Source organism: Bufo bufo, chromosome 9, assembly GCF_905171765.1.
Source record: "Bufo bufo chromosome 9, aBufBuf1.1, whole genome shotgun sequence".
In the NCBI taxonomy this organism is placed as follows: Eukaryota; Metazoa; Chordata; class Amphibia; order Anura; family Bufonidae; genus Bufo; species Bufo bufo.
This window is the reverse complement of record NC_053397.1, coordinates 17,441,758-17,513,846: the sequence shown is the minus strand read 5'-3', so window position 1 is coordinate 17,513,846 and position 72,089 is coordinate 17,441,758. Positions and strand designations below refer to the sequence as shown.

General features: G+C 46.8%; 1 protein-coding gene and 1 non-coding gene across 2 annotated transcripts; both read left to right on the top strand.

Annotated features, from left to right (window-relative positions):
- The first annotated feature begins 16,398 nt into the window (after nucleotides 1–16,398).
- QARS1 (glutaminyl-tRNA synthetase 1) lies at nucleotides 16,399–69,154 on the top strand. Its single transcript, XM_040408684.1, has 24 exons — nucleotides 16,399–16,548; nucleotides 22,588–22,735; nucleotides 24,133–24,242; nucleotides 25,119–25,194; nucleotides 25,859–25,923; nucleotides 26,703–26,756; nucleotides 31,153–31,207; nucleotides 45,208–45,279; nucleotides 46,178–46,263; nucleotides 51,838–51,924; nucleotides 52,044–52,143; nucleotides 52,636–52,714; nucleotides 53,300–53,408; nucleotides 53,988–54,118; nucleotides 55,468–55,560; nucleotides 56,705–56,842; nucleotides 56,935–57,022; nucleotides 63,632–63,775; nucleotides 63,848–63,952; nucleotides 65,478–65,570; nucleotides 66,093–66,220; nucleotides 66,857–66,923; nucleotides 67,866–67,991; nucleotides 68,943–69,154. The coding sequence occupies exons 1-24, from the start codon at nucleotides 16,435–16,437 to the stop codon at nucleotides 68,991–68,993; spliced, it is 2,319 nt and encodes a 772-aa protein (XP_040264618.1). The 5' UTR covers nucleotides 16,399–16,434; the 3' UTR covers nucleotides 68,994–69,154.
- On the top strand, nucleotides 54,275–54,405 carry LOC120979926. The gene has a single exon (XR_005774427.1). It is a non-coding gene; the product is annotated as a small nucleolar RNA SNORA14 (small nucleolar RNA).
- Nucleotides 69,155–72,089: the final 2,935 nt, after the last annotated feature.

The window sequence follows — 72,089 nt, the reverse complement described above, 5'->3', positions numbered from 1 at the left end:
GAGTCTTAGGACATAAGGGGTGCTCTACGAGGCATTGAAGAGTAAAGGGCCCATACTGTTCTTGCACAGGGACCCTAAGATGTTTTTTTTTTTTTTACAAACAGCGCCACTGTTGTCCATTGGCCGCATTGGGTATTGCAGCTAAATCCTATTTACTTGAATGGGAATAAGCTGCAATACCAAACACAGCCACTAGTGAGGAGGGTGCTGTTTTTTTTTTTTTGGGGGGGGGGGGGGGCTATGCTTTAAATCTATGAGCCTTAGGCCCCTTTCACACGGGCGAGTATTCCGCGCGGATGCGATGCGTGAGTTGAACGCATTGCACCCGCACTGAATCCTGACCCATTAATTTCTATGGGGCTGTTCACATGAGCGGTGATTTTCACGCATCACTTGTTCGTTGCGTGAAAATCGCAGCATGCTCTATATTCTGCGTTTTTCACGCAACGCAGGCCCCATAGAAGTGAATGTGGCTGTGTGAAAATCGCAAGCAAGTGCGGATGCGGTGCGATTTTCACGCACGGTTGCTAGGATGGGGACCTGATCATTATTATTTTACCTTATAACATGGTTATAAGGGAAAATAATAGCATTCTGAATACAGACTGCATAGTACAATAGGGCTGGAGGGGTTAAAAAAAAATATATATATTTAACTCCCCTTAATCCACTTGTTCACGCAGCCGGCATCTCTTCTGTCTTCTTTTGTGAGGAATAGGACCTTTGATGACGTCACTACGTTCATCACATGATCCATCACCATGGTGATGGATCACGTGACTGACCATGTGATGAGCGTAGTGACGTCATCAAAGGTCCTATTTCTCACAGAACAAGACAGAAGAGATGCCGGCTTCGCGAACAAGTGGATTAAGGTGAGTTAAATTATGTTTTATTTTATTTTCTAACCCCTCCAGCGCTATTGTACTATGCAGTCTGTATTCAGAATGCTATTATTTCCCCTTATAACCATGTTATAAGGGGAAATAATACAATCTACTCAACCTTGAACCCAAACCTGAAACTTCAGTGAAGAAGTTTGGGTCTGGGTACCACATTCAGTTTTTTATCACGCGCGTGCAAAACACATTGCACCCGCGCGATAAAAACTGAACAACGGAACGCAATCGCAGTCAAAACTGACTGCAATTGGGTACCTACTCGCGCGGGTTTGCCGCAATGCACCCGGGACACATTTGGACCTAATCCGGACACGCCCGTGTGAAAGAGGCCTTGCTGTTTATACAGATGAGAGCTTCAGCGCACCAAGGGGGTGTGGCCAGCACTGGAAAGCTGAGGCATGCCGAGGCCCCGCCCCCTCCTCGCACTAAAACCCTCATTTTTACAAAGAATGAAAGTATTTTTTCTCGGGAACGCTACAACCGATTTTCACAAGGCAGGTATCATTTTAATCGGCAGGGCCCCCCCTACCAGGTAGCATGCCTGATTTATTAAAGTTGATCCTGCTGATAGGTGCCCTTTAATTTACTTATTCACAGAAATAACAGGCCAGTTATGTCCTAATATTTGGAGCGGTGCCCATTAGGCCTGTACCTTGGCAGAGGCTGTAGTGAACCCACCACTCATTAATGGCAGGTTGTGTGGTGTCACTCCTGTTATTGTGCTGACCGCTGGGCTCGCCGGTTACATAACACTGTATTAGGCCACAGTAGAAAAGTTATATATATACACTCACCTAAAGAATTATTAGTGCCCCCATACTAATACGGTGTTGGACCCCCTTTGCCTTCAGAACTGCCTTAATTCTACTTGGCATTGATTCCACAAGGTGCTGATAGCATTCTTTAGAAATGTCGGCCCATATTGATAGGATCGCATCTTGCAGTTGATGGAGATTTGAGGGATGCACATCCAGGGCACGAAGCTCCCGTTCCACCACATCCCAAAGATGCTCTATTGGGTTGAGATCTGGTGACTGTGGGGCCATTTTAGTCCAGTGAACTCATTGTCATGTTCAAGAAACCAATGTGAAATGATTGGAGCTTTGTGACATGGTGCATTATCCTGCTGGAAGTAGCCATCAGAGGATGGATACATGTTCTCATTCTGTTTACCCCAAATTCGGACTCTACCATTTGAATGTCTCAACAGAAATCGAGACTCCTCAGACCAGGCAACATTTTTCCAGTCTTCAACAGTCCAATTTTGGTGAGCTCGTGCAAATTGTAGCCTCTTTTTCCTATTTGTAGTGGAGATGAGTGGTACCCGGTGGGGTCTTCTGCTGTTGTAGCCCATCCGCCTCAAGGTTGTGCGTGTTGTGGCTTCACAAATGCTTTGCTGCAGACCTCGGGTGTAACGAGTGGTTATTTCAGTCAACGTTGCTCTTCTATCAGCTTGAATCAGTCGGCCCATTCTCCTCTGACCTCCAGCATCCACAAGGCATTTTCGCCCACAGGACGGCCGCATACTGGATGTTTTTCCCTTTTCACACCATTCTTTGTAAACCCTAGAAATGGTTGTGCGTGAAAATCCCAGTAAGTCTACTTTCACACTAGCGTTCGGGGCTCCGCTTGTGAGTTCCGTTTGAAGGGGCTCACAAGCGGCCCCGAACGGATCCGTCCAGCTCTAATGCATTCTGAATGGATGCGGATCCGCTCAGAATGCATCAGTCTGGCTCCGTTTGTCCTCTGCTCCGCTCAGCAGGCGGACACCTGAACGCAGCTTGCAGCGTTCAGGGCTCCGCCTGGCCGTGCGGAGGCAAACGGATCCGTCCAGACTTACAATGTAAGTCAATAGGGACGGATCCGTTTGAATTTGACACAGTAAGGCCTCTTTCACACGACCGTTGTGTGCACCCGTGGCCGTTGTGCCGTTTTCCTTTTTTTTTCGCGGACCCCATGACTTTCAATGGGTCCGTGGAAAAAACGGAAAATGCACCGTTTTGCAGCCGCATCCGAGATCCGTGTTTCCTGGCCTTGAAAAAAATATGACCTGTCCTATTTTTTTCACGGCCAACGGTTCACGGACCCATTCAAGTCAATGGGTCCGTGAAAGAACACGGATGCACACAAGATTGGCATCCGTGTCCGTGATCCGTGGCCGTAGGTTAGTTTTTATACAGACGGATGCGAAGATCCGTCTGCATAAAAGCTTTTTCATAGCTGAGTTTTCACTTCGTGAAAACTCAGAACCGACAGTATATTCTAACACAGAAGCGTTCCCATGGTGATGGGGACGCTTCTAGTTAGAATACACTACAAACTGTGTACAAGACTGCCCCCTGCTGCCTGGCAGCACCCGATCTCTTACAGGGGGCCGTGATCAGCACAATTAACCCCTTCAGGTGCGGCACCTGAATGGGTTAATTGTACTATCATATCCCCCTGTAAGAGATCAGGGCTGCCAGGCAGCAGGGGGCAGACCCTCCCCCCCTCCCCAGTTTGAATATCATTGGTGGCCAGTGCGACCCCCCCCCCCTCTATTGTAATAATAGGTTGGTGGCCAGTGCGGCCCCCCCCCCTCCCTCTATTGTAATTATTCGTTGGTGGCACAGTGTGCGCCCCCCCCCCCTCCATTGTAATAATTCGTTGGTGGCACAGTGTGCGCCCTCCATCGGCCCCCCCTCCCTCTATAGCATTAACAACATTGTTAGCCAGTGTGCGGCCTCCCATCTCCCCCCCCCCCCCCCATCATTGGTGGCAGTGGAGTTCCGATCGGAGTCCCAGTTTAATCGCTGGGGCTCCGATCGGTAACCATGGCAACCAGGACACTACTACAGTCCTGGTTGCCATGGTTACTTAGCAATAGTACAATAGTAGAAGATTCATACTTACCTGCTGCTGGCTGCTGCTGCGATGTTCGTGTCCGGCCGGGAGCTCCACCTACTGGTAAGTGACAGGGTCTGTGCGGCGCATTGCTAAATGAACTGTCACTTACCAGTAGGAGGAGCTCCCGGCCGGACACGAAAATCGCAGCTCCCAGGTAAGTATGACTCTTTTACTATTGTACTATTGCTAGTAACCCGCTGCCACCAATGATCGGGGGGGGGGGGGGATGGGAGGCTGCACACTGGCCACCAATGTTGTTAATGCTATAGAGGGAGGGGGGGCCGATGGGGGGCGCACACTGTGCCACTAACGATTTATTACAATAGAGGGAGGAAGGGGGAGGGGGGGCGCACACTGTGCCACCAACGATTTATTACAATAGAGGGAGGAAGGGGAGGGGGCGCACACTGTGCCACCAACGAATTATTACAATAGAGGGAGGAAGGGGCGCACACTGTGCCACCAAAGAATTATTACAATAGAGGGAGGAAGGGGGGGGCCGCACTGGCCACCAATGATATTCAAACTGGGGAGGGGGGGGGGGGGGGTCTGCCCCCTGCTGCCTGGCAGCCCTGATCTCTTACAGGGGGATATGATAGTACAATTAACCCCTTCAGGTGCGGCACCTGAGGGGTTAATTGTGCTGATCACGGCCCCCTGTAAGAGATCGGATGCTGCTAGGCAGCAGGGGGCAGTCATGTACACAGTTTGTAGTATATTCTAACTAGAAGCGTCCCCATCACCATGGGAACGCCTCTGTGTTAGAATATACTGTCGGAAATGAGGTTTCACGATCTAACTCATATCCGACAGTATATTCTAACATAGAGGCGTTCCCATGGTGATGGGGACGCTTCAAGTTAAAATATACCATCGGATTGGAGAAAACTCCGATCCGATGGTATAAAAGGGACTCCAGACTTTACATTGAAAGTCAATGGGGACGGATACGTTTGAAATGGCACCATATTGTGTCAACGTCAAACGGATCCGTCCCCATTGACTTGCATTGTAATTCAGGACGGATCCGTTTGGCTCCGCACGGCCAGGCGGACACCAAAACGACTTTTTTTTCATGTCCGAGGATCCTCCAAAAATCAAGGAAGACCCACGGACGAAAAAACGGTCACGGATCACGGAAAAACGGGACCCCGTTTTGCGGACCGTGAAAATATACTGTCGTGTGCAATAAGCCTACGTCTGTATAAAAACTAACCTACGGCCACGGATCACGGACACGGATGCCAATCTTGTGTGCATCCGTGTTCTTTCACGGACCCATTGACTTGAATGGGTCCGTGAACCGTTGGCCGTGAAAAAAATAGGACAGGTCATATTTTTTTCACGGCCAGGAAACACGGATCTCGGATGCGGCTGCAAAACGGTGCATTTTCCGTTTTTTCCACGGACCCATTGAAAGTCATGGGGTCCGCGAAAAAAAAACGGAAAACGGCACAACGGCCACGGGTGCACACAACGGTCGTGTGAAAGAGGCCTATGGCTCAATTTTCAAACGGATCCGTCCCTATTGACTTTCAATGTAAAGTCAAAACGGATCCGTTTGCATTTTTTTTTTTTTGTTCATGGTAATGCAAACGGATCCGTTCTGAACGGATCTAAGCGTTTGCATTATAGGTGCGGATCCGTCTGGGCACATACCAGACGGATCCGACCTAAACGCAGGTGTGAAAGTAGCCTAACTGAGCAGATTGTGAAATACTCAGACCGGCCCGTTTAGCACCAACAACCAGGCCACGCTCAAAATTGCTTAAATCACCTTTCTCTCCCATTCTGACATTCAGTTTGGAGTTCAGGAGATTGTCTTGACCAGGAGCACCCCCCTAAATGCATTGAAGCAACTGCCATGTGATTGGTTGACTAGAGAATCGCATTAATGAGAAATAGAACAGGTGTTCCTAATAATTCTTTAGGTGAGTGTATATAGGACCCAACGGAGGTCAAAAGAGTGCCCTTCCCCCCTCTGACTGGGGGCAGATTGTGCATGTCTGCAAAAAAAGATATATATATACCCTGCAGTATACAGTCTCTAACATGGGACCCTATGGGTGGAAGATGATGGCGTCACAGGGCTCAGGTACGCTATGCTAGGAGCTCAAATCATGCCACTCTATTGTGTTGGGCATTATATGCTGCCAGTCTCCACCTCCTAGGTGCCACTAAAGTCTCACAGCTTTCCCCCCGTTCTCTTCTTGGACACAGTTTATGACACTGGAGCAGGATATTGTATGATGCCAGTCTTGTACCAGGCAGTTTGTGCCACCAGAAGCTGTTGGAAAACTTGGCTATATGTCCACCTGCAACGTGCCATTTATAATACCGCCGTGGTCTTATATGGCAGATGGGCCTTTTGCAGAGTTAGGGTGCCATTCTGTGCCCCCTATGGCTACACCCCTACCACCACCAGTCTTTGCTTAGCAGATCTGTAGCACCTAGACCCCCTCCAACCATCAGACTCCATTCTAATTCTGCCATCTTACGTGGTTCTTTGGAACGCCCCAGCGATCTCTGCACCCTGTTATGCCACCATGGCCTGTCCATGCCCTATGCTCTCCTCAGCAATTTTTTGATCTTCTGTATCATCGAGGCAAGTAAACTTTCAGTATCCGTATCTTATCTTGACTGGTTTCAGGTCAATTGACCCCTGTTGTTTTGTCCCTGATGAGGTCACTGGGTCTTTGTGTCTCCGGGAATCTCTGTTTACTGCAGATTTTGGCCTTTAGATCTGGTGCCGGTCATTCATTAGCTGCCTGTTCCCAGAAACTCAAACTGGTTCCATTGTTGACCCCGTCCTCAGTCTCCATAAGGATTATCTCCTGGTTCTTGAAGTGTGCCTCCAGCAGAGCAGGTCAGGGTTGTTTACTACAAAGATGTCTTTTTGTCTGGAAAAAATAGGTGCAAAAGGCATGTTTACGTGTCCTCCTCATTTTCAAGATCTCCGCTTGCTGGCAGGGAGCAAATTTTGGTTCATCCCGATGTAATATTTCTGATAGGTTTCCACTGTGTACCCAGTGTTGACAATCTTCTGCCAACCTCAGTAATGGAAATCTTTCTTCTCGTCTGTGGATTTGCAACAATGTAGCATTGCCTGTCAATTGTCTGGCTCACAAAGGATTTCCTAGACTGGATACAACTGTTAGCAAACACTCAGCAGCGCCAGCCCCAGATGGGTTTAAGCAGGAATGTTCCTATTCACTGACCGGAAGCAGAGATCATGAAAATTGTGAGGAATTGAAACAGGGCAAATTTTACAATATTTTATACAAAAATTTGGTGCAATGTTGCATCAGATTTTTGGTCTATTTATAAAACAAATGCGCCAAAAATAATAATCCACTGTGACTACCTTACCTGGTTCAGTTTTCCTACTTTACGAAGAACGGGCTTAGTGAAAAGGGGGCTTGACTTGAAGGGGATGTTCACCCCTGGGGGTCTTTCAGACAGACCCTCCAAGCATGGCCAGAACTGTAGAGGGAATCATACGTACCTGATTCTCGCCGCTTATTTCCAGCTCCTTCGCTCCCTCTGAGCTGCTGCAGCGCTCACGTCTCCCTGCATCAACATCTGGTTTGACACACGTCACATGGCTGCTGCAGGCAATGACTGGCTGCAGCGGTGACATGTCCCCCATGAGTCATATCACCGAGTCATGTGACACATAGGGAGCAGGTCACCACTGCAGCCAGTCATTTGCACCCACGTCAAACGGTATTTTTGGTGCGGGGAGACCTGAGAGCTGCAGGGGCAAAGGTGGGGTGAAGGAGCGGAACCAAGTGGCAAGGATCAAGTAAGTTTGATTCCTTCCATCCGTATGGCCACGCTGAAGGGTCTGCCCGAAAGGCCACCAGGGGTAAAAAACTTATTTAAAATTTGACCTGGTGCTCCAACAATTTGGCGTGAAGTAAGTCAACCAAGCAATAGTTGGTGCAACTTCATGATGCATCGACACGTGTGACTGCTGCCGCCTGTAAAAGGCTGCAGCGGTCATACGTCAACATGCCAACTCATCGCTCGAGGCCAGAAATAGACAGCGGGGAGGGGGGAACCAGGTAAGCAAAAGTACAGGCTTGATACGGTAGGTGTACTGCTACTGTATGCCGCTGTGGGTGACGGTGTCCAGAAGGGCTCATTCAAACAAACAATACTCTTGTCCAGGCGCTGTCCGTTCTAAATGCACCATCCAGCTCCGATCTTCCTGCAAGACTAATTCACTCACGTGAATAGGTTTGCAAGTAAATGGACCGTGCACGGTCGCCACCAGTGTGTGCTCCGTTTAAAACTCGTTCGTGGTCACCGGCCAAAACATGGATCATTCATCGGAATGCAGCCTAAGGCTGGTTTCACACGGGCGGTGCGGGAAAAGATGCGGGTGCGTTGCGGTAACATGCACGATTTTTCCGCACGAGTGCAAAACATTGTAATGCGTTTTGCATGTTTGGTACCAAAACCCGAACTTCTTCACAGAAGTTTGGGTTAGGTGTTCTGTAGATTGTATTATTTTCCCTTATAACATGGTTATAAGGGAAAATAATAGCATTCTGAATACAGAATGTATAGTACAATAGGGCTGGAGGGGTTAAAAAAAATAAAAAAACAATTTAACTCACCTTAATCCACTTGTTCGCGCAGCCGACATCTCTTCTGTCTTCTTCTTTGAGGAATAGGACCTTTGATGATATCACTGCGCTCATCACATGGTCCATCACATGATCCCTTTTACCATGGTGATGGATCATGTGACGGACCATGTGATGAGCGCAGTGACCTCACCACAGGTCCTTTTCCTGTGCACAGCAAAGATGAAGACAGAAGAGATGCCGGGCTGCGGGAGCCTTAAGTGGATTAAGGTGAGTTAAATTATATAATTTTTTTTTAACCCCTCCGGCGCTATTGTACTATGTATTCAGAAGGCTATTATTTTCCCTTATAACCATGTTATAAGGGAAAATATTAATGATCGGGTCCCCATCCTGATCGTCTCCTAACAACCGTGCGTGAAAATCGCACCGCATCCGCACTTGCTAGCAATTTTCACGCAGACCTATTCACTTCTATGGGGCCTGCGTTGCGTGAAAAACGCACAAAATAGAGCATGCTGCGATTTTCACGCAACGCACAAGTGATGCGTGAAAATCACCGCTCATGTGCACAGCCCCATAGAAATGAATGGGTCCGGATTCAGTGCGGGTGCAATGCGTTCACCTCACGCATTGCACCCGCGTGGAAATCTCGCCCGTGTGAAAGGGGCCTAAGGGTTGTCGCCCAGCTTTCTACGGGCAATATCATTCCATAACAATATACTGGTAGGTTGAGATGTCTCTCAAAAGCTGGATGATAGTCTTAGGCCCCTTTCACATGGGCGGGTTTTCCGTACGGGTGCAATGCGTTCACCTCACGCATCGCACTGAATCCGGACCCATTAATTTCTATGGGGCTGTGCACATGAGCGGTAAATTTCACGCATCACTTGTGCGTTGCATGAAAATTGCAGCATGCTCTATTTTGTGCGTTTTTCACGCAACGCAGACCCTATAGAAGTGAAAGGGGCTGCGTGAAAATCGCAAGCATCCGCAAGCAAGTGCGGATGCGGTGCGATTTTCATGAACGGTTGCTAGGAGACGATCAGGATGGGGACCCGATCATTATTATTTTCCCTTATAACATGGTTATAAGGGAAAATAATAGCATTCTTAATACAGAATGCATAGTACAATGTGGCTGGAGGGGTTAAAAAAAAAAAAAACAAATAATTTAACTCACCTTAATCAACTTGTTCGCGCAGCCGGCTTCTCTTCTGTCTTCATCTGTGAGGAAAAGGACCTGTGGTGACGTCACTGCGCTCATCACATGGTCCATCACATGATTCCTTTTACCATGGTGATGGATCATGTGACGGACCATGTGATGAGCGCAGTGACGTCACCACAGGTCCTTTTCCTCACAGATGAAGACAGAAGAGAAGCCGGCTGCGCGAACAAGTTGATTAAGGTGAGTTAAAAAATATATTTTTAACCCCTCCAGCGCTATTTTACTATGCATTCTGTATTCAGAATGCTATTATTTTCCCTTGTAACCATGTTATAAGGGAAAATGATTAAATCTACACAACACCGATCCCAAGCCCGAACTTCTGTGAAGATTTTTCTCATGCGTGTGCAAAACGCATTACAATGTTTTGCACTCGCGCGGAAAAATCATGCATTTTCCCGCAACGCACCCGCATCTTATCCGGGCCAAAAACATGACGCCCGTGTGAAAGAGGCCTTAAAGGGGTTGTTGGCCCCTGGGAATCTTTTCTACAGATCCCTCTAGGATGGCCGGACCTTCAGTGGTAATTATACTTACCTGATCCCTGCCGCCGGGTTCAAGTAACATCGTTGCCCCGCTACGACTGCAGGTCCTGGGTCTGCATTCACATCCAGGTTTTTGTGGGTCACGTGACCCCCCCTGCAGCCAATGACTGGCTGCAGCAGAGACGTGTCACCCATGCGTCAAGTCACTGGGCACATGACACATGGGTGACTCGTGACCGCTGCAGGCAGTCACTGGTTGCAGCAGTCACATGACCATAGTGAAACTGGATGTTGACACATAGAGAACTGTTAGGACAGCGATGGCGCTGAAACCCAGCAGCTGGGATCAGATTGGTATGATTACAGCTGCGGGTCCAGCCTGGAGGGGTATGTAGAAGAGGTCCTCAGGGGTGAGCAATCCTGTTAAAGGGCTATTTCCATCTCGACAGAATATTCTGTAAGTATCCAAGAGGTGTGAGTCCTACCTCTGGGACCTGCACCTGTCCTGTGGCCGCGCACATGTGGCTCTCTCCATTCATTTCTAAGGGAGTTCCGAAAATAGAAGAGGAAGCATGCAGAACTGGAAGGGATATGAAGGTGCAGCATCACTTCCAGATCGTCTACACCACTTGACATATATCCTACAGATGGCGATCCTCACAAGTGGTTATTTTCCACCTTGTTGATGCCGGAGCACTGATGCATATGTCCAGGAGATGCTGTTCTTGCACTCGTGTTCCCAGAACTGTTGTTTGTTGGTTAATTATTGATGTAAAAGGTGATGATTCCACACTTCCTGCCCAGGTAAATTACGGAAAACGCAAATTCTCCCCCCGTGGCTTGTTTTGGCATTGCTTGCGGACTATTTATATCTACTGGTCGTTACTGGGATACGAAGGATTATATTAATTTTTCCCTAAATTTCCAAGAAATAACTTTGTTTTGTAAAACCAAAGTCCAACTTCGAACATCATTTAAACTCCATCTAAAAAGTTATAAAAAGCCGTGCCGATTAATTTGTTAACATATCTTCACAGCATTGGGAGCTCGAATTTTCTGATACAGAAAAAGAATCCCCTGCCTAGACCTGAATGATAAAATTTCTGTCTGCCTGCAGCCACCACTAGAGGGAGCTCACTGTGTACTGTCTATACATGGAACTCAATAATAACAGTGTGCAGTCAGCTCCCTCTAGTGGTAGCCGCAGGAAGTGAAACAGATATTATTTAACTCTGTCTGTGCAGGGGATTTGAAGCTCTGTATCCAGGCGCGTAACTACCACTGTAGCAGCTGCTACAGGGGCCAGACAGGCAGGTGGCCTGGATGGCAGGAGCAGGAGGAGAACAAATTATTTACTTTGTGGTAGCAGGGGGTCTGGAAGGTGTACCCTACAATGCACGGGCACAGTAGACAGACTCTGTTCTGTGTTGAGTGCTGCGCACAGGGAAGGGGAGGAGGGCACAATTTTATTGGCAACATAGCTCAACACTGGAAAGGTATAAGTGGTGGTGAAGGACTTGAGTGATGTCACAATTATGTGACCAGTAGGTGAATAAAGAGTTCAGCAGTGCAGAGAAGTGGTGAAGGACCTGTGTGATGTCACCATCATGTGACCAGTGCAGGAGAAGAGAGCTCAGCAGTGCAGAGAAGTGGTGAAGGACCTGTATGATGTCACCATCATGTGACCAGTGCAGGAGAAGAGAGCTCATCAGTGCAGAGAAGTGGTGAAGGACCTGTATGATGTCACCATCATGTGATCAGTGCAGGAGGAGAGAGTTCAGCAGTGCAGAGAAGTGGTGAAGGACCTGTATGATGTCACCATCATCTGACCAGTGCAGAAAAGGGCTCAGCAGTGCAGAGAAGTGGTGAAGGACCTGTATGATGTCACCATCATGTGATCAGTGCAGGAGGAGAGAGCTCAGCAGTGCAGAGAAGTGGTGAAGGACCTGTATGATGTCACCATCATGTGATCAGTGCAGGAGGAGAGAGCTCAGCAGTGCAGAGAAGTGGTGAAGGACCTGTATGATGTCACCATCATCTGACCAGTGCAGAAGAGGGCTCAGCAGTGCAGAGAAGTGGTGAAGGACCTGTATGATGTCACCATCATGTGATCAGTGCAGGAGGAGAGAGCTCAGCAGTGCAGAGAAGTGGTGAAGGACCTGTATGATGTCACCATCATGTGATCAGTGCAGGAGGAGAGAGCTCAGCAGTGCAGAGAAGTGGTGAAGGACCTGTATGATGTCACCATCATGTGATCAGTGCAGGAGAGAGCTCAGCAGTGAAGAGAAGTGGTGAAGGACCTGTATGATGTCACCATCATGTGATCAGTGCAGGAGGAGAGAGCTCAGCAGTGCAGAGAAGTGGTGAAGGACCTGTATGATGTCACCATCATGTGATCAGTGCAGGAGGAGAGAGCTCAGCAGTGCAGAGAAGTGGCGAAGGACCTGTATGATGTCAAGATGTGAGGGGGGAGGCTTGTGTCTTCTGCATGGAGGAGGTTTAGTCGTTTCTTTTTCTCTATAAGTTGTCAAATACTAGGAGTTGTAGTTCTTTTCTTATACTCACTTCCTGTAAAGTCATCCAATAGCCAAAAATAACAGTCTGGTCATACTGGGAGTTATAATTCTCACATCTTATACTCCTCTCCCTATAATGTCTACTAATACCCTATAATAAAAGTTTGGTCATGCTGGGAGATGCAGTTTTCTCCTATTTTAACCCTCTCATGTAATGTCAACTGATGCCCCGTAATAACAGTCAGGACATGCTGGGAGTTGTAGTTTTCTCCACATACCTGTATCCCTGTAATGTCCTCTGATAGCCCATAATAACATCCTAAAAATGCTGGGAATTACCCACAGCACGTAACCCGTCACTCCTGTGGCTTCCTGATCACATTCCCCACATACCTGTCAAAATGGGTATTGATAAGGGGAGACAGGGGCCCTGCAGAGATGGCGGTGGAGCCGGAACCCAGCATTGCGGATTAGGTAAGTATGGTCACCACCGCTGCCTGTAAATTGCTGTCAATCAGGTGTTTTAACTGTAATAAACTAAGGCCGTCATCAAGGGGCCGCTTACTGCCGGGGTCTGGAAAATTTCCCAAGCGTTGGGAGCAAGCTCCTGGACACGGTGCACTCAGCAAGTTACTTTTAAAGGGGCGGCGTTCACAAACTGCTGGATTTTTCCAAGCATGCTCGACTGTCAACACTTTACAGATCAGTGAACTTAGAGGGATGACGGTTTACCTGTAACCTCCATGAATCAGAGGGAGAGGGAGAACACAGCCAACGCTGCACATAAATCTACATATAACATTGAGTAACTTTCCAAATAAGCAACTTCATTATACTCCAGTCACATCCACAGCTGCATTCAAAATTCTGATGATTTATTGTTATAGGGGTATTCGGGCCTACAGATATTGATGACCTACCCTATAGGTCATCAGTGTCATAGAGGTGGGGCTCTGACCCCCACCGATCAGACATTTCCTGAGGATAGCGCATCAATATCTATAGCCTGGAAAGCCCCTTTAAGTTGCAGGCTGCATGACCTCAGAACTCCCTGTAGTCCTCTTACCTCCTGGCTCAAGGCCAGTACAGAGCATTAAAGGGGCTGCGCCAAGTTTATGAGTTATCCTCTATCCGCAGGCTGATCGCTGGGGGGTCCGAACGCTGGGACCCACACCAATCCGGAGTTCAGCCCCCCCGTTCTGATGGATCGACAAGTGGAGCATACGCCCTGCCGCTCCATTAATTCATAGCCGGGGCTATCTTCAGCGCTCCCAAATAGAATGAATGGAGCAGCAGGGCACATGCTCGAGCGGTCGCATCATCAGAATGGGGAAATGGGACCCCGGTTCTGTGGATCGGTAGGGGTCCCAGCATTCGGCCCCCCCCCAGCGATGAGCAAGTTATCGCCTATCCTTTGGGTAGGGGGATAACTGATAAACTTGGTGCAACCCCTTTAATTCCTGTGGAAGTGCACAGTGGGAAATGCAATATATATATAAAAAAATTTAAAAAAACACTTTGTATGTTTAGTATGCACTATATACATTAATTAAAGGGGTTGTCCACCTTCGAGGACCTATCTGCCAAACCCCCGATGTTGCCAAACCTGCAAAGTGAAGAATACTTACCTGCTTCCGGCACTGCGCTGCCTGGTTCTGGTATCATCCAGTTTTTGATGTGGGTCACGTGGCCGCTGCAGCCAATGACTGGCCCCAGCGGAGACATGTCTCCCACGCGTCATGTGACTTGCTGACATGACGCATGGGAAGAAGCATCACCGCCGCGGCCAGTGATTGGCTGCAGCGGCACAAATGACCCCCTTCAAACCGGATGTTGACACGCAGGACTGCAGCGTCAGTGACCGCGGGGGACAACAGGTGCCAGAACCCAGCGATGGCTTTTTTTAAATTTTTTTATCTGGTGTTTTCTTCCATAGATCTTTATATATATATATATTTTTTTTTATTGCTGTTTGCATTTTGTACGTTGCATTTTTTATGCAGTTTTTTTGTACCAATGTATTTTCTCCATACTATTTACTCCATACATGTATGACCTATTGAAAGATTTCTATTTACCTGCTCCCCGCGCTGCGGCCGGTGCAGGACTGTAATATGATCGGTCATTAGGTCATATATGCTACAGGGCATAACTGAAAACGTAAGAAATCCTGGAAAACCCCTTGCTGTTTTTTTTTTTTTACTGCTTTTGTGGGTTTTTAGCTCTGGGCGTGCCATTTTTTAATGCTGTTTTAGGACTCGTTCACACAAACGTTTTTTGCCTTCCGTATATGGGCCGTTTTTTTAGTTCCGTATACAGAACCATTCATTTCAATGGTTCCGCAAAAAAAAAAAAAAAAACGGAATGTACTCCGTATGCATTCTGTTTCTGTATTTCCGCCCTAGGATGGAACATGTCCTATTATTGCCCGCAAATCACGTTCCGTGGCTCCATTCAAGTCAATGGGTCCGCAAAATAAACGGAACACATACTGAATGTACTCCGTATGGCTCCCGTATCCGTTCCCGTGGAACCATCTATAGAAAAAAATTGGGCTTGGCATAAAATTTTCTATGTAATTACTGTATATACCATATGTAAAAACGGAATGGAACCGGAAACACTACTGAAACAAAAAACGGAAAATCGGATCCGTTTAAAACGGCCCGCAAAACACTGGCAAAGCCATACGGTCGTGTGAACAAGCCCCATAGGCTTCATTATAGGAGTAAGGCCTCTTGCACACAAACGTATTTTTATTCCGTGTCCGTTTTTTTTTGCAGACCATATACAGAACCATTCATTTCAATGGATCCGCAAAAAAAAAACGGAAGGTACTCCGTGTTGCATTCCGTTTCCGTATTTCTGTTCTGCAAAAAAATAGAACATGTCCTATTATTGTCTGCATTACGGGCAAGGATAGTCCTGTTCTATTAGGGGTCAGCTGTTCCGTTCCACAAAATACGGAATGCAGATGGACGTCATCCGTATTTTTTGCAGATGTTTTTTGCGGACCGCAAAATACATACGGTCGTGTGCATGAGGCCTAAGATGGAAAGATTGTAAGCCTTTATGGGCAGGGTCCCCCCCCCCTCTCCATCATCTGTCACTCAGTTCACGCTTACCGTGTTTTTTGTATTTTATTATGTATGTGAACCCCGTCATGTGAACAGCGCCCCAGAATCAGGCCTGCTGTGCTGAAACTACAACTCCCAGAATCCTCCTTTCACTTCTATGGGAATTACAACAGACAAGAACGTGTACATGCTGGGAGTTGTAGGTTGCTGACCCTTGCCCTACAGAGATTCGCAGTTCACCGCCGGTTGGGTCTGCACCGCAGGCGCCATGTTGTCCGTAGAGCCCATTGGCTGGTATGGTATTGGTGGGCACTTCCTCCATGAAAAGAAAGCATTAAGGAGAATCTCAGTGAAAAGAGCCACAGATTTATAATGTGGATATATTGGACTGGATGTACTTCAGACGCATGCATGGTGTGAACAGAGGCTTAAAACTGCCCAGTTTATCCATTGATACTTTCCCAACAGCCTCCAGGTACAGTGCAGAATCCAGCAGCCTCCATCACCCACGTGCGCGCACCGCTGTACTACTCACATTCTGATGCAACCCAGGACCCGCCTACTTTATCATCCTCCTCGCACACCATTGGCTAACCCTCCTGTCCTGTGTGTATCCGCGCGCTGCCATTGGTCACTTCTCCCCGGTACTTTTTTTCCTTCTATGGGCCGTCCGGACGTGACGTAAACCGCGCTGGCTTGTGATTGGTGGCTTTGCCCTGTCTTCCTTTTTCCCGGTTCCAACATGGCGGCCGACTCGGTGTCTCTGTTCACGTCTATCGGGCTCAGTGAACAGAAGGCGAAGGAGACCCTGAAGAATGAGGCGCTCAGCGCGTTACTGCGGGACGCCGTGCTCCAGGTACTGACCGCTCAGGGCGGGACCCCTTAATCACATTTTATCATTGGTTCCCTTTCTTCTTGTGTGCGCCGTCCATTAGGTAGGTAGGTATCTTTCACTTTCACTTGTCCCTTTACGGCTGACGTACACGTCAAGTGGAGCCCTGTCAGGGTGTGTAGACTTTTGCAACAATTTTGAACGGCCCCCATGCCTCTGGTATAGCAAGTGAAGCAACTTTGCAAATCATCTTCCTTATAAAAAAAAAAAAAAAAGAAAAAAAAAAAAACTCCCACCATTTTGTGTCTGCAGCTCCCACGCAGAATGCTGGGTCTCCATGGTGACGGCCTATGAACCCTGTGTGTGGTCACGACTGCGCCTCTCGTCTGGGTGACACAATAAATTGGGGGGGTGGAAGGGAGTAAAGGTGCGTTCGCGCGGATTGGATTAATCTGATCCATCCGGTTGGAGCCCTGGGATTCCTGCCGCGGTTCCGCACAGGGATTAGCGCCGTTGTCCTTCCTGTAGGCTGATTCTTGGCTGGTGTGAACATAGCCTGACCCGAGACTGTGCATCGCTCTGCATAACATTTTGTCCAGACTGTTGCAGTAATTTCAGGATGAGGACATTGCTTCATGTTGTACTTTGTTTGGTACAATGTTGCAATCGTCCGTTACATTGTATGAGATCGGATTCCCTTAAAGGGGTATTCTCATCTTAATGATCACTGTTAAATCTGTTAATGATTTGACAGTGATCATTTTTCTAAATACATGTTATTGCCCAATTCCCACCCTTTTTTTAGAAAATAAGTCCCCTCTTACCTGATGTTGTCTTTGGTCTCCCCTGGTTACGGCCACCTCTCCTGTCGAATCCTGCCGGGCCGCGCTTGCGCAGAAGACTGAAGATTCTCTCCCGGCTGAGCCGCGCAATGTCCTGCACGCGCCATGATGACCTCTTCCTGGCCAGTGTAGTACAGAGCCGCGAACGCGCACGCCGCCCCTGTACTATACAGGCCAGGAATAAGTCTTCTGCGCAAGCGCGGCCCGGCCGGGAGAAGAATCAAGGAAGTGAACGTCGCGCTCAAGGAAGGTAAGTATGAAAAGGGAAGATGAGAATACCCCTTTAAACATGGAGGCTGGTGATTTTTGGGGAGGTCTCTACTGTCTACATCGTTCCACTTGTGCCAGGACCCATTTGGTTGGGGGGGGGGGGGGGGGGGGGGGGGGGATTGCAGGAACAGTCTACACCTGTATTGTCTGTTACCTTGGCGACCCATAGACCGACATATAAGCTGCATACTAGTGTTGTGCCGAGCATGCTCGGCCGAATATTGCGTGTGCTCAAGCTCGATGACGAGTCAGTGTATTTAAATCTAATTTAGCCTCTATTTCTGAAAAGTTTCTGGCGGGATTCGAACTCTCAACCTTCTACATTACAGCCAAGAATGTTATAGGGAACCTGTCACCTGGATTTTGTGTGTATAGAGCTGAAGACATGGGTTGCTAGATGGCCGCTAGCACACCCGCAATACCCAGTCCCCATAGCTCTGTGTGCTTTTATTGTGTCAAAAAACGATTTGATCCATATGCAGATTAACCTGAGATGAGTCCTGTCCCTGAGATGAGTCCAGCGTGAAGGAGCCCAGCACCGCCTCCTCCGAATCTCCTCCTTGCTCCCCGACGTCACAAAGCTAGAGCGCCGTAATCTCGCGATGCGATGCCATCGCGAGATGACGGCGCTCTAGCTTTGTGACGTCGAGGAGCAAGGAGGAGATTCGGAGGATGCGGGCCGGTGCTGGGCTCCTTCACGCTGGACTCATCTCAGGTTAATTTGCATATGGATCAAATCATTTTTGACACTATAAAAGCACACAGAGCTAGATTTAAATACACTGGGTGTCCCCAAGCACTGACTCCTTATATGGACATAGCTATATATGGAGTCAGAGCAGGGACTCCTAAGCCGAACTAGAGTCCCCACACCCTCCCCTCTTCAGAGCAGGGGGTGCCTGGTTTAATGCTCGGGTTCTCCCATTGACTTCCATTGTGCTCGGGTGCTCTACGAGCATCGGGAAGTGTTCTACTCGAGCACATGAGCACTTTGGTGCTCGACCAACACTACTGCATACCCAACGTGGATTATTATTTTTTTTTTTTTTCAAATCAAGAATGTTTGCAAAGTTGCTACAACAATCAAAAACATTTGCTTGCAAAAGTATACACACCCTTTAAACGTGACATGGGATAAACCTGCAATTAGTGTAAATTATCTGCTGGAAGAATAGATTAAGGGCGTTGGGGCTGGGATGTAGGATCTGCGGCTGTAAAACTGGCGGTATCACCCCCGCTCCCCGAGTAGTAGGTGTGTTATAGAAGTCTCAGGGCAGATGCGACAGGTTTGCGTGGGTGGTAATTTCCTGAGCTTGGGCATGGCTCGCTACGTGAAGAGTACCCTGTGTGATGTGGAGGCCGGATGTTCCTGTCCTGACACTCTGCACTCACTAGGGTGATGGCTGATGACCTCATCGGCCGGCTAACGATCACCAATAGTAGTGATGGGACTTGTGACATCATAATCTACCGCCCTACTGGACCCTGGACCTCCACTTAGGCTCCACTCACACGTCCGCAAATGGGTCCGCATCCGTTCCGCAATTTTGCGGAACGGGTGTGGACCCATTCATTTTCTATGGGAACGGAATGGATGCGGACAGCACACGGTGTGCTGTCAGCATCCGCATTTGCGGAGTGTGGCCCCGATCTTCAGCTCCGCAAAAGAGAGAACATGTCCTACTCTTGTCCGCAGCTTGCGGACAAGAAAAGGCATTTCTATAGGGGTGCCGGGCGGGTTTGTTGCGGATCCGCAACACACCACGGACGTGTGAATGGAGCCTTTATCAAGGGGAAATGGGGTGGTATGATATCAGTAACATATGGCTGCTTTCTTATGGAAACGGCGCCACACCTCCTCGAGGGGTTGTGTCTGGTATTACAGCTCTGCTCTATGGAAGTGAATGGAACTCTGAGATGCAATACAACACACAACCTGTGGACAGGTGTGGCGCAGTTTATGAAGAGAATAGCCATGTCTGGGCGCCTTCCGCGCAGAAAATGTGTCTCAAATTGTTAGGGGTAAGTGCACGCGCGGCGCAAATCTTCCTCTACGGATCTTGCCCCCAAGTAAGTAAGGTTTCGGAAATCTCACCTCCCCTGCCCAGTGCAAATCCTTGTGCAAAAATCTCTGCAGTCTGCATGTAAGGCTTCTGGATTTACCTCAAGGTGCATCATTTTAGGGTGAGGGCAATTGATGCATATCCTGAGGAGACCCTCCTCTGTCTGCTGCACAAGTCCTGGCGCCCCCGCACCTCAGCTGCCTCCTGCTATAATCGATCTTCATCATACTCTCTGGTAGTAGCCGTCTGCGTTCATTATTAACAAGTTAGATGTGCACACACCCCCTCGTCATAAGCTGTATCAGCTATTGATATCATTTTTATGGTGGTTACAAGAGTCCTAAATTTTTCTGACTGATGCTTTTAGTCCGTCCCCCCCCCCCCCCCCCCCCCCCCCCAGGATCGGTGGCGTCCGGCTGTCCTTCACCTCCCCACCACTAGGGGACAGTGTGGAGTCGGCTGATTTATACAATGCACAGTAATGGGGGGCTGGGTCTATAGGACTCGATTAACCCAGAGTGCTGCACATAGGAGGCATGCCATCCCTATTCCTACCCCTATAACTAATGCATTAGGAGACTACTCTCCAAGGTGGATGCTGGGAGTGCAGATTGTGAGGTTCAACCTATAATATCAGTCATCAGCCATAAGAAATAACTATGTCCTGGAGGTTGTTACCAGGACTTCACAGGACCGGTTTAGTTACGTTTCTGGCCCCGCCCCTGGGTGACACAGAGGTAATTCACATGTGCGTCATGTAGACTGAAGGTGGACATCCTAGCTCCGTGACACTGCGCCACGTCTCATACAGGGGTCCCTCAGCACCACATAGTCTTCACAAAGCTCCCTCCAGAAGGGGTCGTTTCTTCTGTCTGGCTCCCAGCAGCCACCACTAGAGGGAGCTGACTGCTTGTGGATTTGTATAGCTCCCCCTAGTGGTGGCAGCGGGCAGCCAGGTTTTTATCAATTTTGCCAGGGACAGATCTGTGCAACCATGCACATCCACTGGTATAGGCAGTATTACATGGCGCACCTTCAGATCAGTGGGTGACCTTCAAATACATGGCCTTGCTTTGCAGTGGTGCAAACATTTTAAAGGGAATGGATTTATGGAGGATTTTATTTATCTCCTATTGTCCAATATAGGGGTGTTCTATACAGGCCTGTGAGGAAATGGATGAAGCTTCCATACTGTCTTGATGAGGCACATGATTACCATTGAACACGGCGTCTCCTGCAGGCTTGCACTGGATTTTTCGGATTTGTAACAGCGGAGGTGTCCGGGGAAGACAAGTAGCCAAGAATACAGAAGAACTGCGCTTGACCTTGAGCTTCAGCTTCCCCGACCCCCATGTAATTGGCCCTGGATGCGTGTTAGGCTTGAATATTGAACAGCTTGTATAGCAGTGGTCCCCGCCTGTGGCTATTGCTCCTAGCATGCTAGGAGTAGTAGTTCATTTACCATTGACTTGTTATATAGCAATTCCCTCTAGTATTGGAATTGCATCTTTTATCCGTAGATCTGATTGATTTTCTGACTGCCTCAAACAGGAGCCAATTGAAGTCCATTAGGTAATGACGGTCTCTGCATAGGTTCCTTGGATGAGATTATGCAAGGTGGTGCCATGGCATCAGGACATTAAAGTCTGTCATGATGGCGTCCTAGATGCTTGCCCTCAGCTTTCACCCCTGGATATCTCGTAGCCAGTCTCCGTATTGCATGTTGGAGAGCGACTCCATATTCTTATCCTAGAAGACCATGAGACTCGGGAGCCTTGTGCTGTCCGCATCAAAATCTGCATGAATCGCGTTGAATTTGCTGCCAGAAAATCCACAGTGTATGCGCCTTGTTGGACGCGCCTTTATGTAGATAACCTTTTGCTGTAGAGCAACAGCTGTGTCTTAAAGGGGTTGTCTTATCTGAGACATTCGTATCCTATAGCTAGGATATGCCTCCAATGTCCGATAGTTGGGGGTCTTACCTCTGGGTCCCGCTCCTATCGCCAGAACGTGACCCCCGAAGTGAGCTGAGAGCAGCCGTAGATGCGCGGCCACCCTCCATTCATTTCTATAGGACTGTTGCAAGTAGCCGAGTGCTCAGCTATTTTCGACAATCCCATAGAAGTGGATGGAGCGGTAGCCTCGTTCGTGCGTCTTCTGGCGCCCGTCCTCCAACAGAAGGAAGACGCCAGGGAGTGGAAGACCACTGAGGACAGTAACTGGCTGCAGCGGTCACATACTGTACAGGTGAAACTCGAAAAATTTGAATACCATGCAAAGTTAATTTATTTCAGTAATGCAACTTAAAACTCACTTAACATATGAGACTCATTACAGGCAGAGCGAGATATCTCAAGCCTTTATTTGGTATAATTTGGATGATTATGGCTTACAGCTTATGAAACCCCAAAGTCACAATTTTGAGGTCGCCTTTGCTCAGGGGGTACATGTCATATATTAAGGTTAGACAGCCGGACAGCTGCTCTTTGATAGATGTGATGTCCGTCATCCTCCGGAGGACTTATTTCTAGCTTGTCGTGTGTAACCGCAGGCCTCTCTCCGCCCGGCTCCTCCGGCTGCAGCGTTCAATCACCAGCTCATAACCAGAGCCGTCCAATGACGTCAGCGGCAAATGGAAAACTATTCAGAACTTGTTAGGGGCGGCAGGTCTCGGCTTACAGCCCCCTCTTCACAAAATTAACCCCTTACACAGCCCTGCTGGATATGTCTGGGTGGCCACCACCATGGCTGCCCTTCCAGCTCCTTCCACCCAGCTTTCCTACAGCCCTGAATGGTAATTCTGCCCAATTATGTGGCAATACATCCTTCTCCTGCTGTACAGTCGCCGTTGGATTCTTGCGTTATCCGGACCTTTTGCTTGATTTCAGGCCCAGGCGGTGTTGGGGCCGTCCATCGACAAGGTCATCGGCACCCTCATCTACAGCTTGTCATCCCGCCTGAAGGACCCCAAGAGACTGGGCTTTCTTGTCGGATACATCGTCGGCAAGAAAATCTCCACAGATCTGCAGCTGAACGGTAATTTCTGTCACCGCCGTCTTTAGAGCCGGTGAGCTCAGCATTACTCCTAGTATTAATCCCCCACGATCACAAGAGTCCAGGAGGCGGTCCCTTCATGTGCAGTGCCCTGAGCGCTCTGTAAGGAACACTTCCTAGCCCCTCCCCTCTGCTCCGAGTGACAGCTCTAGCAGTCTCCTGATTGGACTAACGCTGCTACTCGGGGGAGAGGCTGGGTGGAGTTCAGTGCAGGTGAAAGGACCACCTCCTGGACACTTGTGGTTGTGGCACCAGGGGGATTAAAGGGATATTCCAGTTTGTTACAAGTTATCTCCTATCCACTGGAACCCCCCACCAATCAAAAGAACGGGGACCTATTAACCCTCTGAACCCCTGAAATTAATGGAGCAGCGGGTCAGGCATGTCACTGCCGGTCCATACAGTTCTATGGGAGTTCTGAAATTAGCTGGGTGCTGTAGAGAGGAATGAAGCGGCAGTGAGCATGCTCCACCTGCTGCTCCGATTCAGGGACTCTGAGGAGTTCGGGGTCCCTGTGCTTGTGATCAGTGGGGGTGGGGGGGGGGGGGGGAGTAGTAGTAGGACCCCCACTGATCTACAAGTAATCCCCTAACCTGGGGATTAGGAAAACTTGTAACAACCAGGATACCCCTTTAATACTTGGATTTTGCAGCCTGATATCTTTACACCACTCTCCCTGTCGCCTATCTAGTGCTGTCAGCAGTTTTGCGGAGTCACAGCTGCTGTCAGACTCCCTTCAAAGAAATAGTCAGGACAAAACTGTCAAACAGAATTCTGGTCTTGTTGCCCATAGCAACCAATTACAGCACCACTTTAATTTAATACTTGGCCTGCACAGGGTCACCTCGTTAAAGGGGTATTCCAGTTGGTTGAAGTTATCCTCTATCCATAGTATAGGTAGGGGATAACTATTAGATCAGTGGTGGTCCTACCGCAGGGACCCCCACTGATCATGAGAACAGGTGCCCCGTGCCTCTTGCACCCCCTGTGAAAAGAACGGAGCGGCCAGCCGGGCATGCGTGTGGTCGCTCCATTCATTTCTATCCGAGACTCTCAGAGCGGCTGTGTGTATGCCTGACAAGCTGCTCCGTTCTGTTTAGGGGGCTGCAGTGGTTACAGGGCCCACATTCTCGTGATCAGTGGGGGACCCAACAGTAGGACCACCACTGATCTAATAGTGATCCCTTATCCTGTGGATAGGGGATAACGTCAATCAACCGGAATATCCCTTTAAGCCTCTGACATTCATTTGTCTCCGGAAAGGATGGCGGTGTGGATGGAGCTCGCCGTCCTCCATTACCTGCCCTTCTCCTGGCAGTTTGCTTTATGCTGCCTCCTCATTCCCCTCCTTCCTCTGATTTCTTCTTCGTTCTCTCCAGCCGCCTTGGAATACGTGAAGGGTCATCCCCTGGACCCCATCGATGCCGTTGATTTTGAGAGAGAATGTGGAGTCGGGGTCACCGTGACACCAGAGCAGATCGAGGAAGCTGTGAGTAACTTCTTCTTCACATAATAATTTACATGATTCGGAAAGTCCAATAATCCGACCCAGAGCGGAGGTCTTTACTGATACACCAGACACAATGTCTTGTACGGCTAGCTCAGCTGAATGGAACGATACCTTTCACTTAGCGATCCAGCAAGAGGACTATGCAGGAACCTGTCCCTGTCGATTAGTGAGGGAAGGGCCCCCGGAGGAAGCAAGAGTGCACTAAGTGGCTTCGGCCCGCCTTCCGTGCACTTAACTGCTTATTTTCCATATGAGTTAAAAGTACATTTTCTCCAGAATGAAGCAATGGATCAGGTGTTATCTAATTTTAAGAACCCCACCCCCACATGTGCCCGGCCCCCTTACCGGTAATATACTTGCCCCGCTCCCGGTGCTTCTCCTGGTCCCCGCAGCTGCTTCTCCCTGCACACGGATGAAAACATCTGCTAGGAAGGCTCGTCCCCGCCTGCCATTGGTTGCTGCTCCCCCCGAAAGAGGATGTTTTCATCCGTGTGCAGGGAGAAGCAGCTGCGGGGACCAGAAGCGGTGCCGGGAGCGGGGTAAGTATATTAACGGTGAGGGGCCGGGCACATGTGGGGGGGGTTTTCTTGAAATTGGATAACCCCTTTAAGTGACAGGTATCATTACATTCAGCTGAGCTAGCCTACGAGGCACTGTAACTGGTGTCAAACTCCCTTTAAATGTCTCTGCTTGTTCAGTGTCTGTATAGCTTTACTGAAGTACCTTATGGAAGTCCTCTTCACATCAGACTTTGTATAGTCATCTGATGTAGAAAAACTAACCCCCTCCCAATGATATTTGCTCAGCATAGCTGCTGTTCTTATTTTTCCCCCTTTTTTTTTTTTTTTTTTTCAGGTTGAAGCTGTTATCCAAAAGTACAAAGAGCAGCTGCTGGCCGAGCGTTACCGCTTTAATATGGGTCTCCTAATGGGTGAGTTTACAGGCTCATTTTGTTCACCCTAAAAGAAGCTGCCCCCCCTTGTCAGACAGGCAGTGAAGTACAGTAGATGCTCTTCTTAGGCTGGGTTCACATCACGTTTAATGCCTCCTTTAGACGTATACGTTACATTGGAACTCTATGGTGAACTGCAGCTGTATGGCATCAGTCTGAGGTATCCGTCTAACGTATACGAAAAACGTGATGTGAACCCAACCTTGGGTCACATCATCGGGAGCTGTCGCTGGAACCTCATGCAATTTAAGGTTCCGTCCCAGGTGAGATTTGGTGGCTCTCAGCTAATCAGGTGAAGGCTCTGTGGAAAGCCCTTTGAAACACGCGCCCTGATTGCTCGTCCTGGGTGCATTTGAATGGAGCTTAGCCGCGCCAAGGCCAGTGATTCTAGTCGTGATGTGACTGGGCCTGAGGAAAACGGAGGGACGGCTGCGGCGCACCTGGAGCGCCGCTGCCTTCTCAAACAGCTGATCAGCAGGGGTCCCGGGTGTCGGACCCCCACCGATCAGATACTGATGATCTATCCAGAGGTCATCATTAAAAAAAAAAAGAACTGCAGAACCCCTTTAATAGCACCCGCAGCCGACATACTCCCTTAAATGCAGTTACCTCCTTTTAATCCATCTTGTGTTCATTCTTATAGGGGAGGCCAGGAACAGACTCAAATGGGCCGATGGAAAAATCATTAAGAATGAAGTGGACATGCAGGTAACGGGGCGTCCTGCCCTCTTCTCTTGTGTCTGTTAGCTATAGACCTCTCCATGTTCATTAAAAGCACAAATCGGGCAAGGGACTAACCTTTATTTGTTTCTGGGCTAGAAGATTAGCTTTAAATGTCACGATTTGGAATAAATGGCCATTGTAACACTATATAAGTAATGCCAGTTGCACTGCGGCTTCACACATGTATAATTCTGCTCATTGTGCTCCAGATGTAATGTATTACATGTGTTAACACCTGTCAAGCGTTCTTATTTCTGTGACATGTTATTGGAATGGAAAAAAAATGACAAAAGCCAATTAAAGATTATATTTGAAAAAAAAAACTAAAAAAAACCCCCAGAACATGAGGATTTTATTAGGTTGGGTTTTAACCCTTCCAACCTCTTGTTTCCACCTGATGATGAGCGGCATCAGAGGTATATGGCAGCCGCTTATCCCCCTTCCAAGGAATAAGGAAACGGTCGTCTTATGTGTACGGCCGGCTTCACACTGATTCCGGTAGGGGCCCAGTCATAGGTTACCCCTGAGCTGCCCTTTCCTAGCCGTCCAGCACTGGGGGGATGATTCCTGTTGACCCCTGTTCTATCGAGCCCTGAACCCTGGGTTCCTATGGAGCGGTGCAACACTGATTTTGACTGTAATTATGGTCTGGTAGATAATTGCGTGAGAGTGCGATTTCTCACCCACATTCCCTGCTGTTTTTCTCAGCACTTCCTTTTGACCTGTCTGCAATTAACCCCTGACCTTCTGTTTGCCCACCCCAGGTTCTACACTTACTTGGCCCCAAGACAGAAGCCGACCTAGAGAAGAAACCAAAGGTATTTTGTTGACTCGTTGTGTCTGACAGTAAATGGGTGATTTGTGTGACTCCCGAGTGACAAAAGGTCACCAGCTTTCCCCGTGATCCTCCACAACTGCCCGGCCTTTAGCATTCCACCGCCGGAGACTCCAGTCTAGTCCAGATTTATCTACCTGTAACGTAATACACTAATGTGATGCCAATGTATAGACCCCGCTCTGGTGTAAAGTATTGCAGTGTCTCTTCGGTGCAAAAGGCATGATCCCTACCTCCCTACACTTGCAATGAAAAAATTAGGGAATTGTTGTTCTGGCAATTTCCTCATATGCCTGTGTTGGCTGTATTCACTGAAACTGAGTAGTTTCCCATCTGCTTGTACCAAACAGGCAGCTGTAAAAACAGGCAGCTGTAAACTACTTATCAGTAAAGTGTGTAGATGGCGGGGGAAGGGCAGCTGCTGGTTCAGTACAGGCACATAGCTCCATTTAAGCAGCTTACACAGCGCGTTTTTGTACCGTCTGTTTGGTGTCTGCACCTCGTACGGTCTGATATATGGCGGCATAACACCGATTCATCCCACTAGAAAACGTATACCGCACAGGATGCATTTTTTTTTTTTTTTTAGCACGGGAGCCACTCGGTGACGTGATGCCCCTGTATACAGCGCAGTGTGAAAGAAGACCGACGCCTATAGTTATCAGTCCCGGCAACGGCAAGTGTCTTCCAATTAACAAACCTACAAGTGGCTTCGGGCTACAGCGTCGCGTGACCGAAAAAAAGTGCCATTTGATGGTGCATTGAAGTCGCTTGAGTCGTCGTCGTTTTCTTGCGCGAGTTGCAGGCGACTTTAAGATTTGCAATGCTTATTAAAAAAATATAAAAAAATCATCTGTTGCAAATTAGGGAGCATTCACACGACCGTGTTTTTCTTCCGCGTCCGTTCCGCAATTTTTGCGGACAAAGCACAGACCCATTCATTTCTATGGGTCCGCAAAAATTGCGGAATGCCTTTCATTGTCACCCGTGTGCTGTCCGTTCCTTTTATTTTAGAACATGTCCTATACTTGGCCGCAAATTGCGGTCCGTGGCCCCATAGAAAGTCAATGGGTTCGTAAAAAAAAGGATAGCACACGGAAATGCATCTGTATGTCATCCGTTTTTTGCGGACCCCCTGGACTGAAAACATTCTAGGAAACCCCATTTGAGTTTTTTGCGAACCGTGAAAAACGGATGAAGCTCGGAAGCACCACGTCCGTATTATACGGACTTGCGAAAGGGAAACTATAACTGAAGACATACGGAACACCCGGATACGTAATTTGCGGACCGCAAAACCAACACTGTCGTGTGAATGCTCCCTAAGTCAAAGTCGCATAGGAGTTACATTGGAAAATTCCCTTGCAATCTGCAACCGAGTATCCAGCAGATTTGGATTTTATTCGTGTCCACCATGCATTGATCACGTCACATGTGATAATGCCGCAGCCGTTACTTGTGGTATCGCATGAGCCCTGGCCTCGTAAAACGTGGACATTGCATGGGCAGAGTGTGCAGTATATGTTGGGGTAGGTAGTTGCTCCGGGAGCGATTTTAAATCCCATCCCTGCAGTGCCCTCTAGTGGCCAAATGATGCAAACGGTTGATCAGACACAGCAATGGGACTGACTTAAGACTGGCGTTTTAGACCTGGCGTGAGCGGGGAAAATCTGCGGATTGCGGCGCAAAGTCCCTTTGCGCCGCAATCTGTGCCAGGAATATGCCTGATAGGCGTATCTCTGTTTAATAAATGTTGTGTTTTTTTTTTTTCCTTTTACCAAGGAACGTTGCCCCACCTGCTCCCCTCCCCCGCCTCACTTGTTCTTCACTTTAAACAAATGCCTGATAAGAAAATGAATCATTTCTATGGAAAGTGAGTGGCGCAGAGCGCTCTGCCTGTGGGTGGGTTATCTAGAAGATAACGGGAACAATGGCTGTTGAGGAGTTAATCTGCTCCCTCATTTGAAGAAGTAAAGCAGGCCATACGCACTGGATGAATGTCGGCGGAAACCGCTGATTTTGGCTGTTGTGGTCGAACTTTTAATGTGCATATGGGGGGGGGGGGGGGGCGGGCCTGCCGGATCCGTAAATCCGTATGCAAACGGATATCATTTTGTTTCTGGATGCGGATCCGTCTGACAAATGCATTGCAATACCGGATCTGTCTCTCCGGTGTCATCCGGAAAAAACGGATATGGTATTTATCTTTTTCCCAGATTTAAAGGTCTGCGCAGACTGGGAAACCGGATCAGTTTTTCCGGAACACTTGGTACCGGATCTGGCATTTAATAAATTTCAAAGGAAATGAATGCCAGATCCGACAATCCGGCAAGTGTTCCGGAATTTTGGCCTGGGAAAATTTCTCCGGCCAAATACCGTAAAAGGGACTGAACTGAAGACCTCCTGATGCATACTGAACGGATTGCTTTCTATTCAGAATGCATTAGGATAAAACTGATGCGTTTTTTCCCCCGGTATTGAGCCCCTAGGACGGAACTCAATACCGGAAAACTTTAACGCTAGTGTGAAAGTGCCCTAGGCTGGACATACACTTTCACTTGGTTTGGCTGACGTCTCTCTCTGCCGACTCCCTCCCTGACTTCCCCAAAAGCCATTGCCAGACACTTCTAGCTGGAGGACAAAAAGATTGGGTGAAAATATTCATTCCACCCGATGCTTGTCTTCCCCCCCCAACATAATCTGTCGGGGGAGAATAGTGACCTCCCCACACACATTAATGTATCATCCGAACCTGCCGTTCTCGAAAAATGTATAAGGTGTATGGCCAGCTTTAGGGGAAATAAGGACCAGGCTGTTGGATTTCAACATGCCCGATTCATTTGCTCTTTGGAGTCTGTCAGCGGATTACAACAGTGGTGCCGAGTGAAGAAAGACATACCTGCAGTCGAACCCCCTATCCCAGCGTCAGACCCCCACAAATCAGACACATTACCTTTCCTGAGGATAGGGCAACATTTCCGATGTATGAATGTAGTTGAGCATGCCCACTACCGCTGCATTCCTCGGTATAGGACTGGCAGAGGGAGGCAAGTGCCGTATTCTGCTTCTGTTTGGAGGTCCCATAGAGATGCTTGTCCGTGGATCCATGGAAAGGAGACATAGGGCACCCACACTTATGACAATTGATTGGGGTCCTATCGGTCAGACCCCGGCCTAGTTGCACACTGTGGGTAAACATGCACTTAAAGGGGTTTTCTGGGATTTAAATACTGGATAGGTCATCAGTATTTGGGATATATTCTTTCAAGTATCTGATCTGTGGCGGTCAGACACCAGGGGACCGCTGCTGATCAGCTGTTTGAGAAGGCTCCGGTGCTCACAGTAGCGGCGTGGCTTTCTCTCAGCTTTCCCTAGGCCAGGCATGGCCAACCTGCGGCTCTCCAGCTGTTGTAAAACTACAACTCCCACCATGCCCTGCTGTAGGCTGATAGCTGTAGACTGTCCGGGCATGATGGGAGTTGTAGTTTTGCAACATCTGGAGAGCCTCAGGTTGGCCATCCCTGCCCTAGGCCATTGATGACGCATTCATCGGTCACGTGGCCATAGAAGTGAATGGGGCTGAGCGCAATACCAAGCACAGCCTCTATACTATGCGCCGCTGCCTTCTCAGCTGATCGGTGGATGTCCGACCCCCCACCAATCCAGAGTATTTGAATCTCAAAAAAACCTTTTAAATCTTGTGACGACCCCTTTTAAAGGGGTATTCCCATCTTAGACAATGGGGGCATATCGCTAGGACCCGCACCTATATTGAGAACGGAGCAGGGAGCGCTGTGGCTGGAGGTCCCCAGATTTCTTGGGGTCCGTCCACCACCAAGCGCTAATCCCAGTCTCGCCCATCGAAGTGAATGGGAGCGTGCCGCGCATGCGCGGCCCATGCTCCCATTCATTTCTATGGGGCAGACAGCAATAGCCGAGCCAGCACTAGGCTGTTTTCAGTGGCCCCATAGAAATGAATGGAGGGCGGCTGCGCATGCGCAGTGCGCTCTCCTTCACTTTTGGGACTTCGTTCTTGATATAGGTGGGAACCGCACCTATAAGACAATGGGGGCATATCCTAGCGATATGCCCCCATTGTCTGAGATGAGAAAACCCCTTTAAGGGCCAGTAAGGCAATTTATCTGCACCAGTCTGGCGTCACATCTTCATAAATTCCGCATTCAATCAAATATACTCATATGTTCATAGTGCTATCTGTTCCTGGGAAAGCTGGGTGACTGTCAATATGGCCGTCATTACATACAGGGTCCTGAATGGCATAATCGTATCCCTGCAGGTAACGGACATGTTGTCACGATCCATCCTCCGTTTATACAGGATTCATTCATTACTTTGTGTTTTTATTTCATTGCATTCAGGCAGCGAAGCAGAAAGTTGCGGAACCAGAGAAGAAAGCGGATGCGGGTGTGAATGGTGAGTAACGTCACCATCTTCTCTTACTCTCGCTGTGACCCGTTGTGAATACCACAAACAAAACACATTCAGGTTTCCCGGCAGCGCTGCGTCCTCTTGTTAACCACATACCTGACATTCTTGTCGAGGCGCTGCCCTGAGAGTTGTCGGTTGCGACCTGCATAGTCTTCTGTTCACATTCTTATCTCCTACGCAGTGCAGAAAGCGACGCTTCACCATCAGCCGCTAACAGCCACTCCGCTTGTAATCCGAGAAGACCTCGGATGTTTTTTTTCCACGCTTGACATATGTTTGTGTGAGATCCTGTCACTCACCGCACAGCATTCCTGGGCGTATAGGAGAAATCAGCGAATGTGAGGACAGCAACCTGTTCTTACTGACAATAAACCAGACACAACCTGGAACTACATGAATTAATTGTAGCACTTATATTCCTGTACATAGGAGGCGGTATTATAGTAGTTATATTCCTGTACATAGGAGGCGGTATTATAGTAGTTATATTCCTGTACATAGGAGGCAGTATTATAGTAGTTATATTCTTGTACATAGCAGCAGTATTATAGTAGTTATATTCTTGTACATAGGAGCAGTATTATAGTAGTTATATTCTTGTACATAAGAGCGGTATTATAGTAGTTATATTCTTGTACATAGGGGGAGTATTATAGTAGTTATATTCTTGTATATAGGAGGCAGTATTATAGTAGTTATATTCTTGTACATAGGAGGTAGTATTATAGTAGTTATATTCTTGTACATAGGAGCAGTATTATAGTAGTTATATTCTTGTACATAGGAGCAGTATTATAGTAGTTATAGTCTTGTACATAGGAGGCAGTATTATAGTAGTTATATTCTTGTACATAGGAGCAGTATTATAGTAGTTATATTCTTGTACATAGGAGCAGTATTATAGTAGTTATATTCTTGTACATAGGAGGCAGTATTATAGTAGTTATATTCTTGTACATAGGGGGGCAGTATTATAGTAGTTATATTCTTGTACATAGGAGCAGTATTATAGTAGTTATATTCCTGTACATAGGAGGCAGTATTATAGTAGTTATATTCTTGTATATAGGAGCAGTATTATAGCAGTTATATTCTTGTACATAGGAGCAGTATTATAGTAGTTATATTCTTGTATATAGGAGCAGTATTATAGTAGTTATATTCTTGTACATAGGAGCAGTATTATAGTAGTTATATTCTTGTACATAGGAGCAGTATTATAGTAGTTATATTCTTGTACATAGGAGCAGTATTATAGTAGTTATATTCTTCTACATAGGAGCAGTATTATAGTAGTTATATCCTTGTACATAGGAGCAGTATTATAGTAGTTATATACTTGTACATAGGAGGCAGTATTATAGTAGTTATATTCTTGTACATAGGAGCAGTATTATAGTAGGTATATTCCTGTACATAGGAGCAGTTTTATAGTAGTTATATTCCTGTACATAGGAGCAGTATTATAGTAGTTATATTCTTGTACATAGGAGGCAGTATTATAGTAGTTATATTCTTCTACATAGGAGGCAGTATTATAGTAGTTATATTCTTATACATAGGAGGCAGTATTATAGTAGTTATATTCTTGTACATAGCAGGCAGTATTATAGTAGTTATATTCTTGTACATAGGAGCAGTATTATAGAAGTTATATTCTTGTACATAGGGGGCAGTATTATAGTAGTTATATTCCTGTACATAGGAGCAGTATTATAGTAGTTATATTCCTGTACATAGGAGCAGTATTATAGTAGTTATATTCCTGTACATAGGAGGCAGTATTATAGTAGTTATATTCCTGTACATAGGAGGCAGTATTTTATAGTAGTTATACTCTTGTACATAGGAGCAGTATTATAGTAGTTATATTCTTGTACATAGGAGCAGTATTATAGTAGTTATATTCTTGTATATAGGAGCAGTATTATAGTAGTTATATTCTTGTACATAGGAGCAGTATTATAGTAGTTATATTCTTGTACATAGGAGGCAGTATTATAGTAGTTATATTCTTGTACATAGGAGCAGTATTATAGAAGTTATATTCTTGTACATAGGGGGCAGTATTATAGTAGTTATATTCTTGTACATAGGAGGCAGTATTATAGTAGTTATATTCTTGTACATAGGAGGCAGTATTATAGTAGTTATATTCTTCTACATAGGAGGCAGTATTATAGTAGTTATATTCTTGTACATAGGAGGCAGTATTATAGTAGTTATATTCCTGTACATAGGAGGCAGTATTATAGTAGTTATATTCTTGTACATAGGAGGCAGTATTATAGTAGTTATATTCCTGTACATAGGAGGCAGTATTATAGTAGTTATATTCCTGTACATAGGAGGCAGTATTATAGTAGTTATATTCCTGTACATAGGAGGCAGTATTTTATAGTAGTTATACTCTTGTACATAGGAGGCAGTATTATAGTAGTTATATTCTTGTACACAGAAGCAGTATTATAGTAGTTATATTCTTGTACATAGGAGGCAGTATTATAGTAGTTATATTCTTGTACATAGGAGCAGTATTATAGTAGTTATATTCTTGTACATAGGAGCAGTATTATAGTAGTTATATTCTTCTACATAGGAGGCAGTATTATAGTAGTTATATTCTTATACATAGGAGGCAGTATTATAGTAGTTATATTCCTGTACATAGGAGGCAGTATTATAGTAGTTATATTCCTGTACATAGGAGGCAGTATTATAGTAGTTATATTCTTGTACATAGGAGGCAGTATTATAGTAGTTATACTCTTGTACATAGGAGCAGTATTATAGTATTTATATTCTTGTACATAGGAGCAGTATTATAGTAGTTATATTCTTGTACATAGGAGGCAGTATTATAGTAGTTATATTCTTGTACATAGGAGCAGTATTATAGTAGTTATATTCTTGTACATAGGAGCAGTATTATAGTAGTTATATTCTTCTACATAGGAGGCAGTATTATAGTAGTTATATTCTTATACATAGGAGGCAGTATTATAGTAGTTATATTCTTGTACATAGGAGCAGAGGCGGCTCTAGACTTTGTGAGGCCTTAGGCGAAACTCGAACATGAGGCCCCCACAAAGATTGTTGGGATGCTCGTGATCTCCTGTACGGCGCCCCGCCTCAATCCTCAAGAAATAAGCTGTGTCAACCACCGCACGGAGCGGTGGTGTGGTCAACACTCCCCCCTCCATGTATCTCTATGGAGGACTCGGAGATACACAAGTGTTGTTTCTGCGGCTCTCCCATAGATACATGGAGAGGGAGTGTTGACCACCGCTTTGGGCACAAGGAGATCTGGAGTACCATACAGGAGATCGTGGGGGATCCCAACGGCCAGACCCCCCTGATCAGACACTTGTCTTCTATCCTTTGGATAGGGGATTTATTTTCCTATCCCGGAGTACCCCTTTAATATGCAGTGACATCACAGTAAAGGGTTAATATGCACAGTGACAACACAGTACAGGGCTTATATTCACAGTGCATATTAACACTTTGCATTAACCCTGGCCCAGTTCTCTAAATCGACCCTCCCCCCACACACCGCATTGTGCTGTACTTGCTATACAGCAGCACATACCTGTCACGTCCAGGGCCTCCAGGTGACGTCTCCTCTGATGTAGATCTTCTCTGTCATCATCTTCTCCATTCGGTCCCGGACACTTCTCTCAGCCGCCTCGTCTCTGCAGAGTGTGACACACGGACATCTTAGCTTCCTCACATTTCTATCATCATCCCCCAACCTGGAGCCCCCACAGTGTTATCCTGCTGCTCGCTGTGCCCCCAAATACTATCCTGAAGAAATATTAGTGCCCCCCATAGTAATAGTACTCCTCATAGTCCCACCAATAGTAATTCCCTTCTAGAATGCTCTCATTAGTAATACTGTCCCCCACACTGCCCCATTAAGTGATTTGCCCCCCACACTGCCCCATTAAGTGATTTGCCCCCCACACTGCCCCATTAAGTAATTTGTCCCCCCACACTGCCCCCATTAAGTAATTTGTCCCCCCACACTGCCCCCATTAAGTAATTTGTCCCCCCACATCTGCCCCCATTAAGTAATTTGTCCCCCCACACTGCCTCACAAATTTGCCCACACACTGCTTCATATTATGAAATCCCCCCCCCCCCCCACCTTGTACTTGTCCGCTGATCTGCTAGGCTGCTGCGCGGGCATGAGTTCAACTTCAGTCACTTGACAGCGCAACCCCATCCTGTGGCGCGTAATCCTGTGAGACCTGTGACCTCCCGCCGGTCTCGCGAGATTACGCACGTAACGCACCGCACGACTGGGTCGCCTTGTCAAGTGACTGAATTCATGACCGCGCCGCGCAGCAGCCTAGCATTAGCCATTAGTGGACAGACAAGTACAAGGGGCGTGGGGAATAGCATTCGGGGCCTGGAATGTTTTGACCTAAGGACGCTCCCACCCGACACTGCCGCAAGTACTTGTGGCGGTGTCGGGTGGGAGCCAGAGCGAGGCCCCCACCAGCGCGAGGCCTTAGGCGGTGGCCTAATGGAAGAGCCGCCTCTGCATAGGAGGCAGATGGTGGCTGTGTGTTGCTCCAATGGGCAAGGGCTGTTTTGTTTACATTGTCACACTGCTAGGCGGAGGCTTCTGCCTACCAGTGACCCAGTGACGTCACCGGCATTAATGGGCTGTCTATAGCGCTGTGCACGCCTGGCTAGAAGATCGCTAAAGACTGCCCATTAGTGCCAGTGACGTCACTGGGCTCACGGCTAGGTGGAAGTCTCCGTCTAGCTTACCATAAAAAGTCCAGTATGTCACCGAAGGTTAAAAAATTAAATTAAATAACCCTTGTCCTGCGCGATGCAGTGCAAGGGAAGCATCAGAGCATACAATGCTCCACTTATTCATGCTGAAGGAGTGAAGAGGATTATGTTCCTCTCTATAGTTTCTCTACTGTGGATAACGCCTCTTCTATGCCCCCATAGTCAGAGGAGAGGACCAGATCCTGTGATGGATCAGGGTTCCCAGCAGTGCCCCATCCCACCACCATGATGGTGGAACTTGAATAATTGAAAGTCTAATAATCTGGAACTACAATGTATATAACGATTCAGAGTGAGAAGAGAAAACAAAGTGGGAAATCCTAAAATAATAAGATAAATAAGAAAATAAATGTTATGCAATGTGTGCGTTCTTATAAACCGCAGCTACGTTTTATGACTGTCTGATTCTGCATCAGATTACAGGTATTTTATTATACATTAGTTTTGCTGGTTCTCATTCCACTTTAGGGTCGAGGGAAGGGTTAATCCATGCTCTCCCATTTCTTCACTCGCCCCTTTTATACCAGCGGCGGCGGTGAGGATTGTTTATCTAGCAATTAGAGTCGGCTGTTAACAAGATGGCCCAATTTCCAAGGGGCCTCTGTGGTCTTGCGAGGAGTCTGACGATTTTCTCCCGAGGTGCTGGAAGGTGACATTAAGACGCTGCTGTCTGCCAGTTGGGAGGGCGCCCCGCTCACAAGGAACACACTGCATTATTGATAGGTTTGTTTTTTTTTTGTTTTTTTTCCCCCCGCTCCTGTAAGTCTTGGCTGAGAAGAGAAGGACGTTTCAGAAGAAAAAAAAATGAGCGTGCGCCCCTGGCGCCACATGTTTAATTGTTCAGTCTGTGTTCTCCAATCACAAAGTGGGATGAAGACGGCGGCATTGTCCTGGCAGCCCCGGGAATCCACAGCTAAAGCCGGAGGAGGGAGAACTAGGTGAGGGTGGTGGAAGTTTCTAGGATCCAGTGTCTGGGTGGCAGCCAAGATGGACAGGGCCAAGTTACGTTCTGTATAGAAAACCCCTTACCAGGCATCATCATCTGGACAGACGCCCTAAAAGGGAAAGCTGCACCCCTTTTAGGGTGTCACGTGATGGCATACTCTGTATAGTAATTTAGTATGTACGGTAGTTGGTTGGCAGAGAGGCCACGGTGCCTTGCATATCAATGTGCTGTGGAGGACTTAAATGGGGTGCATGAGTTTTGGGTGGGAGGCGATGCACATTGAGGAACCCCCCCCATCCCCCCTGATATACATGTGCGCGCACACAGTCTATCTAAAAGTGCGTGTGTTCTTAAATGGGAGAGTGAATAACTTGTCAAGCAGCAACTTGTCTCCCTTAGGGTCCGCACTTTGGGTCTGGATCCATTCCGCAATTATGTGGAGCGGGTGCGGAGCCATTAATTTTCAATGTAGATGGAAAAGATGCGGACAGCACACAGCATTTTCGGTCCGCGGCTCTGCAGCTGCGGACAAGAATAGGTATTTCTATTGGGGTGCCGGCCCGGTGTTTTGCGAATCTGCAAAAACACTGCGGACGTGTGAATGGACCCTTAGGCTACATGCACCCTTACGGCAGTTTTTTTGACAGTCAGTGAAAAACGGACGTCAAAAAATATGTTCTATCTTGTCCGTTTTTCACTGACAGACTGCCCCCATACAATTGAATGGGTCCATTTTTAACGTCCGTCTCTCAGAAAGGCATCAGTGAAATAAACGTCCGTTAAAAATGTCAGTTTTTAACGGATGTTTTCTTTCCACTGTTGTGTGCATGTAATCTTAAGGTAAGAAAAACATGTTTTTAAAAAAAAAACAGCGCCTCACCTGTCCACAGGCTGTGCAGGGTATCGCGGCTTGGCTTCATGGCAATACCGCACACGACCTATAGACGGGCAATATGCTATTTTACGAAGAAAGCTCATCTTGGACAATCTGCTTTAAGACCAAAGGATCAGGCATGTTGAAATGTACCCATGCCATCCGCTAAATGAAGCTCAACCAGATACGGTAGATGGTGGACTTCGGTGGGACAACAGCATCGTCGGGCGCTTACAGAGAGTTGGCTCTCGTGCCAGCTGGTTGGAGTCGCATCATGGCCCGTATACCATCCGTATAGTGGTGGACACATTATTGCAGATTTTATAAGTCATTTTAAATTAATTTTTTTTGAATAGCCAGCCATAGTCCTCGGTAGAAAAAAGCTGTAAAAATTAGGCGTCCTCTTATCTCGTAAGGACGTCCTAGAGGGATTCCCTACGTAAGGGCCCAGGGCTGGGAGCCGCCAGGTATGGTTCACAGTTTATTATTAGGCATTTCCCTATTACTGAGCAGTCTCATTGTGAATGAGAGAAATTCGGGTAATAGGTGAGTAGATCACAGCTGCCTCTCCTCATTCACAGGATCCATCCCTTTTCTAAAGGATTAGGGAATTGCTAGTCGGGTAATTGCATGTAGGATTGCGTCATTCCCCCGGAGAGCGTGGCGTCCAGCCTGTGCGTGTGCAGCCGCTTTCTATTGTGCGTCTCCTGTCTGTCTTCTAGGAATATCAAGAAGGGAGATGATTGAGGCGAGCGGCCGGGGAGGCTGACACCGACGCTGCGCTCCCCGCTCTATTCATTTTCTTGGAAAGTCTCAGCCAAAACCCAAACACTGTGTCAGTTCTGAGAATCTGCAGGTTGTGGGGAAACACATGCGGCTCTGTCTGAGACCACATCTCCGCAGTCTGCGCCCGTCACACATGGGCTGCTACCAGTCCTGCCCGCAGAGATCCCGTGCACGCCCGCTCTGCTGCTCATGGGGGCGCTGTTCTGGCTTCATACAACTTTCAGTATGTTGGTGTTTTTTTAGGCTTCATTTAACCTCTCCCCTGCTGGAGTTCTGATCTTCCACATGACTGATTGTTAGTGGATCCAATTGACCTGTAAGGAGATGGAAGCTGTGGTCTCTCCCCTGTGGCTGTTGCAAAACTACTACTCCCAGCATACCCTGACAGCTCACTGATTCCGTGATGATAGACTGCTGGAGAAGACCTGTTAGAAGGGCTCCCTAACGGGTCTCGCCCTTGCGCCCATCCTCTCATCTTTCTATGTGTATATAGATGGATTGATTCTTATTTTTTGCAACCATTTAGCACAATGATGCTTCCTAGTGTGTGTCTGTCCTCCAGCAAGGCTACTGCTGCAGACAGGATGGGGTTAACTAGAACGCAATATCCTATACAGCAGCCGTGTAGGATTATATCTGCTGCGTGTGGTTTTAATTTGGACCCCGGGGACTTTACTGGGAATGCAGGTCCGACTCTTCCATGTAGTCTGACTAATTGGAGTTTCACATGATCATTTGGAGCTATCGCACATCTGCTCTCTACACATCCTGCATACATGATGGGAGTAGTGGTCTCTCTTCTGCAGCATATAACTGTACAGTCCTTCTGCTTACCCATAGGTCGTTATTAAAAATTCTGCCCCCATGGCCATATATGACCCGGACATCATGGAAATGCTCTAATAACCTGTTATCTGTGAATGTCCACCACCTGACTGGTTACTTAAAGGGGAAGTCTCGTGAAGACAACTCCTGTCCATACTTCCCATTAGCGCTTTAGATATCGTAGAGTTCCCCACCACGGACTTCTCAATATAATTGGCTCCCATTTTGAGCAGTCCTTGCGTTACATGGCGGCCATTGGTCTGAATGCTAATGCCCGGCTGGTTAAATTATAGAGTTTTGTCTGCCTGCAGCAGTCACTAGGGGGCGCTCACTGCATACATTTATTTTATTATTGAGTTCAATGTATAAGTCGTGTGCAATGAGCTCCCCCTAGTGGTGGCTGCATGAAGACTGAATTTTATCATCTGATTATGGCTGCTTTAAAGGGGTATTTCATCTCAGGTTCTTAATTACAGTTGTGGCCAAAAGGTCAGAGACTGACACAAATTTGGGGTTTTGCAAAGTTTGCTGCTTCAGTTTTCCTGGTGGCAATCTGCATTAACTCTAGATTAACATAGAAACATAGAATGTGTCGGCAGATAAGAACCATTTGGCCCATCTAGTCTGCCCAATATACTGAATACTATGGATAGCCCCCGGCCCTATCTTATATGAAGGATGGCCTTATGCCTATCCCATGCATGCTTAACCTCCTTCACTGTATGCAGCTACCACTTCTGCAGGAAGGCTATTCCATGCATCCACTACTCTCTCAGTAAAGTAATACTTCCTGATATTACTTTTAAACCTTTGCCCCTCTAATTTAAAACTGTGTCCTCTTGTGGTAGTTTTTCTTCTTTTAAATATGCTCTCTTCCTTTACCGAGTTGATTCCCTTTATGTATTTAAAAGTTTCTATCATATCCCCTCTGTCTCTTCTTTCTTCCAAGCTATACATATTAAGGTCCTTTAACCTTTCCTGGTAAGTTTTATCCTGCAATCCATGTACTAGTTTAGTAGCTCTTCTCTGAACTCTCTCTAGAGTATCTATATCCTTCTGGAGATATGGCCTCCAGTACTGCGCACAATACTCCAAGTGAGGTCTCACCAGTGTTCTGTACAGCGGCATAAGCACTTCACTCTTTCTACTGCTTATACCTCTCCCTATACATCCAAGCATTCTGCTGGCATTTCGTGCTGCTCTATTACATTGTCTTCCCACCTTTAAGTCTTCTGAAATAATTACTCCTAAATCCCTTTCCTCAGATACTGAGGTCAGGACTGTGTCAAATATTCTATATTCTGCCCTTGGGTTTTTACGCCCCAGGTGCATTATCTTGCACTTATCCACATTAAATTTCAGTTTCCAGAGTTCTGACCATTCTTCTAGTTTTCCTAAATCCTTTTCCATTTGGCGTTTCCCTCCAGGAACATCAACCCTGTTACATATCTTTGTGTCATCAGCAAAAAGACAAACCTTACCAGCGAGGCCTTTTGCAATATCACTTATGAAGATATTAAACAAAATCGGTCCCAGTACAGATCCCTGTGGAACCCCACTGGTAACATGACCTTGTTTTGAATGTTCTCCATTGACTACAACCCTCTGTTGTCTGTCACTCAGCCACTGCCTAATCCACTCAACAATATGGGAGTCCATGCTCAATGACTGCAGTTTATTGATAAGTCTTCTATGTGGGACAGTGTCAAAAGCCTTACTAAAATCTAGATATGCGATGTCTACTGCACCTCCACCGTCTATTATTTTATTCACCCAGTCAAAAAAATCTATAAGATTTGTTTGACATGATCTCCCTGAAGTAAACCCATGTTGTTTTTCATCTTGCAATCCATGGGATTTTAGATGTTCCACAATCCTATCCTTTAATAGGGTTTCCATTAATTTGCCTACTATTGATGTCAGACTCACTGGTCTATAGTTGCTCGCTTCCTCCCTACTACCTTTCTTGTGAATGGGCACGACATTTGCCAATTTCCAATCTTCCGGGACGACTCCTGTTACTAATGATTGGTTAAATAAATCTGTTAACGGTTTTGCCAGCTCACCACTAAGCTCTTTTAATAATTTTGGGTGTATCTCATCAGGCCCCTGTGACTTATTTGTCTTCACCTTAGACAGCAAACTTAGAACATCTTCCTCTGTAAAGATACATGCATCAAACGATTTATTAGTCTTTCTTTCTAGTGGAGGTCCTTCTCCTTTTTCTTTTGTAAAAACTGAACAGAAGTATTCATTAAGGCAGTCGGCTAGCCCTTTATTCTCTTCTAGTGATCAGATGAATTGCAATTAATTCGTTCCTTGCCTTTAAAAAATAAAATTGTGCAGCCTGTTTATATTGATGACCTATCCTCACCTAGGGTCCTAGACTCCCATAACCCAGCCCCCCCCCCCCCCTCCCCCCCCCCCCATCCACACACACTTGGCCGGACCTGTAAAGTGAGAATTACTTACCGGCTTCCTGGCGCTGGCTCCCCTCTTTGACATTGCCGAAGCCAATCACAGGTCGCGGTGGAGACCGGATCCCCTTGCGTCATGTCACAGTTTGTCATGACGTAAGGGGATCCGGACACTGCCAAGCCCAGTGATTGGCTGAACAATGTCCAACCGGATGTTTACAGCAAGGGATCTCAACGGAGCATCACAGGCCGAGCGGAGAAAGAGCGCCAGGATGCAAGCAGGTCATCTTCCCTCGACAAGTCCGGCCAAGAGGTGAGGGGGTTGCATCCTAAGACCATTCATGTGCGGGGTTGCTTCTCCTCCGTGGAGTGGGCTTTCTTACCATTTTAGTAACAGCCACGAATAAAGAATGGGATCAAAACCTCGTCCAAGAGCAACTTCTCCCACCCATCCAGGAGCGGTGCATGAACAATGCTTTTTCCAGCATGATGGAGCACCACGTCACCAGGGAAAAAGTGATAACGAAGTGGCTCGATGAACAAAAAAAATTCAAATTTTGGGTCCACGGCCAAGAAACTCCTCTGATCTCAATCCTGTAGTCATCACTCTGGCTTAGCCCCAAAAACTGATATCCAGCATGCCGGGGCGAATTGCGTAAGTCTTGATGTAGAAGGGTGAACACTGGAAATATTAAGTCTTTGCAGAAACTTAATGGATTTGTAAAAAAGTATGAAATGCTTATAATTGTATAATACATACAGTCAGGTCCATAAATATTGGGACATCGACACAATTCTAATATTTTTGGCTCTATACACCACCACAATGGATTTGAAATGAAACGAACAAGATGGGCTTTACCTGCAGACTGTCAGCTGTAATCTGAGGGTATTTACATCCAAATCAGGTGAACGGTGCAGGAATTACAGCAGTTTGCATCTGTGCCTCCCACTTGTTAAGGGACCAAAAGTAATGGGACAGAATAATAATCATAAATCAAACTTTCACTTTTTAATACTTGGTTGCAAATCCTTTGCAGTCAATTACAGCCTGAAGTCTGGAACGCATAGACATCCCCAGACGCTGGGTTTCATCCCTGGTGATGCTCTGCCAGGCCTCTACTGCAACTGTCTTCAGTTCCTGCTTGTTCTTGGGGCATTTTCCCTTCAGTTTTGTCTTCAGCAAGTGAAATGCATGCTCAATCGGATTCAGGTCCGGTGATTGACTCGGCCATTGCAGAACATTCCACTTCTTTCCCTTAAACTCTTTGGTTGCTTTTGCAGTATGCTTTGGGTCATTGTCCATCTGCACTGTGAAGCGCCGTCCAATGAGTTCTGAAGCATTTGGCTGAATATGAGCAGATAATATTGCCCGAAACACTTCAGGATTCATCCTGCTGCTTCTGTCAGCAGTCACATCACCAATAAATACAAGAGAAGCAGTTCCATTGGCAGCCATACATGCCCACGCCATGACACTACCACCACCATGCTTCACTGATGAGGTGGTATGCTTAGGATCATGAGCAGCTCCTTTCCTTCTCCATACTCTTCTCTCCCCATCACTCTGGTACAAGTTGATCTTGGTCTCATCTGTCCATAGGATGTTGTTCCAGAACGTTGAAGGCTTTTTTAGATGTTGTTTGGCAAACTCTAATCTGGCCTTCCTGTTTTTGAGGCTCACCAATGGTTTACATCTTGTGGTGAACCCTCTGTATTCACTCTGGTGAAGTCTTCTCCTGATTGTTGACTTTGACACACATACACCTACCTCCTGGAGAGTGTTCTTGATATGGCCAACTGTTGTGAAGGGTGTTTTTCTTCACCAGGGAAAGAATTCTTCGGTCATCCACCACAGTTGTTTTCCATGGTCTTCCGGGTCTTTTGGTGTTGCTGAGCTCACCGGTGCGTTCCTTCTTTATTAGAATGTTCCAAACAGTTGTTTTGGCCACGCCTAATGTTTTTGCTTTCTCTCTGATGGGTTTGTTGTGTTTTTTCAGCCTAATGACTGCTTGCTTCACTGATAGTGACAGCTCTTGGGATCTCATCTTGAGAGTTGACAGCAACAGATTCCAAATGCAAATAGCAGACTGGAAATGACCTCTGGACCTTTTATCTGCTCATTGTAATTGGGATAATGAGGGAATAACACACACCTGGCCATGGAACAGCTGAGAAGCCAATTGTCCCATTACTTTTGGTCCCTTAACAAGTGGGAGGCACATATGCAAACTGTTGTATTTCCTGCACCGTTCACCAGATTTGGATGTAAATCCCCTCAAATTAAAGCTGACAGTCTGCAGGTAAAGCACATCTTGTTCGTTTCATTTCAAATCCATTGTGGTGGTGTAAAGAGCCAAAAATGTTAGAATTGTATCGATGTCCCAATATTTATGGACTTGACTGTATCTATTCAGATTTGGAGCATGGTGGTCTGCGGGCAGCACAGGCCCAGGATTGTTCTGCTGTTTTCTTTCGTGTGTATGTAATTGTGCCAGCAACAGCATGTAGTCAGTGTTGGGGGGGGGGGGGCATTCATGGCCTGTCACCTCCCCCCCCATCATTTTCGTGGCGTGTGCATGTTTGTATAAGCTGACAGCCGATCGTTGGGATAATGACAGCTCAGTGCAGCGGCTGATTTTCCACGAGGGTCTCTAAGCCTCTAGTCATTACTACAAAGGGGAATTATTGGATGAAGAGAAGAAATCCTTTCATACTTTATGACCGGCGTCTGTAAGTGCTGCTGTGTTTACATAGGAGGCACCACAAGGACCAGCATGCTTTGCAGGCCTCAGTAGTCGGGGGAGCACGTCCCGGCTCTCGTTCTAATTCTCCATCTGCTTTATTCCACCCCCCCAAATTAAATATTCTTCCTAATTGGAGTCTGTGTAGTGAGTAACCAGTGAAGACCTGAGCTGCTGCGCTCTCAGAAGTCACGTGCACCTCCCAAGCTCACGTCCCTCAGCCGCTGTGATGACGGCATTCACATAACTCCAGGATTCCTAGAAAACCGGGGTTTACATTACTTTAGATTTCCTGGAAATCTCCAGAGCACGATTTATATACAGTATGGGAAGGAGGGAGAATCCGGAGGCCTGGCTGAACACTGCCACCTAGTGCACAACTCCGCAATTACACTTCATTTTCTGATTCTATATGATGGGAACAAATCCAGTTCTTGGCGGTACATTTATACGCCCCTCACATAAAAAACCTGCTTTTTACAGCTGTTTGCAGCTGACTCGTACTGATAAGGTTAATCGGTAGCCTATCAAATACTACAGCTTATGTTGGCCCTGTATAAAATGCTTTTCTCTTTTTATTACAGGTGATGTGAAGCTAGAATCTGCATCTTTGATGGAGCAATTACGAGGAGAGGCCCTGAAATTTCACAAGCCGGGTCAGTTATCCACAGCAGTCGTCAGGACAACCCTTAGATATGATTGTTTCTCTCCCTTCCCTCTGATGCGTTGCAAGTTTTTAGCAGCAGACACCCACGTCTAATCTCTGTGATCGGCAATAACACCGATCATAGGCATTTAACCCCTCGGATGCCGTGATCAGTTGCGACCACAGCATCTGAGCAGCTTTTTCCTTAAGAGTGCTGCTCCTCCCTGGGGGCCACACAGCTTCCCCGAGCTGAGAGCGGGGAACCGTTCATTCACTGTGGTAGCCTTGATCACTCTGAAGGATCCGCGGCTACAGCAGCAATAGTTCCTATCACAGGAACGTATTGAATGTCCCATAGGCTGCAGTGTGATTCATTATGGTCTAAGGAACAACTGCACATTCAAATTAACGGAGAAAAAAAAAATCTAAACTGCTGGTTTGAAAAGTGTTAGTTTTTATTGTGTTTTAATACTTAAAAAAATAAATAAAATCAATGTAATTGTTCTGACCCGGAAAATGAAGGTAACAGGTCAGTTTTACTTCGTAGGAAACACCATAAGAAGAAAACCCGTAAAAATGTGGCGGAATTGTGTTTTTTCCACCCCATTCAGATTTTTATTCCAGCTTCCAATTACATGTGCAATATAAAATGGTGCATAAATATGCAGTGAGGGAAAGGGTTAATCATGCTACTTTGTTCTTTTTTGGAAACAGTAATACTTTAGAGCTCCCTCTAGTGTCTGCAGAGGATGGCAGCAATGTGCACATCTTATCCACTGACACAGAGGGCGCTCTCCACACTTGGTCTATTCCGTCTCTGTGGAGGCCTATAGCTTGACTTTGGAAAACGTGACAGAATGAGATGAACTGCCAGATGAATGTTTCTTTCTTTCTGTCACCCGTTTTAGGTGAAAATTACAAGACTGAAGGATATGTGGTCACCCCAAATACTATGGATCTGTTGAAAAAACACCTTGAGATCACGGGGGGGCAGGTAAAATATAAGACCTTATTCAGCGGTGTTAAAATATTGCAAAACCCAGTTTTGCGTATTGAAACTAGATTTGGTCGTAACTGTAATTTTTACGTGCCCATTCTGTTGGGCTCCCAGGTTGGCAGTACCGCTCCTAGGTGCACCGGGGACAACATCCGTCGACGGGGGCACACGTGAGCACTGCAGCCAATCACAGGCCGAAATGAGTACATGCTCCCCCTGCGTCACACGTGACCTTTACTTCTAACTCAGGGGGAGCAGGTCACCTGTGATTGGCTGCAGCGGTTACTTGTGCCCCCGTCGACGGATGTTGTCCTCTGTGCACCTGGGAGCGGTACTGTCGGCCCGGGAGCCTGACTCACCAGATCCAGAGGCGAGGATCAGTTATGCACCACCCCCACCTTGGGTTGGGCAGGTCTGGGCCACTCTTAGGCCCCTTGCAGACGAGCGTTCATCCCGCAGAGTCCGCATCGCAGCTCCCGTCCTGACCTCCCAGCGCTGCCGGGGGTCACGTAGCATTATATTAATTTATGATGCTATGTAACCCTTACACTTCTGGAATGTATTGGATAAGACTGGCGGCATTATGTCGGTGTTATCCAATACATTCCAGAACTCTAAGGCTGCGTTCACACGGGCGAGATTTCCGCGCGGGTGCAATGCGGTAGGTGAACGTATTGCACCCACACTGAATCCCGACCCATTCATTTCTATGGGGCTGTTCACATGAGCGGTGATTTTCACGCATCACTTGTGCGTTGCGTGAAAATCGCAGCATGCTCTATATTCTGCGTTTTTCACGCAACGCAGGCCCCATAGAAGTGAATGGGGTTGCGTGAAAATCGCAAGCAAGTGCGGATGCGGTGCGATTTTCACGCACGGTTGCTAGGAAACGATCGGGATGGAGACACGATCATTATTATTTTCCCTTATAACATGGTTATAAGGGAAAATAATAGCATTCTGAATACAGAATGCTTAGTAAAATAGGGCTGGAGGGGTTAAAAAATAAATAAATAAATAAAATTATTTAACTCACCTTAGTCCACTTGATCGCGCAGCCCGGCATCTTCTGTCTCCTTTGCTGAACAGGACCTGTGGTGAGCATTAATTACAGGTAAAGGACCTGTGGTGACGTCACTCCGGTCATCACATGATCTTTTACCATGGTGATGGATCATGTGATGACCGGAGTGACGTCACCAAAGGTCCTTTACCTGTTATGAATGCTCACCACAGGTCCTGTTCAGCAAAAGAGACAGAAGGAGATGCCGGGCTGCGCGATCAAGTGGACTAAGGTGAGTTAAATTATTATTTATTAATTTTTTTTAACCCCTCCAGCGCTATTGTACTTTGCATTCTGTATTCAGAATGCTATTATTTTCCCTTATAACTATGTTATAAGGGGAAATAATACAATCTACAGAACACCGATCCCAAGCCCGAACTTCTGTGAAGAAGTTCGGGTTTGGGTACCAATCATGCGCAATTTTTCTCACGCGAGTGCAAAACTCATTACAATGTTTTGCACTCGCGCGGAAAAATCGTGGGTGTTCCCGCAACGCACCCGCACATTTTCCCGCAACGCCCGTGTGAACCCAGCCTAAGGGTTACATAGCATCATGAATCAATATAATGCTATGTGACCCCCCCCCCCCCCCCCCCCCGGCAGCGCTGAGAGGTGAGGCCGGGCGCTGCGGGAGGAACGCTCGTCTGCAAGGGGCCTTAGAGTTGAATAACCTCTTTAATAACGGCTTTAAGATACAGATTACTGTGAATCAGGGGGCCCAGAAGCCCCTACATACAGTAGGATGGGGATGTGATGCAGTTCCTTCCACAGCTGGATGGCTTGGGGTGACGCTGTACAAAGAGACTGTGAAGGGGCTACAGCTCAGTCATACACTGGGTCCCCCCCACCAATCATAAAATAATGTGCTTTCACTTTATAACATGTGAATTACATGTAAATGTAAACCCTTATCTACAGGATAGGACATATGGCGGTCGGCCTCCCACCTTTCATGAGACACTGGGGGGCTTAGCTGTACTAGGCAGCGCCATAGAATGGAATTCACCGGCAGCACGCATGCATGACAGGTGCTCGGCCCAAATGGGGGAACACGAGGCTGCCGTTCTTGTGATCTGTGGGGTCCCCGGCGTTCAGACCCTCACCTATCAGACATGTATCCCCTATCCATAGGATGTAATGGGGTAGCCCCTTTAACCTCTTAAGGACATAGGGCGTACAGGTACGCCCTTGTGCCCTGGTACTTAAGGACACAGGGCGTACATGTACGCCCTGTGTATTTTCGATCACTGCCGTGCGGCTGGCAGTGATCGGAACCCGGTGCCTGCTCAAATCATTGAGCAGGCACCTAGGCTAAATGCGCGGGGGGGGGGTCCCGTGACCCCCCCCCCCATGTCGGCGATCGCGGCAAACCGCAGGTCAATTCAGACCTGCGGTTTGCTGCGATTTCTGCATGTCTAAAATAACGTTTTATTCACCCCCCCTGCACCCCCGAATGATTTTATGGTGGCGGGAGGTGCAGGGGGAGGGGTGGGGGCGGTGCGGGAGGCGTGCGGTGCGGCAGGCGGGATCGCGATCCCCCGCCCGCCTCCCCTTGTATAATCGTTGGCTTCTAGTGGGTATACCAGGGTGCCAGCACATTGCTGGCACCCTGGTATAAACGGCTGACATCTGCGATGCGATGTCAGCCGTTTAACCCTTTCCATACAGCGGTCCGTACGGACCGCTGTATGGAAAAGGTTAACAGCGCAGGGAGCTCCCTCCCTCTCCCATCGGGGGGCTGCTGTGCCTTTGCAGCCCCCCGATGGGGAGGGAGAGGGCCCCCCGACAGATCCCCTCCTTACCCTTCCCCGTCTGCGCAGTACTGTGCAGACGGGGAAGGTTCCCATGGCAACAGGACGCCGTCTCAGGCGTCCTGCTGTCCATGGTGCTGAACAGATCTGTACTAAAAGGCATAGATCTGTTCAGACAAAGTGTAAAGTACAGTACAATATATATTGTACTGTACTGTATTATACAGACATCAGACCCACTGGATCTTCAAGAACCAAGTGGGTCTGGGTCAAAAAAAAAGTGAATAAAAATGAAAAAAAAAAGTAAAAATAAAAAAAAACACATTTATCACTGATAAAAAATAAAATTCCCTACACATGTTTGGTATCGCCGCGTCCGTAATGACCTGATCTATAAAACGGTCATGTTACTTTACCCGAACGGTGAATGCCATAAAAATAAAAAAATAAAAAACTATGATGAAATTGAAATTTTGCCCACCTTACTTCCTAAAAAAGGTAATAAAAGTGATCAAAAAAGTCGCATGTACGCCAAAATTGTAACAATCAAACCGTCATCTCATCCCGCAAAAATCATACCCTACCCAAGATAATCGCCCAAAAACTGAAAAAACTATGGCTCTTAGACTATGGAAACACTAAAACATGATTTTTTTTTTGTTTCAAAAATGAAATCATTATGTAAAACTTACATAAATAAAAAAAAGTATACATATTAGGTATCGCCGCGTCCGTATCGACCGGCTCTATAAAAATATCACATGATCTAACCCCTCAGATGACCACCGTAAAAAAATAAAAATAAAAACGGTGTAAAAAAAGCCATTTTTTTGTCATCTTACGTCACAAAAAGTGTAATAGCAAGCAATCAAAAAGTCATATGCACCCCAAAATAGAGGCCAATCAAACTGTCATCTCATCCCGCAAAAAATGAGACCCTACTTAAGATAATCGCCCAAAAACTGAAAAAACTATGGCTCTTAGACTATGGAGACACTAAAACATTTTTTTTTTTTGTTTTAAAAATGAAATCATTGTGTAAAACTTACATAAATAAAAAAAATTGTATACATATTAGGTATCGCCGCGTCCGTGACAACCTGCTCTATAAAATTACCACATGATCTAACCTGTCAGACGAATGTTGTAAATAACAAAAAAAAAAAACTGTGCCAAAAAAGCTATTTCTTGTTACCTTGCCGCACAAAAAGTATAATATAGAGCAACCAAAAATCATATGTACCCTGAACTAGTACCAACAAAACTGCCACCCTATCCCTTGGTTTCTAGAATGGGGTCACTTTTTTTGGAGTTTCTACTCTAGGGGTGCATCAGGGGGGGCTTCAAATGGGACATGGTGTAAAACCTGCCTTCCAAAAACCGTATGGCATTCCTTTCCTTCTGCGCCCTGCCGTGTGCCCGTACAGCTCTTTACGACCACATATGGGGTGTTTCTGTAAACTACAGAATTAGGGCCATAAATAATGAGTTTTGTTTGGCTGTTAACCCTAGCTTTGTAACTGGAAAAAAAATATTAAAATGGAAAATCTGCCAAAAAAGATTTATTTTCCATTAAATCTTGTGCAACACCTAAAGGGTTAACAAAGTTTGTAAAATCAGTTTTGAATACCTTGAGGGGTGTAGTTTCTTGGGGTCACTTTTAGGGAGTTTCTACTCTAGGGGTGCATCAGGGGGGCTTCAAATGGGACATGGTGCCAAAAAAACAGTCCAGCAAAATCAGCCTTCCAAAAACCATACGGCGCACCTTTCACTCTATGCCCCGCTGTGTGGCCGTACAGTAGTTTACGGCCACATATTGGGTGATTCTGTAAACGGCAGAGTCAGGGCAATAAAGATAGTCTTGTTTGGCTGTTAACCCTTGCTTTGTTAGTGGAAAAAATGGGTTAAAATGAAAAATTAGACAAAAAAATGAAATTCTCAAATTTCCTCCCCATTTGCCAATAACTCTTGTGCAACACCTAAAGGGTTAACAACGTTTGTAAAATCAGTTTTGAATACCTTGAGGGGTGTAGTTTCTAGAATGGGGTCATTTTTGGGTGGTTTCTATTATGTAAGCCTCGCAAAGTGACTTGAGACCTGAACTGGTCCCTAAAAATTTAGTTTTTGTAAATTTCTGAAAAATTTCAAGATTTGCTTCTAAATTTCTAAGCCTTATAACATCCCCAAAAAATAAAATATCATTCCCAAAACAATTCAAACATGAAGTAGACATATGGGGAATGTAAACTCATCACAATTGTTGGGGGTATTACAGAAGTAGAGAAACTGAAACTTTGAAATTTGCAAATTTTTCCAAATTTTTGTTAAATTAGGTATTTTTTGGTACAAAAAAAATAATTTTTTTGACTTCATTTTACCAGTGTCATGAAGTACAATATGTGACGAAAAAACAATCTCAGAACGGCCTGGATAAGTCAAAGCGTTTTAAAGTTATCAGCACTTAAAGGGAGTAAAAGGTGTAAAAAGGCTGTGTCCTTAAGGGGTTAAGGGGAGGAATGGGGTTTGATTATATTTTAACTCCACTCAAACCTAAAATATTCCCGCCTTACGGTCACACCCACATAGTTCCAGGAAGCTGAGATATGGGGCGATGTTTGTTGGGGTTCAGACACTCTGGAGCTGATTCACTTGTCCCTGTGCTACCTGTAAAGAGGCGCAATCACTAATGTTTAAATCCGTGATCCCCCCCCCCCCAGTCCTTTGTAATCTGTACCGCTGTTTTTTTTTTAATAGGTGAGAACGAGGTTTCCTCCAGAACCAAATGGCATTCTGCACGTCGGTCACGCCAAAGCCATCAATTTCAACTTTGGGTATGCAAAGGTAAGAGGATGACACAATTTACAGTAATACCGGAGCGAAGTCATTATTATAACCTTTACAGGCACACCTACACATGGTAACCAGGTTGTGTTGCTGATATTTGTGATGTATACACACAGGCGAACGGTGGCATCTGTTTTCTCCGCTACGATGACACCAACCCGGAAAAAGAGGAAGAGAAGTATTTTACAGCCATCAAAGACATGGTGGAATGGCTAGGCAAGTATGAGCCGAGAGATGCTCTTTATGGATGCAGTACTACGTATCCGCCACATGGTGGTGCTGCTAACCAGATTACTGAATGTTATAGCTGCCTTTTTATGCCGCCATATGGAATTGGAGGTTTTAAATCATTGTTAGTAAGAATTCTTGTTCAGGAGACTAGAAAAGCTGAAATATGGATTATTAAATTGGAACAAATATGGCTGTGTATACATCTCCAGCCAGAAAACTGTGACCAGGTTATCCCAGTCTCCTGAATGGAGCAGTATGGCAGAGCTTCTGTTCTGTTCTATAGCTGCTGCTTCCAACAGATGGACAATGCTGCGTATTACCATTGGTATAATGCAGCAGAGGAACTCGTGGATGGTAAAGAATGCCGACTTATAGCCACACGTGGCATGAGACATCAGTGATGTCGCCTGGAAGTGCACGGTATAACGATATCCAGGGAAGGATCTGAATGGTACATCTTGTTCTTCTTTCTTGCAGGATACACTCCGTATGCTGTGACTCACGCCTCCGATAACTTTGACCAGCTGTATGAATGGGCGGTGGAGCTCATTAAAAGGTGAATGCTGAGAGCAAGAGAAACGACCTCTCCTTCACTAGAAAGAATGGGGAGGGGGTAACCGCATGAAAAAAGAAACGCAAGGTGCGAATAGTGACTTAAAGGGGTTTTCCACCAAGAATTCTGATTCCCTATCCGCAGGGATACGGCATTAGTGTCTGAACGGCGGGGTCTGACTCCTGGAACCCCTACTGATCATGAGAATGGGGGTCCCATGTTCTCTCATTTTGAATGGCGCGGTGGTCATGCATGTCCGCTGCTACTCCGGTCATAAATAGGAGCAGACAAGCACACGCGTCGCTCTATTCAAATGGAGGAACACAGGACCCCTATTCATGTGATCAGTGGGGGTCCCAGCACTCGGACCCCCCTACTTATCAGACTCTTATCCCCCATCCTGGGATAATCTTAAAATAGAATCTTGTAACCCTAGCCTTGCCAAATCAGTCTAGTTTCCTGTTATCAGCCACTTCAGGCAGGGGAATGACACCAAGTACAGGTGCAGCCCTGCAATCGGTGGTAAACCCACGTGCAGGTACCACGGCTCAGCCCTGTGTAGTAATAAGGTTCTTGTCTGTTTTCTAGGGGCCACGCCTATGCCTGCCATCAAAAAGTGGATGAAATTAAAGGGCACAACCCGCCTCCTTCACCATGGAGGGATCGGCCAGTGGCGGAATCGCTGGCGCTCTTTCAGGTAAGTTTTGAACTTTTTTTTTTTTAATAGGTTTTTCGCTATGTGCCTGGTTAGAGCATATGGAAGCATTACGGCTGCAGTTGTAGCATCCTGTATAATAAATGTGACACGTTGTTTAATGTCCGCACATTAAAAAAAAGGGGGGGGGGGAGAATGCACAGAATTGGGGAAATTCTTTCGTCTTTCGTTTCTGCACTGCCAAAAATAAATGTTGATTTTTGTATAACCCAAAATTGTTCCACAAGCCGATATACAGCTACATTGACAGACAGTAAAGTACACCTCTACCTCCTGTGTGGCCGCTGCGCCTGGTTACTGCAGCGCGGACCCCTTGCGATGCAGTAACCAGGCGCATTCACTTCATGGTGGATGGCGCCATGTGTAGTTTTGGCGCCATGGCTGGTCAGTGCTGGGAGTCAGACGCCTGCCTGTCTGGTATTGATGACCTATGTATGTCCTGGAAAACCCCTTCAATGGGTTAAGGCGTGAGAAGTGTTTTCGGATGCTCGGCGATCGTCGCACAGCAGTGTAGATTGGTGGATTTGGTGCAGTTGATATTGTATACCATTGTGATTACAGGGAATGAAAAAGGGAAAATTTGCTGAGGGTGAAGTCACACTCAGGATGAAGATGGTGATGGAGGACGGGAAGATGGATCCAGTTGCGTATCGGATAAAGTACACCGCGCACCACCGCACAGGAGACAAATGGTAGGTGCCATAGTTACTGCCTGTCCATCAGGTTGGTCCTCCACACACGGCATTGCTGTCCTCTCCCTGCGATACTCTGCACAGGGAGCAGTGATGTCTGCAGCTGCCCTATTCCCTGCACAGGTAGGACGTATCTCTAGGGAGACCGGATTATTTTTGCATCTCTGAAACCCCCTGGTGTCTTTGTTGTAGACTGCAGGACAAGAAGAGATGCTACAGAAAGCATGAGACTTCCAAAAAGCAGAGACCTCGCCTCGCCTCTGTTTTATTTCACCTCTCGCACATTATCTGTTTTATTAGCCCATATAATACCTGTCGGGTAAAACACGCGGCTGTCGCTGCTTAAAGGGATTTTTTTTTTGTGTAGTAATTATATTTAATGTAACTTCGGCACCCTGCCTCTCTCCACGCCGTATCCGGCTGGCCATGGTTACAGGCACCGCTCCATGCCCTTGCACTGTCAGATAGAAAAACACTCCGGAAGATGGAGACGGCGGACTGGAGCGGTGGGGAGCAGGGAAGTACGAATCTTTTTCAGGAGGCAGGCTGCGGGCATTACATAAAGTATTATTATTACTGGAAAACCCCTTTTAAAGGAGGCCTAAACCTTTGCTGAAATCACAAATGTGCAGCAGCACTTCTCCGAGCGCTCTGCACCTTCAGCTTTCGTCGGCTCTGCTTTTCCAGTATACGGGATCCATATTCCCCATGCTGGAAAAGCCGAGCCAATGAAAGCTGAAGGTGCAGAGCGCTCGGAGAAGTGCTGCTGCGCTTTCTTACTTTCAGTAAAGGTTTAGATCCCGTTTACAGGGATTGTCCAGGACTTTTAATATTTCAGGTGTTAATATTTCAGGTGTAATTAGTGCATCTTTTTAATTGATTTTATTTTCAGGAAATCAACATGTGTTTTGCGACATTTTGGTCGGATGTTCGACCTTTCCCAAGAGCTACAATAGGATAAATAATAATGTATATACAAACATTCATATATCAAGTTTGTGTATAAAAAGTATATGATGTAAAAAAAAAAAAAGCGTAATCCATATTGGTACCAGAGACCTGGAAGTAAAATCAAATAAAAAGACGCAATGATTTCACCAGAAACGGAGGTGCGCTCGAGTTCCTTCCTATGTATTATTCCTGGTTAGGAACCGTAACAGCACCCGTGATTTTATCTTGATTGTCAGGAGTATGAGTAACGGCTCATGCACACTGTATATATTTTGCGGTCCGCAAAAAATACGGAAGACCTCCGTGTGAATTTCGTATTTTGCGGAACGGAACAGCTGGCCCCTAATAGTACGTAATGGTTATTAATCTTTTTGTCCTGCTTGGTTTCCTATTCGCAGGTGCATTTATCCCACCTATGACTACACCCATTGCCTCTGTGATTCCATAGAACATATCACTCATTCTCTCTGCACCAAAGAGTTCCAAGCCAGGTAAGAGCAACATCCAGTAACCACTGCCCGGGATCCTCTACAATCCAAATTATATACCAATTCTTAAACACATCCTGCGATGCAACCTAGATATTGCATCCCAGTGATTAGGCTGTCCGCATCACGAAAATCCCCCGGCTGTCTCTAAACCATAGATATCGGGACAAGAAGTGATGCCAGAGCCAAGCAGTGAGGGATCCAAATGGCAAGGACTGTGTGTTCCTGTCACATTTCACTCCTCGCACACGTCCGTGTCTGCTAATTATTGTGCTGCTAAGGCTACTTTCACACTTGCGTTTTGGGCGGATCCGTCATGGATCTGCAAAAACGGATCCGTTACAATAATACAACCGCGTGCATCAGTCATGAACGGATCCGTTTTGTATTATCTGTAACATAGCCAAGACGGATCCGTCATGAACTCCATTGAAAGTCAATGGGAGACGGATCCGTTTTCTGTTGTGCCAGATTGAGTCAAAGAAAACTGATCCGTCCCAATTGACTTACATTGTGTGTCAGGACGGATCCATTTCGTCAAGCGGACAGCAAAACGCTGCAGGCGGCCTCCAGAGCGGAATGGAGACTGATCGGAGGCAAACTGATGCATTCTGAGCGGATCCTTTTCCATTCAGAATGCATTAGGGCAAAACTGATCCGTTTTGGACCGCTTGTGAGAGCCCTGAACAGATCTCAGAAACGGAAAGCCAGAACGCCAGTGTGAAAGTAGCCTAAGGTTACCGACTCTGATAGAAAGGTCAGGTAGAGGCTGGTAAAGCACTGCATCTGTGGTAATGTACCTGGATGCAGATTGTATGGCGGCCTATCATTGCATATTCTTTCTACTCGGATGACAATCGTAAAAGCTTGTCGGACTAAAGCATTTTGCGCTTGATCATGTGACCAGGAAGTGAAGGTGAATAAGGGCGACCGCAGGTTCCATTTTCCCACTAATGGATTCTGGGATGGCGGCTGCAGGCCTCATGTACATGGGATTCGTATATCGCTATAGCTGATGTTAGGACGTGACATTACATACATTACTTCAATAATCTTCTTGTTGAGGCCCATGAATGAGTTGGATCTCCTCACGGCCTCTGACATTCAGAAATATGTATGTAATGTTTTCTGTATTCATTCCCCCAAGGCGGTCGTCCTACTTCTGGCTGTGTAACGCGCTGGATGTTTACTGCCCCGTGCAGTGGGAGTATGGACGCCTGAATCTGCACTATACAGTGGTGTCAAAGAGGAAGATTATTAAACTGGTGGAAACGGGAGCCGTCAGGTCAGTGAGAGGTGTCCTTCCGACCCAGAGGAGACTGTGTGTCCCTGGAAACCCTCCCGTCAGGATTGTAAACGCTTCTCTTATCATCCTAGGGACTGGGACGATCCTCGTCTCTTCACACTGACCGCTCTGAGGCGGAGAGGATTCCCACCCGAAGCAATTAACAACTTCTGTGCGAGGGTATGATTGTTTAACCCTTTCTTACATTGGGTCATGTGATGGCTTTTTCGTGACTGGCTCTGTGACAAAATATGGAAATTCCTTCAAATTTCATCAGTCATGGAAAACTCGCTTAATCTTATTGAAGAGTGCCATAATGATCTTTTTATAAAAAAAATTAGCAACAAGAATATTACAATATATTTACAAGAAAATCACAAGAAAAACATAAAAAATTAATAAAAAACAAGTTACATCACTTAATGACATCAGAACAATCAGACGGTACACGGATCCTCCTCCAGTATACATTATTTGGATTCTTTTTACAGGTCTTTCTTGTATACTGACTTCAGACTTTCTATGATGTTATACTTGACTGTATTATAGGAGAGGACCTCTTTATTAATCACCCGGCTGCACCGCGCACACCACAGATGGTACATGGTCACCACATTTATCACATATAAAGTACTTTTGTTATATGTCCTGAGCTGCGACGGGAAGCCTCCATATATTAGCTGATGGTACGGCTGAGCTATAAGATGGGGTAACTGCAGGACCAGGGACATGACCTTCCATACCTGGATACTAAAGAGACACTCTGACAGGAGATGCCGTATTGTCTCTACTATCTGATCACACTCTTCCCTAGGACAGGACCTGTCTGATACATTACAGCATTTTAGATTGGCTCGGACATGCATCTTGCCATGAAATGCTAGTCACGCCACGTCTCATGTGAGGAGGCGCTCTAGGATCTTGTAAGATTTTCGCAGCCTGCCTGGCATCAATCTGGACACTAATCTAAGATTTCAGTAGGGTTGTCATAGATCATCTTCCTGCTGAGTATTCTCACCTCATCATAAAGGATCCTCCATCTAATGATCTTACTGATAAGATGAACTCCATACCAAAACATGTTCCTAATGCGCCCTGAGATCCTCTTAACAGAGTCACCTACCGACCGCACAGACACAAACTGCTGGATCTGGCTCTTAGAGAGAGCACCAAGGTTTCAATGTCAAAGTCTTACAAAATGAGAAATTTCTCATCAAAAACATCAAGTTAAAGGAGCGCTCTGGACAAGTCCCCTATGGGGGAGATGGGCAATGTTCCTCCTGACTCCACTAACCCTGCTACATGGGTCAGTCTGGGGCGCAAACTCTTTGGCACTGGAAACACCACAGAAATATACAGGAAGAGCGGAAGCAGGAACCTTCTCATCAGGCAGATCTTCTCCTGATACGTCAGCTTCCAGCTCTTCACCTTCTGCTCACACACCACCAGCTTCTCCTCCCAGTTCACCTTCCCTTCATCTACTGCCCCAAAAACAACTCCCAGAATCTTAATCTGACTCTCGACTGTCCTGAAGGGCACAGAGAAGACATCTCTGTCATTCCCCAGCCAAAGGGCCTCACTCTACTCCATGTTCACTGCTGAATTTGAGACTTTGGAGAAAGCTGTTATTTCCTTTTCTACTACTGCACAATCCTCTCTAGAAGACACCAAAAGCCTCACATCATCTGTGTAGGTGCAGAACTTTTTCTCAAGATAGGATCCAGACTAAAGACATGCATTACTGGGCTGAGAGGACAGCCCTGCCTCACACCTGACATGATCTTGAAGGGATCTCCTAGGTGGCCATTATTCAGAGGCTGGCTTACTGCCTCCTTATAGAGAACCTGCAGCCATTGTACGAAGCGTGCAGGAAGTCCATACTCCAACAACACCTGGTACAGGTAGTCATGATGGACTCTGTCAAAGGCCTTGCTCTGGTCTAACCCCGCTACATATGCTCCTCCACTGTGCTGTCTGATGTATGTCGCAGCAATGAGTCCTCTATAGTCCGGCCTTTCACACCACACGTCTGGTTAGAGATGATCAGGCCATCTGCCACCGCACTCAGCCTGTGATACAAGATCTTGGCCAGGATTTTGTAATCGGTGTTGAGTAAAGACAATAGACGCCAGTTTTTAATATCTTTTAGATTTCCCTTCTTTGGCAGAAGAATGAGTACAGATTTATAGTGAGACTCCAGCATCTTCCCAGCAACTGTTATAAACCTGCACCAGGTCTGGAGCTAAGAAGTCCCTGAACTCTTTATAGAACTCGCTGGTCAGGCCATCCAGCCCTGGACTCACCTCCTCCTCAGTTATGGGCTCAGCCATGCTTTCTGCGTGCACTGGGTCTAACTTGGGCAGAGTCACACTCTTCAGCTGGGACTTGATGTCCTCCTCCCTAATCTGTACCCCTCTGAACAGATTCACATAGTAGTCTCCAATGATCTGCTGGAGCTTCTTCTGCTCTGTCCCGTTATCATCTAACAGGCAGGTCATAAGCTTCCTGCTGACCCTGTTCTTACAGGCAATATAGGGGTCTGGGTTGTGAACCCCCCCCCCCAATTATCAAACTGGTCCTGTGCCTTAAGAGACTTGAGGCGGTCGTACTGCAGCTCTCTTATCTTCTGCTTGATCTGGCTGACGCTCTCACTGTCCACCTTCTCCCCACTACTCATCCGGCCATATAACTAACTTAGCTGTAGCCTCAGTGCAGAATACCTCACATACCGCATGTTACTGTGTCTCCTGGCGGTACTTATTATAAACTGCTTGATATCCACTTTCATACCCTCCCACCACTCCGCTGTGTCAGCACATGTACACCGGGTGGTCCTCCGCTCATTATAGAAGGTGGTAAAGGCCTCTCTGAACTCTGGATCTTGCAGCACCGAGCTGTTCACCTTCCGGTAGCCCTTACCACAGACCACGGCCCCGGCCAGATCCAGCGTGACACTCGCCATACAATGGTCAGAGAACTCTATGGGGCTAATTGTATACTGGGAACATCTCATGCCTCTCTTGATGTACGCTCGGTCTATTCTACTGGCGTTACCAGCCTTGTGATAAGTGTAAGCTCTCCTGATGCAATGTAAACCACTAAATGAGCATGATGGACCAGAATATTGAGAATTCTCATCATATTTCAGCTGTTTGTGACTACTAGATCTATCCACATTACTGGAGACGCTATTAAAATCCCTGCACATTATAAACACCCTGGATGTAAAACAATATGGCTTCCTCTGCTGGAACAAGTCCCTCCTCTCCTTTCTAGTCTGAGGAGCATAGATATTAATGGCTCTATAATACACAGTGTCCAGCATCAGGCAGCGGCCCGGACAGATCTCCAGGACTCTCTCCACCTCAACTTCCATCTTATTGAAGAGAATCGCCACAGCGTCATTTCTCTCCAGCCCAAAGGACCAGAAAGATGCTCCATGTCTCCAGTCTCGCTTGGCTGCAAACACCTGAGCATTGCTCTTCAAATAAGTCTCCTGTAAGAAGAAGATGCCAGATCTCTCCTGAGACAGACGCTGGTAGATCGCCTGTTCACGTTTATAGAGCTGATTCTCGGCCTCATCCAGGTCACTTAGTTTTCTTACTCATTTTCCGCCTTCCGCTGCTGTGACCTGCAGTGCCCCATCTTTTGGTGGACACTGGAGGGGCAGGCTCATCTTCCTGAGGGTCACCTTCAGGGTTATGTGAAGAAACATACTCCATTTCTGCCTTTTCTTCTGACTCTTCTTCCCCTAGCGCACCGTACTGCCCGGAGGTTATGGCCAGCACTAGCGGATCCGGGGTTTTCTTTGCTGCAGTGACTTTTCTAGAAGGATCAGCTGTGGTGTTCTTTCTTTTTACCGTCTGGAACCCATCATCATCTACAGAAGGCCTCCTGAGCCCTGCACCCGGATCAGCATGTTCTGTAGACGTACAGGCAGTTGCTTTACTCTGTATATAAAGGTTTCTCTTCAGTGGCTGGTGCTTGTAGTGCAACAGGTGGTACTTTAGTTTCCACAGCAGGATTTCTGGATTTAGAAGCCTTTTTAATGGCTGGCACTTGTAGTTCGTCAGATGATGGAGCAGGTGGACTATCAGTCGCTACCTCTGCCGGTACTTGTAGTGCATCAGGAGGGTCATCACTTTCTACAGCAGGGTCATTAGTACTTTGCATTGCTTCAGTATGAGGCTTTCCAGTTTCTGGGGCTGTATCTGCTCTTGCAGTGACATCCTCCTGACCCTCCTCCATGGCCTCTGAGAAGATCTCATCGCATCCTTTATTATGATCCATATGCGGACAGTCTCGGAACGTATGACCAGATCCTAAGCACAGGTTACAGATGACCGGTCCTGTACAGTCGTCCTTTGAATGTCTGAACTGTCCACAAAATGAGCACTTAATACGGGAGCAGTTGATGGCGAGGAGCCTGCCCCCACATCTGTGACACAGCCGCGGCTGACCGGGGTAGTAGCATATCCCTCTCTCTGAGCCCAGGTAGAAGGAGTGCGGCAGATGTCTGGTCACACCATTGCTTTGCTCTAGTTGTATACGACATTCCAGATATCTTCCTCATCATAGATTTTTTTTCCGGGATGACTCTTCAACAGACACTGTCTGCTCAGCCAATGCTCCAGATCTGCCAGTGCCACCACCTCAGACTGGAACAAGATGGTGGCCCTCACTACCTGAGGCTTGGACAGCTCCCAGATTGACTGTTCCTTCGTGTCATTATATATATTCCAGAATAAGTCCAGATCATACTGCAGCTTAAAGCTTATGTCATAGATCCTGCTGGAGGGGATATGGATCAGGGCGTACACCTCAGATGCCTTAAACTTCATGAAGTCCTTTAGAAGAACCGTCCCTATGTACAGTCTGGAGGGGAGTTTTTCTTCTGGACCCGTATACTTAATCCTGACAGCGTTCCTCCTCTGAGGTGGAGGGTTATCCGGCCTTGTAACATTGGAGAACAGTCTCCTGAATTGTGGACGGTCAGCAGGAGGATCAGTGCTGGGCCTCTCCTCTACAGGCTTACTGACTCCAGATTGTCCTGCAGAGATCCACCTGTGTCTGCTCCAGACTGCTGTGCAGCTGACACTGTGGACGGCTGAGGGTCCTGTATACTGACCTCCATGTCTGCTCCAGTCTGTGTAGTTGTCTCCTCTGAGAGCTGACTTTCACTCACGGCACCGAGCGGGGTCTCAATCACGGTATCAGTACGTGAAGCACTCTCCTGCCCACACACAGGATTGCTGCTCACATTCACTTCACCAGAGCTACAAGCTGAGTCCACTGCAACCCCTTGTTGGAAGACACACTTTGCTCTATTGTATTCCCAGCATTTTCAGAGACTGACTGCTCAGACCCCATACATAGTGACCCTGAAAGCAGTGACCCTCCAGGCGCTGCACCCACACATCTCTGAGGGGTTCCTTGCTCCAACTTACTGTACACATCGCCATAATCAGTACCTTTTTTTTTTTTTTTTTTTTTTTTTTTTCTCTCTCTGATTTCTTTTATCTTCACATTTTGGGCTCTGGCCCCCCTTCTTTTTCTCCATTGTCCACCTTTCTACTTTAGGTATTGTGTTTGTGCCTTTATCTAGTTTATCTCTAAATATGGCAAGTTCACGTGTGCAGTCATCCATGCTTCATTACCTTTTTCTTTGGATCAGTCTGTCTTAATCTCATCTCTTAACTTAGAAATTTGCCTTTCCAGTTTAAATAAACTTTTCTTTGTCACAGTTGTAGTGCTTCTGGATTGAGTACAAGTTTCAGTTGACTCACCAGCCACCATCTCCATGCTGCAGGCCACACGCCAGGCTCTGGGCTTTCCCAGGATCATCAGCCCATCTCACCTCCACCTGGGTCAGAAGCCATACCCCCTCCCTGCAGGGAGCTCAGCAGCACACGTCTATCCTCTCCTATGGACAAGAATATAACTACTATAATACTGCTCCTATGTACAGGGATATAACTACTATAATACTGCCTCCTATGTACAGGGATATAACTACTATAATACTGCCTCCTATGTACAAGAATATAACTACTATAATACTGCTCCTATGTACAAGAATATAACTACTATAATACTGCTCCTATGTACAAGAATATAACTACTATAATACTGCCTCCTATGTACAGGGATATAACTACTATAATACTGCCTCCTATGTACAAGAATATAACTACTATAATACTGCTCCTATGTACAAGAATATAACTACTATAATACTGCTCCTATGTACAAGAATATAACTACTATAATACTGCTCCTATGTACAAGAATATAACTACTATAATACTGCTCCTATGTACAAGAATATAACTACTATAATACTGCCTTCTATGTACAAGAATATAACTACTATAATACTGCCTCCTATGTACAGGGATATAACTACTATAATACTGCCTCCTATGTACAGGGATATAACTACTATAATACTGCCTCCTATGTACAAGAATATAACTACTATAATACTGCCTCCTATGTACAGGGATATAACTACTATAATACTGCTCCTATGTACAAGAATATAACTACTATAATACTGCCTCCTATGTACAAGAATATAACTACTATAATACTGCATCCTATGTACAAGAATATAACTACTATAATACTGCTCCTATGTACAAGAATATAACTACTATAATACTGTTCCTATGTACAAGAATATAACTACTATAATACTGCCTCCTATGTACAAGAATATAACTACTATAATACTGCTCCTATGTACAAGAATATATCTGCTAATTCTCTATGTTCCCCTGTATACAGGTCGGTGTAACAGTTGCTCAGACGACGATGGAGCCTCACCTGCTAGAAGCCTGTGTCCGTGAGGTCCTGAATGATACAGCCCCCCGAGTTATGGCCGTACTAGAACCCCTGAAAATCACAATCGCCAACTTCCCTGGAGATCAGGTAAGTAGCCACTGCTGTTCTGATCTGGTCAGTTTTTGGTTTGTCCCCGTGACCTCTGATGTCTCCTTACAGGCGATCGATGTCAAAGTTCCAAACTTCCCCGCAGACGAGTCGCGAGGTTTCCATACTGTGCCTTTCTCTTCCACCATTTACATTGAGCAGACAGATTTCAGGGAGGTAAGTGACCAGTGTACAATGGATTAACTGTGGGATGCCGGGTTTTGTCTGCTTGTACTTGTAGTGCGTCAGGGGCTAATTTTACAGATACATAAACAATGGACAAGGATAGATGTTTTGTCCTTGAAGTCTTCTAATATTCCCTCCATCCATTTCTATGGTAATCAGATGAAGGAAAATGGATTAAAAAAAAAAGGGTACTTTTGCACAGGTGGACAACTGGCCTTAAAGGGCTTTCTGTGTAACTGTGATCACACCTGCCTGGCCCTGTCAAGCAGAGGGCAGTGGAAGTTGCAGAGAGAGCAGAGCCTGTAGGTGTAATGGTACCGCCCCCATTGCTCCTAGAGGCTCATTTGCATATATTAAATAATAATTTTTCTCAGCAATGTGGGCACATATGAACATGGGACCAACACAGGTCAGCCAGTGTCATAGGGGAAAAAAACTGCTGACAGATGCCCTTTAACGTGCAGCGATTGCTGATATAAAAAGTCAATTGGCTCTTGTTTAAAGAGATTTTTACACTTCCCAGTGCAGTCAGTATGGGGGCAGATAAGGTCATGCGGTCCCCATGCAGCTTGCATTATGTTGGCCGCACAGTCTGTTTACACGGGGGATATGTTCCTAACCACGAGTTTTCGGGCCCGCATAGGACATGCTCATTTTTCGTCTGATTTCTGCCATGTTTACACAGGTCAATAATCGGGCACATCTTAATTAGGAGGAACGTACAGGGGCCCAAATCTGCTAATCCTGTAGATGGCGTAAGCTTAGCCATGCTGTCTGGACCTGCACCAGGTTTATCACAGGGCTCAGGCTGGATGAATAATTTGATGCAGGGATGGACACTTTTCTCTGACAACTACTTTCACCAAAATGTTGGCAGAAAATGGCACGTCTTAGGCCCACCCACTTCCCTGAAGCTTCATCCACTTTTAGCTAAGCCCCTTTCTTTTCCTGTATAGAAATCCTAGATGCGCCAATTTTTGGTGCAGACACCGTAGTAAATACGGGCCACTGGACACTTGTATTTTTTCTTCTCTCCAGCTATGTTCGCTGGGGTCTGGGATGGGTATATATAGAGTTAGGGCCTATTACTGGGATGCTTTGTACCTGCACCTGATCAGTGTGGTCCAATACCTGGAGCCTTGACTGCTCCCCAGGACAGGGGATCAGGGGTCTTCAGCAGTCTCTATGTACCACGCCGTGCAGACAACCACCGCAATGCCTCATGCAGATGAATAGAGCTGTGTTGCAGTACCGCTGGGTCGGGAGGGGGGCTGCATCCAGAAAACAGAACCATAGGGGGCGCTGTTCTAGTTGGTCACTGCAGTCAGACCTCCATAGACCAGATCGTAATGATGGGCTATAAACAGAATGGCGAAACTCTACAAGATGACGACTCCCAGAACAGCCGTCTTCTGCTCGTTCCTCCAACGTATGAAGGTTTTTCTGCGCCATAGAGAGCAGATGACTAAAGATCAGTATTGTTCATGGCCATAAATAAAGAGCTTTGTGTTCATAGGTGATGGAGAAAGGCTATAAGAGGATGACCCCAGACCAGCCGGTCGGCCTGAGACACGCCGGTTACGTCATCTCCGTACAGAGCGTCATAAAGGTGAGCGTTCACACCATCTTCTCATAACGTACCTTGCATTCGTCCAGTTCAGGACAGGCGTTCCTCAGATGAAGAATGGTGCCTGTGGGAGTCTGGCTGCTCCCTGATGTTCTTGGGGCCCCTACAATCTGTTCCCAGCCTAGATGGCATTGACTGTGCAGTCTCTACTGCCGCTGCGGTTCTCTTCCTTAGGTCTAGTTTTAGTGGATATGGGAACAGCAGGGTTCCTGGATCATTGGACAGTTTATAGACTTGGCATTAATAAAACCCCTCGGTTGTACAGATGACCGTAATGCAGTGAAACTTCCAAAATGGAGAGACTCAGATAGGAAGAAGTACAAGGTCCCATGGTGCACACGGAAGAGCTTCAGGACCCCGATTTCTGGTGAAGGACTGATTAGGACCCCCACATTCCCCCCCCCCCCCCCCCCCCCCCCCCCAAATACGGTTATAATCAGAGGTGACATTAGGATCCTTTGTCCTGAATGTTTGTTTTTTTTTTTGTTTTTTTTCTTCCAATAGGATGGAAATGGGAAAGTGGTGGAGCTGGAGGTCACCTGCACCAAATCTGATGTGGCTGAGAAGCCCAAAGCTTTTATCCACTGGGTGTCCAACCCTCTTGTGTGTGAAGTTCGTCTCTATGACCGACTGTAAGTAGGCACCAACCTTCTCGTTTGCTCTTGGTCATGCATTGCTAAAACCCCCCGGCTGAGAGATGGTACATGCTGGGACAAGAAGTGATGCTAGATGATAGACCAGTGAGATCTCCAAAGTGGGGGGGGGATGTGGTGTCCCCCTGCTATTTCACCTCTCACACAGACACATTGCAGGAACAAATAAAGCACAGCTACATGGAGAGGGTTACAGGAATACGTAACGGCATTACTATACAAGCCCAACTGTGCAGTCCTATAAAATCTAAACACTTTAAGGGGTTGTCTGAGTTAAATGAAAAATAACATAAGAAGCCATACTTACTGCTCTTCTCCCTGCTACATTCCACTCTTTGCAGTTCTCACGTCGTCTTCCTGGCTGCGGCGGGGATGTCGCGTACACACCATGTCACGGTGCAGGCAGTCACTGGCCTCAGCAATTTATGTTACATGACTATTGAGGCCAATGATGGGCTGCAGCGGTGACGTGGCGTGCGCAGGACATCGCTGCTGCAGCCGAGAAGATGACGTCAGTGCTGCAGGAGCAGAGTGCAACACTGAGAGCGGCAGGGGAGAAGAGAGTATCTGCATAAATGAATGAAGAACTAGTGTGGACTAATCTTATTGTTTCAGGTTCCTGCACAAGAGTCCTGAGGATCCCTCTGAAGTTCCTGGAGGATTCTTAAGTGATATAAACCCGGTAAGTTCTATATACTGTGAAACACTGGAGAAAAAACAAACAAAGCCGCATGTGGCTCTGGAGCAGGCAGGAGCCGCTCCGCTAATCCTGGCATAGTACATGGTTACAGGGTACCCATGCGCTATGCCAGCATTTAGCCATCCTCGGGAGGCAATGTGTGCTCCTGCCCGTACTCTGTTCTCAGTGTGATCGCTGGGGTCCAGCTGCGGGCACCAAAAGTGATCACAAGAACAAAGTCCCCAGGGTCATTGATGTGAATAGAGCTACAGTGCACATGTGTGACCGCTGCTCCATTCACTTCTATGGGACTGACAAAGATCGAGCTGTGTAGTGTGCCCGTCAGTCCCATAGAAGTGAATGGAGCGGTGGTCACGTGCCGTACTATTTCCAGAAGTCCAGGACCACTGTTCATTTGATCACCAGTGGTCCCAGCAGCTGAACCCCCGGCGATCAGACACTTATTCTCTTTTGTGCGGATATTCTTTGTGGGGAAACTCCCTTTAAACAGTAGTGATTTATGAAGGCCAGGAGTTGTCATGTCACTCTTACGACTGAAGAACTCGGCCTCTTCTCAGTCTGAAATGGTCAACCATATGGCAGGACCTAAGATTTATTGTCCCTTTAAGGGGGCACACATGGGTATCAGAATAGGTGGCACCGCAGCTGCACAATCTTCATCATGAGCTTTGGAATCGAGTCCTTGGCATTACTGAGGCATTTACTTCTTAGTAATAGATATTTCTATACATTACATGTAGAATGTCACTGGCCAGGAGGACACTTGTAGGAGCAGGGCGGCCATGTATACGCCGTTCCTTTGTATCCCATCATCACTTTCTGAGACTGAACACACAGTGCCCCCTAGTGGGGAGTCTTATTGCAATGATTCTCCCCCCTGTCTACATTCTCTTACTGTATCGATAACCCACCTCCTATTTACAGAACTCCCTGACCATCATCCCAGATGCTGTTGTGGATCAGTCTGCAAAGAACTGCAAGGCCTTCGATAAGTTCCAGTTTGAAAGATTGGGCTATTTCTCTGTGGATCCTGACACCACTGATGACAAGGTCAGTTCACACTGCGGAGCCTCCATGCATCACTAAAACCCCCCGGCAGAGCAATGGTACATGCCGGGACAAGAAGTGATGCTAGATTATATACCAGTGGGATCTCCAAAGTGGGGGGGATACTGTGTCTCCCTGCTATTTCACCTCCCACACAGACTGAGGACTAACAGAGGGAAATAGGACCCTTAGTGTACATGAAAACACGCCTGAGACTGCACTAGTGAGATTCTGATGCCCTGCTAATCTCTGTGCAGGGTTCTCAGTAGTGCAGCCTCAGGCTTAAAGGGGTTATCCAATCCCTATAATGACCCCCAGAATGCCGGGGCCTCTCCTCTAGAACATATTTAACTGCTCCCCAGCACCCGCGTCCCTCTGGATCCCTGCACAGCCACCACTGCATCTCCCTGTTGCCCGGATCAAAACCTTCCGGGGGCGGTGTGGTTAATAGCGGGCCGCGATGGTGACCAGCCACCCTAGCTGCTAGGGAGGCTGGTCACGTCACGGCCGCTATTGGCTGCACCCCTGTCACTGGATGTTTAGATCCGTGCAACAGGGAGATGCAGCGGCGGCCGTATAGGGACCCAGAGGGACGTGGGTGCCGGGGATCAGGTAAATATGCTATAAAGCCGAGATGCCCAACCTGTGGCCCTCCACTGTTGCAAACTGGACAGCCTACAGCTATTGGGGCATACTGGGAGTTGTAGTTTTGCAACAGCTGGAGAGCCGCAGGTTGGGCATCTCTGCTTTAAAGCTTATAAATTCATTATAGAAATGGGCTACTAAAAGTGCTTTTCATCCATATCCATAAGTTTTTTTTCCCCCAGTAGCTATACAGTATCATTGCATTTATGTTGATAACTAGACAAGGTCGGTCAGGAAACTGATAAAACCTCTGTTCCCGGTCCTGTTTGGTCCAGAATAACATTTTGGCTCTGGCTCCTTGTCTTTCAGATTGTATTTAATAGGACAGTCACGCTGAAGGAAGATCCTGGGAAGGTGTGAGTCCTCTGCGTACGTAACCAGTCCAGATTCTATGTAGCGCTCTGCACAGTGACCCATAACAACCGCTGCCTTAAAGGGGATGGGGAAGAGGCTTTATCCAAAGTCCAATTGGTTATAATTACTGGAGAAGTAATAAACATGCACTTATTTAATTGAGACTCATCTATGTTTCTAGGTGGTCAGTATGTTGCGATTCACTTTTCTGCCTGTTGGAGGAGCCGTACACGCCACATACACTTGGTTTGCATTTACACTTCTGTGCTGCAGATGATTTCCGATATGGGGTTATCCCTCTTATCACTGATTAGCTTGCATGCATTCAGATGCCATCTGCTATGGGCATCAATGTAAGCTTGTGCCTGTTACTTTTTTGCTTCCGAAGAGCCAAAGGTACATTTTAGGTGTCCGCTAGAGATGAGCGAACTTCTGTTTTAAGTTCGGCGTCTAAAGTTCGGCTTCCGGTTAGCGGAGGATCCCGATATGGATTCCGAATTCCGTTGTGGTCCGTGGTAGCGGAATCAATAATGGCCGATTATTGATTCCGTTACCACGGACCGCAACGGAATTCGGAATCCATATCGGGATCCTCTGCTAACCGGAAGCCGAACTTTAGACGCCGAACTTAAAACAGAAGTTCGCTCATCTCTAGTGTCCGCCACTTCATCAAGCAGTGACCATGCAGATGTGATGCCTCCCTGCACAGCAGCGATTCCAGTCGTCTGACGCGATAGGGAACTGCCTTCAGGGCAAAATGGTGAAGGGTAAACTGAGTTTGAGAAGCAAAAATTAGGCGGCAGCATTCCAATTGGTTCCCCTTTAGTGGGCTATATCCAAATATATTAACAGTGGAGGGTGCTTGCAGTTATTATTTATTACATAGTTTGCATATTTATACAAATTATATCTACTCCACTACTTTAAGTGCACATTCTAAATGAAAAAAGGTAAAGTACTTACAAACGATAGTTCAATGAAGAGCCAGGAGGAGAGGCGCTCATGAAAATCGGGCAGCATGGCGTCCAGCTCAAACATTCGCCGGGCTTCTGCGTGGGGGGGGAAGCAGTCTGTGACGCTACTAGACGACCCAGCAAGCATCCACGTGTCATCTGGAAGCCATGCGCACACAACAAAGGACAAATGTAGCGGATAAACGTTATAATCCTTCAAGACGATCGTTAGCAAAAACAAAGGAATGTAATAGACACAAGATCGATCCGTGGAGCAACGGCGTATGGGGCCAGAGAAGCATAGAAGGCATAATATCTAGCCTGAAGGGTAAACAGAGTTAAATGTCTCGATTCCTTCATTTTTAGATTAGGTATGGTCCCAGAGTTTGAGCACCACACGATCAGAAATTTATGGCATTCCTAACAATTTGGGAACAACCCTTTTAACCTTCAGGAATTACACCTGTATCCCCTCCCCACCACCACCGACCGGTTTCCCTCCAAGTCAACGATAGCTACAGCAGGTCTACAAGGGTGAGGACACAGGATAACGGCTTGTATCTCAGCTTAGGGATACTAAAATTAAGGGCTCATGCACTCAACAGTGATCTGCCCCTGTTCTGCTGAGGAGAACATGGCAGTGTGCACCATGTTCTGTGATACCGCACAGCCTAGTATTGGTAAAAGGCAAATCCCGGTATTGAGTTAATCCCTAAAAACGAGATTTTTGTATAACTTACCAGTAAAATCTCTTTCTCGCTCTTTCCTTGGGGGACACAGAAGACCTTGGGTATAGCTCATCTCCATAGGAGGCGTGACACTAAGTGAAAGCTGTTAAGCCCCTCCTCCACAGCTATACCCTCAGCCTGGAGAGAGACTCTGCCAGTTGCGTGTCCAAGCAGTGAGAAAAGGCAAAGTCCAACAAGCCAACTACCCAACGGGTAACACAAACTCGGAAACCGTGTAGAGAAAAACAACGAATGGGTGGGTGCTGTGTCCCCCAAGGAAAGAGCGAGAAAGAGATTTTACTGGTAAGTTATACAAAAATCTCGTTTTCTCGCCCAGTTTCCTTGGGGGACACAGAAGACCTTGGGACGTTCAAAAGCAGTCCAAAAGGGGAGGGACCACAGCTCCAAGGCAAAGCACCCGAAGGCATCAAGGAACCGCCGCCTGCAGACCCAGGCGGACCAAGGCAGCATATGCCGAAGCCAGAGTATGCACCCTGTAGAACTCTGTAAAGCGTGCAAGGAAGACCTGTGGCCGCCTTGCTCAAATGCATGGCCGAAGCCCAATGCTTCCGGCCCAGGAGGCACCGACCGCTCTGGTGAAATGAACGGTGACAGCAAAGGCAGAATCCTGCCCTCGGTGCGGTAACCTCAGCAATAGCCAATCTGATAAAGCGGAGGAAAACCACCCTGGAGTCCGTCAACTCTAAGCGCGGACCTCCAGGAAACCCAAGAGACCGAACGTCGACAAGAGTCGGAGATCTCCAAGTAAAAACTGCAAGGCCCAAACAACGTCCAAATTGGTGAAGTGTTGAAGCGAAAGGCAAACACCACCTTCAGAAGGAAGGAACGGGATGTAGAACAGCCCTGTCCTGGGAAAAGACAGAAGGCTCAGAACAAAAAAGGGGCAATTCAGGCACCCGTCAGAGACACGACTGATACGGAAACACAACTGTACAGGACAGGCGGGGTAGAGAGAACTTCTGTAACGGCTCCAAGGACAAGATTGGAGCGCCGAGAACTCAGTATGTAGTTCCCAGGGCGGTACCGAAGGACAGTACAGAGGAACCAAAGAGCCATTTCGAGTAAGAAGGTCTTGACAGGCCCAGAGGGCCGGGGAACGCTGGAAGAGGAAGAACAGCGCTGACACTTGATACCTCAAGTAAAGGAATCCCAGTCCCAGGTCCAGGCCGGACTGGAAAAAAGACAGAACCATGGGGAGAGAAATTCAGAGTGGGGAATGCACAGCTTCCCACAGAACCCCAGATAAAAAAAAAAAATATATATATAAGTCTTACGACAGATCCTGGACGAAATACAGCCAGGAGCGGACAGTAGCGAACCCGCTGGCAAGCGGGCGAAAAACCAAATGTGATCAGGCGCAGACCAGTAACACGGGCAGAAGTCGACAAAACTGGTCCCGT

Excerpts from the sequence above, each read along its gene's own strand:
- QARS1 (XM_040408684.1), top strand. The coding sequence starts at position 16,435 with ATGGCGGCCGACTCGGTGTCTCTGTTCACGTCTATCGGGCTCAGTGAA. Across the intron at positions 45,280-46,177 it reads CCTGAAATTTCACAAGCCGG|GTGAAAATTACAAGACTGAA; the intron begins GTCAGTTATCCA and ends CACCCGTTTTAG. Across the intron at positions 67,992-68,942 it reads CTGACACCACTGATGACAAG|ATTGTATTTAATAGGACAGT; the intron begins GTCAGTTCACAC and ends CTTGTCTTTCAG.